Here is a 72,089-nt window from a genome sequence, read left to right as displayed (position 1 = left end):
CTGACTTTATAGATTATGAAATTGTTTGATGGTCGTACCATTGAGAAAATCAGTTTGGATCCCAAGCTCTCTCAACCTAAGACTTTTCTTGTCGATGTTGGGTCATCAAGGTAATGTCCAAATTGGAATGGCTTGAAAATCTTAAAGTTTTAGACTACAAACAAACAGAACATCAGAGCAATAATCCATGTCCAAACCTTGAGATATTACTTACAAAAACGGGCAATCATAAAGCTTAAGAGATTGCCCCAATACAAGCTCTAACTTCGACACAGAGACCAATAGCGATTGTAACACAAAAAATCCCTAATCTATCCCATTTATGCACTCTAAAATCAAACTTTCAATCCAATTGTGAAGGAAACAATTGAAGAATGACACATCTGGCACCACATCAGAATCTCCCTATCAGAAAAGCCTAGAGATTTACCTCTATGCTCCACAAAATTTAAGAAAGGAGATTGAGTGATCGTATTACACTTGGAGCTAAGTGAGAAGGAACATCCAATGAACCCGTTGAGGGACCAACAAAAGTCAAAGAGGTGAATATCGTAGAGCTTGGAAAATCCCCTTAATGCACTTATATTGTTGAAGACCTCAATGAAGAGGATGAAGTACGACTTTTATACTTGCTAAAATAATATAGAGATGTTTTCATGTGGACCTACTTTGACCTTAAGGGAGTCCCACCACAAGTCCTTACTCTCACACCATTCCACATAAGCATGATACCAAGCCTATCAAGCAAAGATTGTATCCCATGAATCCTTGCTACAGCTATCATGTCAAGTAAGAGATTGAGAAATTGCAAATAGGAGAATTTGTCTATGAAATTGAGCATACTGGTTAGGTATCACCAATTGTTGTGGTACTCAAGAAAAATAGCAAAATTCAAGTATGCATTAAATAAAAAATTGAATATTGCAATGCCATTGAACCATTATCCCCTCCTCTACATAGATCACATGATTGAGCTCCCAAAATCATAATGATCACCTAATTTTGAAAATCTTTTCATAAAAATTGAGTTTTGATTGCCTAAAATGGCTAATTTTGTAGAGGAAAAGTAAGAATATCCACATACATCCATACAAATGTATATACCAACATGTGATAAGGTATCTCTCAATTTGAGGACCCTATCACCAAATGATGATCAATTTTCAAGGAGAGGTCTTTGAAAAAAAATCACTGATGCCAATCCTTCAAGAAATGGGGTATAGACTTCACATGATCCGTTAGCCCAATTGGGGTAGCACAGTACATCATCATCAAATTATATGATAAAATGGGTAGAGGCAAGGCAACCCCATAAAATTATGGGAGAATCACTGCTTGATTCTCTTGGAGTAGGTTATCGCATGTTTTGAATCATGCCCCATGGAGATCGTTAGTTATCAAGGGATGCACTTTCTCAATGAGGTGATTCAACATCTCTTATCTACATTCTTGATTATCCATCAAAAATCTAGCCCCCCTATTAGAAGATAGGCATAGAAACCCACTATAAGCAAGGGAGTATAAGGGTAGATGAGTGTGAATAGCCCTAGGGATAGGGGAAACCCTAACCCTAGCTTGGCAGAGGCTATATAAACAACCTATGGGTCACTATCATGTGTAGGAGAGTGTACCCAAGTTGTACTCTAAGCAACTTAGTAAGCAAGATTTTGTTCTTGTACTTTGAGCTCTCTTCTCCCTCTTGTGCACACATTCCAATGCTGCAACTCTGATTTCCAACATGGTATCAGAGCCATCTCTTATCTCCTCAGCCTCAGTTATCACTAAGTGCACATGAGCTTTTATCTCTTTCATCTTATCCCTCTTTCCTCCATAGCTGCCTGCAACCTACCTTCATTGGAGGACTTGGGGAGGACAAAGGAGGCCATATCTCCTTCTGGTTTCTTCTAGGGACTTCTTGCCTATCCTAGGGCAACTTAGCCTGGCACAACAGAGGCGGACATTAGTCAACGTAGGAGCTAACACTGCGTGTTTTCCAGATTTGGCATAGATTTTGTAGGCGACTAGTTCGAGCTGAAGCACGTCCGATATAGGGCACAATAATGTTAGCTATCTCAAGGCTTTGATAGCCCCCCTAGTGGGCCATCCTCCCACAAGAGGGCTTCCAAAAATTCCTCCCATAGAGAGAGATCTCTGCCAAACCCTAACTGTGTATCTTGTGGCAGCCATAGCCAGCAAGCTCTAAGCTTGACATTTTGTCGTTTTTTTCACTTTGAGCTTCATTAACAGTGATTCTAATCACTAAAGCATATTCTGTGAAGCTTATTCTAGATTCAAAAGCTCTTGGGCATGCTCAATGGACATCACTAAGTGCATCGGGAAGCCGACTTCCAACCGGGTTTCATTCAAGCATTTCACTAAGCTTGACATTAGTGTTTCTAAACACTAATCATTAATCATCCAATCATTTTCTTGCTAGGTATTCACTAAAATCTAGTGAGTTTTTATTCCTCTTCGTATATTGTTGTAAGGTTATGTGTACAATTATAAACACATAGACCATCATACACTAGATGTGTATTGCATACCGTGAGTGACTTTATTTCAAGTACACTAGTCAATGAAATCAAAAGGATGAGTGTCATTGTACTCTCCTCGGAATCATCAGCAAACAATCATTGAGATCATAGACCAACCTTGTCCAACACAAGCTTCATCCACTAAGCCATACCACAAGGAGGAGCCTGAAGTCCAATCTAGGTTTACTTCATTGAAACCTAAAAAGACTATTAAACCTCGGAAGAAGTTTGCACATAAGAAAGGACCACCACAGTCATACTTTGAAATATTACATTTATATGATTTTCAGCATTTCTCTTCATTGCAACTTTGATTTCAAATTGTCTGATTTGCTTCCACATTCAGTGGAAAATTTGTAAGGGACTAGACACTGCCCTTATCCTAACAAGTGGTAAGACCTTCCCAATGACCATAACATATGCTGATGTCCGTCCTCAAATTTGAAAGTTTGATGGCAAAGATTTCCACCCATGGCAGGTACTTATGAAATACAAAATGATGGAGAGAGGGTATTGGCCTCTCATTCAAGGCAATAGAGTTGTAAACTCTGCAAATCTGGTTGATATAGAGGATGACCAACGTGCTCAAGCAATCATAATGTTACACTTAGTTCATCATGTTGATCAACTAAACACTACTAAAGAAAAATGGGATGAGCTTGAAAAGCTCTATGGAGCCACTGGTAAAAATACTAAAATCTTCCTTAAATTTGAATTCTTTAGCTTGGAATATCGATCAGGAGAAGATTTGGAAAAATGCATCTCTCATATGAAGGGACTTATGGCACAGCTTGCCTCTGTACAAGCTCCAATACATGAAGAAGCTGCTATTGCTATTCTCCTAAAAGCTGTAAAACAGGTGTTTCCTACTTTTGTAACCACTCTCACCAACATTCTAGATCCTACATTGGCAAGTACCATTAAATCCTGTTTGGATGAAGAAAAGAGGAACCACAAAGAAAGCAGCAACAGTCAGGCATCTTCAACTTCCCGTGATCAAGTATTGGTACATACAGCTCTCACTAGATGTTCTTTCTGTAAGAAAAAATTACATCTTGTAAACAACTGCTGGAAGAAGTATCCCGAGAAGATGAAATGTAACAAATCCAAGAAGACATGGCATATCACTAGTAAATGCCCCAACACTCCTGATATACCCAAAGAATTAGTGGCCAACTATGCCGTAATCCATCTGAAGATCGACTGTTTTGACTCTTTAAAATCATCTACCTAAAAACAACCTTGTAAGCCTGATTTATATAAAGGCATCCCAAGAAGGGGGGGAACATCTTACATGCCTTGTAATCCAATGCCACCCTGGCATTGAGGGGAGGTGTTAGAAGACAGGCATAGGAACCCACTATAAGCAAGGAAGTATAAGGGCAGATGAGTGTGAATAGCCCTAGGAGCAGGGGAAACCCTAACCCTAGCTTGGTAGAGGCTATATAAACAGCCTATGGGTCACTATCATGTATGGGAGAGTGTACTCAAGTTGTACTCTAAGCAACTTAGTAAGCAAGATTTTGTTCTTGTACTTTGAGCTCTCTTCTCCCTCTTGTGCACACATTCCAATGCTGCAACTCTGATTTCAACACCCCCTGCTACCCTTAAGCAAAGAGCCAGGTAGAAGCTACGAACAACATCCTTGTTAACATCTTGAAAAAATAAATTTCAAATTCACGATCTAATCGGGATCATAGAACTTTGGGCCTATCACATGGCCTACAAGACTGCCACAAGTCAAACTCATTTTCACCTTGCATACAATACTAACGCCATTATGCAAATCAAGTTCTTGATTCCCAACTTTCACATTATAGTCCAAGTGAGATGGGAAGGCACCAAGGCCTAATAGCAACACCTAGAAGAACTTGAGCATTTGATACAAACTCGACTCCTTGCATCTTTTTGACTACCCAGCTGCACCTAGATGTTGAAATCTAATCCATGTAGGAAATGTTGCAACTGTGCAGTCGATGGAATGGGAATATAAGTATCAAGTTTGCAAAGAACTTGCTTTAGTTTCTTGGCATAGGCCTGGACATTCTCATTCGGCTCCTAGCGTGTTACATTCAAGACACGCAACCAATACTGTCCACCCCTCTCAGGGGAAAACTCTCTATAGAAGGCCGTGAAGAATTGGTCAATGCTAGTTATGGTTCCAGCCTCTACACCGTGATACCTGGTGCACAGATCGGATGCCGTAAGCGCACGTAGTGAGCATCGGAAGGTCCCCAAGAACAAAAGAACTCTACTTTTTGCACAAAACTCAAGGTAGAAAGCATGCACGACGTGAACAAGAGACTAATTGGGTGCAATCTCCCCCCATGCCTTGTGTGAGCGCTCCACAAAGCATGTATTTTATATATTAATTATCTTCAAGCTTAAATAATAGCCCAAATTACAAAATAGCATGCTTTTGGTTTTTGAGTTTGCTTTAGTGCCAAATAGAAATAAAGCTAATGGGCAGGCGCCCAAAGAGTCAAGCATACCCAATACAATGTCCAAATACAAATATCATAATCGTGCGCCCATGCACATACAAAATAATAAATAAATATCCAACGCCTTAAATAATAGGCGCGACAAAATATAGGCACCATGCCTAAGGTATGCGCCCATCAAAATATAGGTGATAACTCGAATACATGCTATCCTCCAATGCTTTCCTCCGCCACTGCTGCTATCTCTACACATCAACTGAAGCATTCACAATCGTTAGTAAAATAATACAATTAAATCGACAAAAGTGAATACCTAGCAGTCTTCAGCTACATAAATAAATCAATTGGTTAGAAATCAATCCTAACCTTAATTTATCATGAGTGCGCACTCTAAACTCATAAACATTTATTAATTTAATATGTATTTTGCGGAATCACCTGCTATGGAATCACCCATGTACATACTAAATTAACGAAATGCCCGAAAAGGATAGGCGTCCCCATCGACTTCTCGCACAAAGAATCCACTTTGTGTATGAGCCCCGGTAAACAAAAGTTCACGGAATCCACCGTAAAACCTCACGGAATCCACCGTGAAATATACCTCCTGGCATCAATACCATACTGTTGCCCTTCCTTTTATTGTCATATTGAAGAACATCATTAAGTGTTCTTCGTCTTGGATTCGATAGTTAAACATAAGTTTTTGAAACTCATTAATATGGAGTTCTCAATCTTCTTCTGGTAACCCATGGAAGATGGGCAAAGGTGCTCCTAATGCTAGTAAATCCGGTATCCCTGCTAGATTTGAGATGGCTTGTGCCATGGCTACAACCAAATTGACAATAGGAGTTTGTGTAGGTAAAACTACACCCCCACTTGAAGTGGGTTGATTGATTGGAAGAGGGGAAGTATTAGGACTTCCTCTTACACTCAAAGGGCTTCTTGTGACACGGGTTATTAAAACCACTGGTGCTTATGCATATTGGGCTACTCCTTTGAGGAGAATAATGCCTTAGAATCTTAGCCCGTTGTCTAGCCCTCTCAACACGTTCCTCTTTTTGTATTTCATCTTGATGGTTCTTGCCGGAGGATATAAACCAACTATTTGGTCCCTAAAAACCCTAGATTTGGAACCACCACTTATTGGCATCTCCTGGCAAATGCACCACCTGTCAAAATCTAAAATGGACCCAACACTAGCTCTCTAGCACTAGCCAGAACTCAAAGACACACAAGACACCCCACACGGCCTCGCAGCTGCACGAGCATCTAAGGCTCACACTACACTCTAAACTCTAATATCGATCTTGCGTTTGTAACAGGACACAGTCCAATGTTTGCCTTCCCTTCCTCCCCAGAGGGAGTTCCCATAACATATAGGCATAATACCTTGTAGCACAAACATAGGAAAGCACCTCTCGGCAGACTACCGCGGCTCCACTGCAGCTCTCCCACATCAAGGGGATTGGCCCCAAGATGCGCTACTCAACATATAAGACATAACGCATAAACTCCTCTCTTTTCTTGTTTTTTACGATCCAGGAGTATATACATCCTCACCAAACACTCCCAAGGAAACTGTACAACTAGCCTACAACTTAAGCTCCTTTTCACTCCATGTATAAGTCATGTCCTAGGAAGACAATTGCTATGTATTCCAGGACTGATACCATGTCATGTATCATGCATAGTGCATATGATCCTAGTGCACAAACAATATTTATCAAATCAACATTTTGTGATGTGAAAAAACAGCCCTTTCATGATCTTCACTAAATGTATGCTTCGATGTATGGAGACTAGCACCGATTTCTCGTGCTACTAACCTCTTAAACTAAAATATCGCAATTCTAAATGAAATATATAGTCAATTATTTCAAAGATTCAAACCCTCTTAGCCCTCTTAATCTCTTAACATCACCCTTTCCCTCTAACTTTTAAGTTGTGCTGCGTTTTGCATAGGTATAATGCCTTATTTCGTATGTATTTTTCTCATAAAATAGAAAAACCCATGAACTATGACACATAAACAAAGCTAAAATAAAGCCAAATATCATGCCTCAGCTTTTTTATACAACCACAGCCATGAATGATAATTTCCTAGATTTTTATAACGCGAAACTCCTATTTTTTTCCCATTTTTAGCTATTTTTCTCTATTTATTTGTGCATAAAAATAGGTTATTTTCTGATCTATGATTAGTGACCAATTATGACAGCTGAGAAATGGTTTTTATCATAATTTTATCCCATGCGCATCTCTTTTCCCCACCCGAAACCAACAAAATCTTCATTTTTACTCTAAAAATGCACTTTTCGGATTTGTAATTTAATTATTGCGACTATTTATCATTTCCAATGTTAAGTTTGAAATAAATTGTGGAATGTTTTTGTGAGAAAATTTGATGATGATAGCAAATGTACTTGTAAAGGTTTTCGATATATGTCTAGGCAAGGCATCAGATTGTTGTGGTTTTAGATGAAATCTTATCACATAGAGATTGTGGTAATGATGATTCTATAGCAATACACATGGCATGGCAAGCCACAAAAATTTTGAGTACCAGAGTTCATTATCCATACCATAAAAGGACAATTTGGTAGCAAGTATATCATCTGTGTCACTTATCTTGAAACTTGTTAGGAAAGCAAGTCTTTAAAATTTTCGGCAAAAATGATATCACAAAAAGTCAATCCCGAATGCAGTGAGGACAACATGTAGATTATGCTTTCTCTTTGCCAACATGTATCTACTTGACAGTGTCTTAACTAATTTCCACTTGTGCAAAAAGCCCTAGGATTTTGTGGAAGCATATTCTCCATGCTAAATACAAGTTATGGAAATCTTTCTTAATTTGATGTTAATTCTAAAATGGTGCATATATTATAGTTTATTATAGAATAATGTAATATTGGATGTCTCAATACTATCCTAAAAAATTCAATCATTCAAGTTATCATCTCACAAGTCCAACCATGTAAGCTTAAATGGCCCAAGTAAGTTTGGAGTTTCATGCATATGCAAAATGCTAGAGCTTCTTCATTGAATGAGTTGGTGTTCTGTTTTGGTTTACGATTCACTAAAAATAACTTGAAGGTCCATGAGATGCCACCATGATTTATGAAACATGGATGCTATTCTATCTGAGAATTTCGCTCGATTTTGTTAGTTGTTGAACAAAATAAAACACATACTTAGAAACTTCTTTCTCCTTAGCAACAAGAGAAGGTGTGGACAAAAAGATATGCACTTTGCCAAATATTTTGTGAGAGAGTAAGTCCTAAAATATAAAGATTGCAAAAATAGAAAGCATGGCAATCCATAATTGATTGCTATTGTTGCCTCGAGAAACCATGGGAAATGTAGGGTAAAGGTGCTAGCATTATGGCACCTATTTGTACCTCTAAAAATCTTGAAATTTTGCTAATGATTATATAAACTCTTTATTGAAATTTATCACTTGATTGTCCCATGCTTGGAAATTTTGAAAAATAAAGATCACTTTAATGTTTTTTCTCCATATCGACATCATATTTTCAATTTTTTTTGTGCTACAAAAAATGCATCCTCGATTGAGGCACATAGGGGGCTACTAAAAAGAAAGGGCAACTAAGGCCCAGTGAGCAAGCATTATTTGAACTCTTGTTGACCAGTTGTGTTGCTCAGAGCTCCCCTAGAGACCATTAAAATACTCACGCGTACTTTATAACTACCCTTGCATATAGCAACAAATTTACTTTTACTAGATTCTATAGCTTTATTGTCACCCTTATTACCTTACATTTCTCATAGGAATGTGGTGTGTTGACTAAGTGTAATGTAAAACCCTCCAAAGTTTAATGAGATAATAATCTTAAACCAACCCTTTTATGGTTGATTTTCCATGCTAGTTTGAACATAGTACAAAAAAGGTGAAAGCAAAAGAATTAAGGTGCACAATGCTTTATTCTTGTATATTCAAGTAACAAAGCATTTATTGATTGAACATTGTCCTTGCAAATATACATCAAATACATGCACATAGAACTACCTTGTTATAGGATGAAACATACAAATTTATTTGTTAAATTGGTGAGATGAGGATTGCTAAGAAGGATTTAATATAATTGATTACACTATCATGCTACATGCAAATGTCATGTAAAAAACTTCAAACTTGAAAAGGCCCAAGTCTCCTTTGATCTTTAGTGAATCTAATTTGAGGCATTTTGAAGTCATCATTTGAAAAAAGTGATTCAATGAGATGAAATGGTGCACAATCTTAGTTAGCATAATAAACTATGTGCTAGCACACATGCAAGAATAGCTCTTCTAGTTATTTACAAAATGCTATCCAAGAGGCACGACCTAGAGGGATGATGGCCTTAAATGGTTCTCTATGTGTGTGGGGGCACTTCTCAAGGGGATTATGGCTTTAGATGGTTCTTCCTTGGGTAGAACATGACAAAGATATCTATCCTTTTCAAGCATGGCACTTTCTCTTTGTGCACGAGTGATTCCAGTAGTGGTTATAATGTAATGTATTAGACTTATTGCTTAGACATTATATCATACTAAATAATTATCTTGATAAAGTTTATCAAGGATGATGCATGCTTTGTTACACATGAGCAATGTTCTAGAGTAACAATATTCACAGATTTTGAATACCACATTTTTATTGACATTTTTAAGATATTGATAACAATTCACAAAACATGGAGATTGAATTTTAAATTTTTCAAAATTTTGAACTAATCTCACAAATTTTTTTACAAATACTTTGTCATGGTAGTACTGAGCATAATAGAATAGTACAAAGTAGTACATATCCTTGTCAAACACATATGAGGGCATGACACTTTTTCCATAATTATCGAAAGAAAAAGGGATGCGCTTGGCCATGCAATTTAAGTAGAATTTTGGTGTGCTTATTTTTTCTACTTTACTCTTTTGAAGTTGTAATATTATTATTGTGTGAAAATGTTTTAAAATATCAAAGTTATTGCCTTGGAACTTTGAGTAACTTTCTGCTTTGTTTGTTCTCTTTTGTGGGAGACATTTCACCGAGTGGATAATACATAAGCTACAAAGAGGAAAATTTTGCTTAGAATTGTTGTGTCTTTTTCATTATCAATCATGAGTATCTCAAGGGAGAAATTAATTTTTTAGGCTGATATCCCATTCATTCATATTCTAATACCTCTAAATACTCCAACCATTCTAGCTCTACTTTAAGTCTGGCTATGCTTGCATCAATAAGCAAAGCGTAAGTCTGCTAGGGGTTGGAGCCAATTGAGATTTACTCTAAAATTCAAAAATTAGTATCGTGGATGATTGAGTTGGTTCCAATGTCATTTCCATCATCATCATGACGAGGTTCTCCTCATTGAGTTCACTTTCATGCTTGATGTCTAGCCCTTGCTCTCACATTTGGGAGACAAATAAGGCATTGTGATAATCAAACACGACTTGGTGAAGGTTAGTCCATCACCAAGTAGGGATGTTGAGTATCGCCTGAATATTAGGGGGTTGGCTTCAGTTTTTCCATAAAAACACAATTGCCATTGATTCAATAACTTGCATAGCTCAAGCTATTCATACAGATAAGATAGCCCCTAATGAAAGCTTGCGACATTGAGTCAAGGGCCATTATGAAGAGAGGCACTAAGACACACTCAAATTGAGGATTGGTCATGTAACTGGTGGATTCTCATGCTCCCTAATTGACTCAATCATTTGTGGCCTTCTCAATATTTAGGTTCCTCCATGAGTAGAAAAACTAGTGGTAAGCATTTGCATCCAGTTTTTCTTATCGTCGAGGGATGGATTGTAAATTGTGAGAGGTTGTTGGACAACAGGGTAGTTAGCATCTCCTTGTAGCATGTTGGAAATTCCAGCTAACTCAACTAGAGATATTCTCTAAGTCTCCATTTCTATGTGTATTGCATCCTTCATGTTCCTAGGAAGACTAGACCATTTCCCTAGTCCTTAATGAGTCATGTGTTCCACATCCAAGGATGTCCAAGCGCAATAGATCATAGTCAACCCCACCCTTTTCATGATAATAAAGTTAACCAAAAATTATACCTCTGTGATTTTGACTAGCAACACACCTTGTGGATAGACCTTAAATCCATCGACAATTGTCAAATTAGAATGAATGGGTTCAAATGGTGGGTTTCTCTAGGACAAAGCACATTTTTGCTAACTATACTAACTCTAGCTCCCATACCAATGATTCGTCACTTAGTAGAGTCACCAAGGGCTTCCACTAAGAGGATAGCATGGCTCTCTACTCCTTCCCAAAAGGTTTTGACCCCCAAGGCTCCCAAAATGGGTATGGTTTGAAAGCTAGGTTGTAAATTGTGCATCAATGGTACATGATCTATTTCATCCATCCAACTTTTGAATGCCTACCATATGGCCAAGCTTCCTTTCATTAGAACTCCAAGTGGAATTGAGACATTGATGGATGTGAGGGTTGAGATAATGCTAGGTTCTATCTCTTAATTCTAGATTTTGTGTTTCCCTACATCATTTGAAGTGGTGGTCTCTCATTGGCCAAAGTAGAGTGATTTGGGGAGTGGGCAGGCAAAGACACATGCGAAGCATTAGAGAGGCTGGGGAGATTGAAAGTCTCCAAAGATATCTCAACTAGTAGTTTCTTTTGTGTTTCTTCCACCCATTCTTTAACCTTACGAAGCATTAGAGAGGCTGGGGAGATTGAAAGTCTCCAAAGATATCTCAACTAGTAGTTTCTTTTGTGTTTCTTCCACCCATTCTTTAACCTTATTGATTGTGGCCAACTACTACTTAGGATGATTGGGGTATTCCCCCACATTTATTGTAGCAACCTTTCCTATTTGGGGTGATCTTGTGTTTTTGACACTTTATATGAAAGTTGTGCCCTATCAAGTAGTTATAATTTTCCTTTCAATTTGATGTCAACATACTTTCATCTTTTCTCAACATTCTTCTTGTGTAGCGTAGCAAACAAAGGGGTTAATATACTCCTCTTGGTTCCTCATCATAGTGAGCAAGAGCATCACTTGAAGGGTGAGTAACGATTGTGCTTATTAGTCTAAGAATCTTGAAGGGATTAATTTCGTTCCTCTCCACTATTTCTCTTTCTAGGAAGCTAGTAAGGCCAAGGATAGCACTACTTGTGGTTGTCGTGGGTAATAGAGACCTATGTTATATTTTAGGTAGTCAAAATTAGGGTTGGGTGTCCTAGATATATTCATGGAACTCTACAATAAGCAACTTCATGCCCATAGCATCCATAGTTTTTGTAAGTGCATGCTAGCTTTGAGCACCCCAAAGGGAGATGGTCTTCACCACAATGAACACACTATGTATTTTGTTGATATGGTTAAACGCCTTAAGGGTTTCTACCATTTTTAAGAGCTCTTACAACTACTTCTTGACATCATAACCATTAGATCCTAGGCGTTACTTGTCTTAACATTGACTAGCTTAGCTGAGGGTCTGGTCTTGTGCCTATAGCTTCCTTATCTCGATATCTCTCTTGGTGTCATCAACACAAATTGCTTTATCAAGGACATCATTGATGCTAGAGCAACTAAGACTCAAATTTCCTAAATGGTTTTATAAATTCTCTCATGTGAAATATCCTTGATGAAATCCTTGGATATACTCTTGGTGGTGGGTTTCTTAACAATGTGTGATATGCTTAAAGAGGCTCCTTACTTTTGAGACATAGTCTTGCATTTTCTCTTTCTCTTGCCACTCAATGTTCATCAATCAAGTGATGAGGTTACCACTATAGTCAACCTCTACGAATCACATTTTATGAAAATATTCTTGAGTCATATGAACAAGGCTTTCTCAATGGCATTAAATCTAGTGAACCAAGTTCACCCCTTCTCTCCGAGGCATAGTCTGAACTCCAAAGTTTACTTAGCATCACCTATAAGATTGTTTGCCTCACAAACTTCTTCAAAATATTCTACAAAGTTGTAACTGTCATTCATAGCACAATACTTGTCCAATTTTTTGGAAATTACTGGGATTTTTGCTTGATCCTTGTTTCATAGGGTACTCCCCATTCCTGTTAGGAGGTTTGAGTTATCTGCATGCCTACTTGCAGTAAATTTGTGCCATCAAATAGGCATCACTATAAAATATTCAATAGTGAATCTTGCAAGGATCATGTGGCTTCGACATTCAACATCTTTCACATGCTATTTATTTTCACTTGCACAATCGCAAGCTATTGTTGTGTATTTTTATTGATATCCAACAACTGGTTGAGAGTATCTATCCCCTGCCCCTACAACTCTAAAAATTTTTGCCCCATGGCTTTGAGGGTCATGGTTGAGATATCAAAGTCAACAACCTATTGAAAGTTATTGATGGTGGCATAGAAGTCATTCAAGGCTCCACTCATAGTTTCAACTCTCTCTATTATACTTGATACAGTCCCCATGGTCTCTCAAATTGACTAATTGGATCACTTGATTGATCAGGTCATGGATAGGGGTGTTCTCTATATCGAGGGATTGGCTAGGACTAAATAGGATTTCTACTAATAGTCGGAATCGGAAGTTCACATCCAACTTCGCAAGTGCATGCATCTACATCATGGGTTCTAGTCCTATGTTTCTTGATTGGGATTTTAATTTGTAAATTTTGAATATGCTTTTTGCATGTATACAAACAAGGTTTTGCAACCATTAATATGATTCATTTAACAATTCAATCATTCATTGATTTGAGTTTCAACTATTTGAGTGGTTTTCTAGTTGAGTTCTCTTGATTGCATTGTTTTCCCCCCTTTAGATCTTCTCTTTTGCGTGCAGTTTTACCTTTCTATTTGTGTGGTTTAATTTGTTTGATTTCCTTAGTTGAATGTGTGTGCACATGGTACAGTGATGTGGCTTTTTCATGGATTGCATTCCTATTTTGTGGATGAGGAGGTGCATGGGTGTGTGGATAGGTCTCTGGCATTATGCTAATTGCAATGGGCAATGTGCGAGGGGGTACCATAATGTGTAAGGATGTGCTCTAATTTCAGTGTGTGGATGTGTCATAGTGCACTCAATTCATGCACTAGATTACTAATGGTCTAGTCCATGCACACCAGGATGCAACATGTGGTGGTTAGGTATAACCGTTCACAACAAGTGTGCTCGAGATCCTAGGAGTGTGTAACGAGTGGTTATGGAAGATTGATGCATGTGTGCAAGTGTATACTATGTGCATGTTTATTGTGCAGCACTAGGATGATTTAGCATGACTATATCTAATTAATTTCGTGTAATTATGGTTTGATAAATACCCTAAGATGGTCTAAAGTGGAGTATACTTGAGCACATGTGACTAGGTGTGGTACACTATGCATGTGCACCATGCACTGTGCACTATGCACTATGTGCCAATCCATACACTAGTGCATTGCGTAGTGAGCTAACCAATCAATGCACTTTCTAATGAGCTAGGTTACAGGAGTGTGGATGGGTGAAAGAATAGGCTTACACACTAGGTGGTTCAAGTGTGAGGTGTATGTGTACTGGTGTGCATGTGTGTATTGTGCATCATGCGTAATGTGATGTGCATTGTGCACTACAATCCATGTACTAGTACAATGTATAGTGCATTGGGATGGTGCAAGTACAAGATTTCCCAATGTTGGTGTGCATTAGACTAGATGTGGGGTGGATGACTTAATGAGGCTATTGTATGGACTGGTGCTAGTGTGACATGCGCATGTGCATCATACACTATGTATGGACTAGTGCTAGTGTGATGTGTGCATGTGCATCACACACTGTGCACATGTACACTACGTGGTCTGTGAAGTTAGGTTTAAGGTGCTAGATGGTTTATAGTGTGGTATGTAGTGCATGATGCATGCACTAGCTATGGTGGACGAATGCAAGCATGAGTGCCTTGTGGATATGTGTATTGTGCATGCATGTACATATGCACATGTACCCTGTGCACTATGTACTATGCACTAGGTGCTAGGTTGAGGCTAAATTTAGGGCAATGAATGGGGGTGCAAGAGGTGGAGCAAAGGTGGGTGTTCAAGTTCCTATGTGAACTAGAGTGTATGCAATGTATGCATGTGCATTATGCACGTATGCATTCTACACTATATACTAATGGGTGCACTAATGCATGGTGTTGTGCACTAGGTGAATGACAAGGGATGGTGTGACAATGGGGTGTAGGAAAGTTGTGTTTTGTGTCCTAAGCTAAATGCATATACTAAACCCAATGAATTTAATATGGTATTTAATGAGGTGAACTAGGTGTAGTGCACTAAGTCAAATGTAATGTATATATACTGAGATATAGTGGTGCATGTGGCTAGTCCTAGAATGAGTCATGGAGCTCTCTGCTAGTGCACTAGAAGGTGTCCACTTCTTTCTTTCTTCCTCGCCTTGACCCTTACTTGCAAACAAACAAGACATTGGACAAAAGAGAGCTAATAAAGGGGCAACTAATAGGGCATAAGCAAGCATCCCTTTGTTGTGCACAAGCGTAGTGTATATGTGCATGTGCACTAAGGTAGCTAGTACATGATGGTTGTACTATGCACGTGTACTAGTGAATTATGCACTATCTGGGGTTGTTCTATCAGTGGGGTATTTAGTCTAGGTGCAAGTTTCATGCACTATGTTGTGCAAGGTGGGTTACTCATTTGGACTAATGCAAGGATGCGTGCTACTAAATCGTACATTATGCGGTGTGCATTATGCATTGTGTAGGAGCTAGTGCTTACACAAGCTTGGTATGCAAGTAACTTGATATTCTAGTAAGCTATTATACGAGTGTATTGTACCATTGTCAAGTGCTTTCATGTAAATTGAACACCCCTAGAAAAACATTAGATAGGTAGGATTTTTTAGTTTGGTCATTTCTGTAACTGTTTGTTTTGTTGTTTTATAATTGGATTTTTTATGTTTGGCTAGGAGCAGAAATTTTTTGTGTTGTTACTTTGGACTTTTTGAGCTTAAAAGCTTAATAGCCTTGGTGGAGATTGGTGTTTTTTTGGACAGATTGGAGTAGGACTTTGATGGTAGCTATTGGACATCCTAAAACATGTATATTTTCTTGTCGATATCTTTGCACATCATAGGGACTATGGATTCACAAGCACTTCACGTTGCACTTATTGGATACACTACACTCAGGTTGTATCACTTATTGTATTTAGTTTGTTACACCTACCTATAGTTGGCATAGCTATAGCATCACCAGTCGATTAGTATAGTCAATTATGAATTGTTTGACTTAGTAAGCCACCTTCCTTTATGTTGTATCTTATCTATACTTTGTGTACACTGTATTGTGTATCAAAGAAGAAGAAGAAATCGACAATAAAATGTTTTGGCCTCCATCTCTCTTCTTGTGTGTATGGTGTGTATTTGGTGCAATAGCTCAAGCAAGTTTTCCCACCACGCAATTCTTGACATGGTATCAAAGCAATTCCATTAGGAAAAGCTAGTTCTGAAGGCTGAAGTGAAGGAGAAGAAATAAGGATTTAAGAGCAACCAAGCAATGAGTAAGAAGCCCCCCTCCCCCCTTCTTCCACTCTCTCTCTTGGATAGTGTGTATGGAGGCACCAAAAGTAGGGCAGAGTGAAAATATCAAATTCTTGTAAGATTCAGTGTGTGAGTAGAGCACTATATATTCTATAAATGAGCCCTTTAAAGCTAACCTAAATTGGATTTTTGGCCATCTAAGGCTATTTCAGGACCCGTTTTAGACACAGAAGATTGCGGACAATAGTTTGAGCATACTAAAATTTGACTATGTTGACCAAAAGTGGATACACAAGTTGCAAATTTCAAATCTATAAGTTTTGAAGTATTTGCTACAAAGAAAACATAAGTTTTATTTACAAACAAGTTACAAATTATATATACCATTGAGTCAGTAAAAAAGATTACTTGGCATATTGATGTGCACTTGTTGTAAAATGTTACAGAAATCTTGCTTGCTATTTTGTATCATTTTTGTGATAATGGTAAAGAAAAGTGAAAATCCGATTATTAAGAAGCTGGACAATAACAATTACCCATCATGGAAGTTCTATGTATTCTTATTGGAAAAAAACATTTATGAGTTCATTTCAAGTGAAGAGAAAAGAAGCCAGAGCTGAGTAACCCCACGTGACGAATGCTGCAACAGATTAATTAAAGGCATAGAAAGAATGGAATGCAGCTTGGATAATTTTTTAGAACAATTTTTTTAGTAAATGCAAATGCACGGAAGATTCAACTCAAGCAAGAGTTGAATACTTTGAAGAAAGGGAAAATGTCTGTCAATGAGTATGGTTTGAAGGTGAGGAGCATTGCAAATGCTTTGGCAGCGATTGATGCAATGCCTAATGATAATGGTTTGGTTTCTTCTACTTTGGGTGGCCTTAATAATGAGAAGGCTTGGAAATCGTTTGTTACTTTTGTATATGTATGGAAGCCATTTCCATATTTTGATGAGTTGGTCTCTCTCATGATTACCAAAGAGATCAGTATGCATGTTGACTCATCTGAAAGAAATGGTGAAGAGGTCAAAGCATTTTATTCAAGTTTAGGAAGGAGACGTGGTGACAGATCCTCTTCGAGAGGTCGAGTTATAGGGCGTGCTCACAATGACCAGCAAAATAGATTAAATCAACAATTTGGTGAAATCCAAGGTTTAGGAGGGTATGGAAACTTTAGAGGCAAAGGGAGCTCTAAAGGAAGAGGTGGATGGTAGAACAGAGGTTCTGGAAATTCAGATATTTTTTGCCATTATTGCAGTAAAACAAGTCATATTGCAATCCATTGTTATGCTAAGAAGGATGACATGCACAATAGTAAATTGCGGCAAGGAAACCATGCATCATCTTCAGAATAGAATGAAGACAAAATGAGTGTATGTTTGTTATGCAGCATATGATAAATGATGTTACAAGAAAGAAGACACATGATTATGTATTGTATGTTGATTCATGTGTATCTAATCATATGACCAGTCATGCTGAATGGTTTGGAGATATACAAGATTTACAAAATTCAAGTTATGTGTAGACAAGTGATGATTCATGCCACCCAATTTCACACATTGGAAAGATTCCCTTATTCTTGCATGATGGCCAGATAAAGAGTCTATCAATGTATTACATGTGCCATCAATCACAAAGAATTTAGTGTCTATTGGCCAAATGGTAGAGCAAGGGTTGTAATTTGATTTAATGCAAAAGATTGTTTTGTAAAAGACTTTAATGGCAAGTGCAGGCTGGTCGTAAAAGGACGTAGAGTTGGTTGCATGCTCACTCTAGATGCTAGAGTTCTTGCTATGAAAGCTACTATGTATGCTAAAGGGAAAGGAGTGATCGCAAACATTGAAATATGGCATAAACATATTGGATATGCAAATATATAAAGATTGAAATTAATGCAATCCATAGGATTAGTTATAGGGTTGTCTGCTTTTAGAGTTGCAAAATTTCATAAAGTGTGTGAAGTATGTCAATTTGGTAAGCACACAAGATAACGTTTTTCGCATAATAGAGATGTGAGCAAAAATTTGGGAGCCTACATAAAATGTATCTTTTGGTGGTAGCAAATACTTTGTTACATCTATTGATGATTGTTCAAGAACATTGAGTATATTTCATGAAGGAAAGGAATGATGTATTTGAGCACTTCACAACTTTCAAGGCTGTTGTTGAAACAGAAATAGGCTTAAAAGTTAAAGTGCTTGAGATCATATGGAGGGGGAGAGTAACTCTCTAATTATTATAGTGCCTTCTTGAGGTCTCATGGGATAAAGAAATAGTTTACTTGCAAGTATACCCCACTGCAAAATGGGATTACAGAAAGAAAAAATACGCATATTGCAGAAGTTGCATGGGCATTGATGGCTGAAAAGAATATGCCAAAACATTTTTTGTCTTAAGCTATCCATACTATTGTCTATATTATGAATAGGACTCCCATAGCTGTAGTTTATGGGAGAACCTCGGAAGAATGCTTTATAGACAATAAGCCTGATGTGTCACACTTGAAAGTGTTTTGATATATTTCATATGTTCATGTGCCAAATGAGCTAGGAAAGAAGCTTGATCCAAAGGCTAAAAAATGTATTTTTATTGGCTACTCTTAATAGCAGAAAGGGTATCATTGTTATAACCGTATCACAAGTGATTTCAGGGTGAGCAAGAATATTATTTTTTATGAGATGAGCAATTGGTATGCATCTAGTGGTAATACATTGGATTATGATGATGGTGATGTTGGTTATTTGCACAAAGAAAAGCAATAATCATAGAGCCTTGGTGGACCAAAAACATCATGTGGTACTACATCTACAATTAGCCCTTAGTCTGGGAGACTAAGAAGGAGCCCCACATCTTCAAGTAATGGAGATTCTAGTGGTTCAAAGAGTTTGGATGATGAGCTTAGTATTCCTTTAATAAAGACACCAACTATACAGAGAGCGCATGGTAATGTAAAGGCTCCATTACCTGATCGAGGGGTACGCAGGTCTAGCAGGATCAAATACCATGTTAAAAGATTTGGTTTTGAAGGTTATACGGCTCACCATTATGCTTATATGGTAAAGCTAGTTGAGGATGTTGAGCCCACTTATTTTGAGGATGGTGTTGGTCACGCTTATTTTGAGGGTATTGCCAAAGGCATGGATGGAGAGGAGGATGGTGGCGTGTTTTCATCACTAATTTTGTAGGAAACAATGCATGGCTATCAATGTCTGTTTCTTTGCGGAGGATCGCATCGTCTTTCAAAACGAAAGTAAATGTGTATATAAAGGGGAATTATGTAGGGCTAAGGTGTCCCCCCTTCTCTTATTTTGCTGAAGTAATGATTGTGAGGAGAGAGGAGGATCACACCCAAAATTTTGGTTTATGATTCGTCAAAACCTTTACGAGCTCGATGTATCACAATCATAGATATTTAAGCTATGGAGACTATGTGTGTGTGTGCTTTGCCATCAATACATAGGAGTGTTTTGGAATTATGAATGTGTCTTGATTGTTTCCTAGTTTGAAACATGTTTTATTAAGAACGTGAAATCAAATTATTTATTGCTCAAACTCGAGGTTCTTGCTTTATTGTATTGTGGTCATAGAAGCTCTTCATTGTGTGTGCTCATAATGTGTTTAATGCTATAAAAAGCATAGTAGAAGGATATTTGAGGATAGCGTAGCTAGTGTCCTCGGCCTTGTATTGTCAAATTTTTGAGTCAAGTTTAGCACCTAAACAAAGTCATTCACTTTACCAGCACTCCTTCTCATCTCGTTTTTGGGTTGTGGGGAAGGATTATCTTCAAACACTACTCGTGAAACACCATGAGTGCACTAGAATGAGGTAGGGAAATGAATTGGTAGTTACTTGTGAATGGATATACATGTGCACTAGTCTATGCGCACTATTCATAATGCATTGTGTGCTAACATGTGCACTAGTGCACGATGTTGTGTACTAAGGTGAATGACTATGTGTAATACAATAGTGGCCTTGTATATTGGATTATACGCGAGGAAATGCAATGTTCTACTTGCAATGAACTATGTGTAGTGCATTAGGTGTAGTGCACTAGGGTGGAGTATTGGGTCTGTGTGCTAGAACACTAATGCACTAGTTCAATGCACAGTGCTTCACGGCGTGCAATGGTGTAGTGCACTAGGTCTAGTGGAGTTAGTGCACAATGTATGTGTACTAGGATGGGATCCTTTTGCAATGAGAACTAAGTGCACGGTTCTAGGTATGGGTCAACTATTGATGGTAGGATAGTACACATGGCACTACGGGGTGCCTCATTTGTTCTTCCCCTTACTCGTCAATCTCCACTTGCAAATAAAGTAAGTGTCAATTGAGAGAGAGAGAGAGAGAGAGAGAGAGAGAGAGAGAGAGAGAGCAAGAGACACAATGAGTGCACATGTGTGTGTTCCTCTACGTACACAGGGATACGTGTGCAAAGATGTGTATGTATGTGTATGTGTATCAAGGTGGACTAATGCAAGGTTGGTGCACAAAGTACTAAAATGCAAGATGTGGTGCAAGGGGTGTCAAGATTGTGGGAGAGAAGGAAGGAGTCTCACTTGTAGCTTTCTTGCTTGCACAATGGGGGAATACACACAAAGATGGAGGCTGAAAACTGTTTTCCTCTTCTTAGTTTTTGTGTAAGCCAAAAGAACACTAGTACATAGAAATAGAAGAACCCTATATATGGGTCTCAAACCAAACTCAACTAACTAAGGTGGTATACTAACTGAGCCACAAACTAGAGTAGATAAGGATAGCTGTCATCTAGCTATTATTCATGGGCGGTGTACCAACCGCATCTACAACTGACAAGTTGGTGACATAAATGCACAACAGTCACCCTGGCATATCACGAGTGAAGCTCGATATCTCAACACTCCCCCTCGAGCTCAATCCCAATTCCTACACACCAAGCAGGTCTCTGAACTTGCGCAGCTTCTCTGCGCCCAATGCCTTCGTAAATATGTCAGCTACCTGATCCTCTGTGCTGACATAAACTAGATCAATAAGACCTAGCAAAACTATCTCTCGCACATAGTGATAATGCACCTCAATGTGCTTTGTTCTAGCATGATAGACTAGGCTATTTGCCAAGTGTGTACTACTCATGTTGTCACAATAAATTACAATTGGCGCATCTGTAGGCTGATGCATATCATAAAGTAGCTTATGCAACGAAGCTACCTCACATGCAGCCATTGCTGCGCCCCTATACTCAGCCTCTGTGCTCAACAAGGCAACTGTAGGCTGTTTCTTGCTGCTCCAAGTGACTGCAGCACTCCCAAAAGAGAACACATATCCGCTGGTAGATCGTCTATCAGAAATACTACTAGCCCAATCAGCATCAGTGTATCCATGCAACTGTATCTGAACCCCAGTCTCATAAAGTAGTCCATACTGCAATGTGGACTTCACATACCTGAGTATGCGTCTAGCCGCATCCAAATGTGGTTTCCTTGGAGCCTGCATAAACTGACTTACCAATCCAACAGCATAGCTCAAATCTGGACTGGTAATAGTCATATAAATCAAACTTCCTACTATGCGTCTGTACATAGTAGGGTCTTCCAGAAGCTCACATGCATCTACACTCAGCTTCACATTCTGCTCCAAAGGAACTGAAATAGGCTTACAGCCTGTCATCCCATATTTGGACAGCATGTCCAATCCATACTGCCTCTGCAAGAGCCGTATCCCACTTGGTGATCTAATCACCTCAATGCCCAAGAAATAACGCAGCTCTCCCAAATCCTTCATCTCAAACTTCTGCTTCAATAGCATTTTCACATGAAGGATATCTTCATCACTATCACCTGTCATAATCAAATCATCAACATAAATGACAAGCAGCATAATACCTTTCTCTGTTTTTCTCACATATAGTGAGAAATCTGCCTTGGAAATCTGAAAGCCAATAGTAATAAGATACTGTCCTATCTTGTCAGACCATGCTCTAGGTGCTTGCTTCAAGCCATACAAGGCTTTCTTCAACCTGCAAACAAACTCAGGATGAACAGCATGCACATAACCTGGTGGCTGCTCCATATAGACCTCTTCTTGCAAATCACCATGCAAGAAGGCATTCTTTACATCCATCTGATGTAAAGACCATCCCTTTGATGCAGCCATAGCAATGACTGCTCTTACAGTTGCCATCCTTGCAACCGGACTGAATGTTTCTTCATAATCAATGCCATATGTTTGTGCATACCCCTTGACTACTAATCTTGCCTTGTATCTGTTCACAGAACCATCTGCATTGTGCTTCACCTTATAAACCCACTTACAACCAATCGCATTCTTATCTTTAGGCAAAGGTACCAATTCCCAGGTAGCATTTGCTTCCAAAGCATCCATTTCTTCATCCATGGCTTTCTCCCATTTTTCTTTTTTTATGGCTTGTTCAAAAGAAGTGGATTCTGGTTCCTATATCACTTTGACCATATATGCATAGTGAATGGCTGTAGATCCATCATATTTCAACCTATCCACAGGATACCTAGCTCTGGTAGACCTGCGCAAAGTAGGTTCACTCCCAAGTGCTCTCAAAACATCCCTGGTCTTCCTTACTCCATGTGTAACAATAGAAGGAATACCCAACTCATCATCAATGCTCTGTTCTGAGCCACTGGATTCACTATCCACATAAGAGTGACCTGCATTCACATCAAACATGGGCTGATCTACCTTCTCTTTTCCTTTTCGGGATACCTGCATACCACTATCTGCATTGCTTTGAGAAGATTCTCCTGATCTCAATTTGGCTGTCCATGGCGAAGAATGTGAACCACTGCTAGAGGATGCTCCAGGTCCACTAATATCTTGTGACTGCTGCTGTGAATTCTGTGCAGCATTACCATTTTGTGCATCTACATTATCAATCACATTTACTGGTTTATACCAGCTACTCATCTCATCAAAAATAACATCTCTGCTTACTGTAAACTTACGAGTAGAAGGGTTATAGCATCTATACCCTTTCTGTTGCAAAGAGTAATCAATAAAGATACACTTCTCAGCTTTTGGATCCAACTTGGATCTCAACTCATCTGGCACATGAACATAGGCAATGCAACCAAAAATTTTCAAATGAGAAATATCTAGTTTTCTACCAGTATACCTCTCCTCTAGAGTCATCCCATGTATTGCTGCAGTGGGAGTCCTGTTCATTATGTAGACTGTTGTAGCAACTGCCTCAGCCCAGTAAAAATCTGGCAAGTCTTTTTCATTGAGCATGGCACGAGATACCTCTCCAATATGTATGTTTTTCCTTTCTGCAATTCCATTTTGTTGTGGGGTTTGATTGCATGAATATTGCTGCTTTATGCCATACTCCTACAGGAACCTTACAAACTCATTTGAGAGGTACTCTCCCTCTCCATCTGACCTTAGGCATTTTATTTGCAGGCCTGTTTCTTTTTCAACCATAGCTTTAAGAGTTTTGAAATGCCCAAACACTTCACTTTTCTTTTTCATAAAATATACCCAAACTTTTCTGCTATAGTCATCAATAAAAGTGACAAAATAATGACAGCCTCCAAGAGATGCAGCTTTAGTAGTCCACACATCAGAGTGGATTAATTCCAATGGCTTCTTACTCTCTTGAACATGTCTAGAAAATGGTTTTCTTGCCTGTTTTCCAAAGTGACAGGCTTCACATACCTTATGCATTTCTGCAACCTTGAATTTAGGCAATCCTGCAACAATATTTTGGGCCTACATTGATTTAAGTCACTGTACATTAACATGACCAATGCGTTTATGCCAGATATCAATATCTGCAACTACACCGGTCCCATGTGCAAACATTGCTGCACTCAATTCAGACATGTCTGCATCAAATGCAAACATTCTGCCCTTTTTCTTTCCTTTTGCTATCAAGCGACCCTTATTTTTCATATCCTCAACAAAGCATCCATGAGGATTAAATCTGACCTGCAAGCCCTGCTCAACCATTTGACCAACAGAAACCAGATTCTTGGTGATATTCGGGACATGAAATACATCGGACGGGTATTTCTTTTTCCCATCCTGCATAGACAAATGAATTTTTCCAATCTGCACAATAGGATGTGTAGTATCATCACCAGTCTCCACAAATCCTGGTTTTTCCATTTTCCTTGCATCCTCCATCCATTCTGCATGACATGTCATGTGGTTTGATGCACCTGAGTCAACATACCATACATCGTTGCTTTCTTCTGCACTTGTCACAAAATTGTTCATGTGCTGCACCATAAACAAATGCTCATTTCTGTCATCACCCTGTCTACTAGAAGATGCATAATTCCCTTGTTGCAATTTTCCGTTCATGATATCATTCTGCTTTTTATAGCAGTCTTTAGCCATATTACCCATTTTACCACAGTAGTAGCATTTAACATTACTATTTGCATTTTGGCCTCTTTGCCATCCACCATGACCTCTTTGGCTCCCCCTGCCTCTAGAGTTACCACGTCCTCCTCCATAGGACTGGTTTTCTTGAGTTTGTTGCATATTCTGATTTCTACCACGGCCTCCAGATCGGCCTCTTCTACCTCTACCTCTAACTCTTCCAGCATTTGAGTACAAGACAGCTTCTTTTGAAGTTCCTCCTAAAGAAGATGCACCACCATTTCTCTGCTCCTCAGAAATTAGAAGAGCAATCAACTCCTCAAAATCAGGAAATCTTTCACGGACGGAAATGGATGTTCGGAACTATGCATAATCCTTTCCTAGACCATTCAAGGTCACAGAAACTAAATCATCATCTTCCACTGGCGACCCAATGGAAGCAAGTGCATCTGCAATCTTCTTCACCTTCATGTGGTAGTCATTGATGCTCATATTTTCTCTTTGCACATTGTGCAACTCTTGCTTGAGCTGCATTTTCTTAGCTTGCGTATTTGTGCTATACATTTTTGACAAAGTATCCCATGCCTCCTTTGGCGTACTTGCATCTTGAATATGCACAATCATAGAGTCTGAAATGCTGATAGACAGCCAGTACATAACTTTCCTAGCTCTCTCATGCCATGCTTTAAATGCCTGCATTTGCTGTTGATTGGGAACATCAAGAAGAACTGGTTCTTCTTTATTTCCTACAACGAATTCCCAATATCCTTTTCCCATAAGGAAATTCGTCATCCTAAACTTCCATGCTTGGAAGTTGTTCTTGTCAAGCTTTTCAGTGACAATCTGTAAAAGAGAATCAGACGCCATTACAGAACACTGCAAAAAATTCTGTCAATGTAAAGAACACAGCTTCAGCCTCACAAGGGCAAATCTGCAAAACTGATGAAAGTGGTATTTGACCACACAGTCACTTCCTAGTGACGATTTTGCATCAACAGGCAACAAGGATGATTCTATAACTCCCAATGTCTCTACGCACAGGCATACGATGCAATTTCTATAGTAGCTTTTCACCGACTTTGGTGCGCAGATCGGTCGCTGTATGCTCACGTAGTGAATCCCGGAAGGTCCCCATGAACAATGAACTCTACTTTTTGCACAAGTTACAAGGTAAAAAGCATGAACGATAAGAGCAAGAGACCAATTGGGTTCAATCTCCCCCCATGCCTTGTGTGAGCGCTTCAGAAAGCATGTATTTTATGTATATTTCTTCTTCATGCTCAATAATAGCCCAATTTACAAAAATATATCAAGCTTTTAGCTTTTGAGTTTTCTTTTACAAAAATAGGAATAAAGCTAATGGACGGTGCCCAAAGAGTCTGGCACGCCCAATACAATGTCCAAATAGAAATAACATAACCGTGTACATGGGCGCATACAAAATAATAATAAATAATCGATACCTCAATAGACATGACAAAATATAAGCGTGGCGCCTATCAAAATATAATCCATAGATCGAATACTCGCTAGACTCCAATGCTTTCCTCCGCCACTGCTGCTATCTCTACATATCAACTGAAGCATTCACAATCGTTAGTAAAATAATACAATTAAACCGACAAAAGTGAATACCTAGCAGTCTTCAGCTACATAAATAAATCAACTGGTTAGAAATAAATCCTAACCTTAATTTATTACGAGTGCGCACTCTAAACTCATAAACGTTTATTAATTTAATATGTATTTTGTGTAATCACCCGCTATGGAATCACCCACGTACACACTAAATTAATGAAACGCCCGAAAAGGACAGGCGTCCCCATCAACTTCTCGCACAAAGAATCCACTTTGTGTATGAGCCCCGGTCATCAAAGTTTATGGAATCCACCGTAAAACCTCACGGAATCCACCATGGCACGGAATCCACCGTGGAATATACCTCCTAGCATCATACCCCCGGGGTGGGATAGCAATTGACCTCAATTGCTATTAGCTCAATGTGGAGCTAACAGAGTGGGGAAAGCATTTAAATCTCTAACGTGCATCCATTGTGCTTCTTCTACAGGATGGTTCTTAAATTTAACTAGATATCGAGAATACCTTCGGCCAGTTCTAGTGGTCATAAAGTCAGTGTCTATGATAGCTTCTGGTTCAAGTATTTCAGTCTCTTCCTCTAATAAAGATGGGTTTTCATAAACAGGGTGTACAGGTAATTGGCCTCTAAATGGTCTCAATAAACTAATGTGAAATGTGTTGTGAATTTTCCAATGAGGTGGTAATTCTAACTTGAATGCATTGTCCTTAATTTTATGAATGATTCTAAATGGTCCATAAAATCTTGGAGCTAATTTGACAACTGGATGTCTATCTACACTTTGCAATCTACGTTTTTCTATTCTCAGCCAAACATAATCATCAACTTTGAAATTCATTGCTTGTCTTTTCTTGTTGGCTTGTTTGGTATATGATTGCTGGGCTTTAGCAATCATATCTTTAACCTCATCAAAAATAGTATTATGCATACTAGCAATATCATCAATACTTTAATTCTATTAGACAAAGATGCAACAGGTGTAGATAATCTATATCCATAAATCACTTCAAACGGTGCTTTCTTTGTAGATGTGTGCGGTGTATTGTTATATGCAAACTGTAATAAGTGCAAATGAGTGTCCCATATCTGTGGTTTAGAGATAGTATATGCACGTAAAAGATCTAGAATTGTGTTGTTAGTGGCTTCTGTTTGTCCATTAGTTTCTGGATGAAATGCAGATGAGAAATCAATCTTTGTGCCTAGGTTAGCAAATAGAGTAATCCAAAAGTTGTTACAAAATCTAGAATCACGATCTGAAATAATAACTTTTGGCAATCCATGGTTAGTAAAAACAGTTTTCAAAAATAATTGTGCTGCTTGTGATGTTGTTAAAGTTTTCTTACATGGAATGAAATATGCTTGTTTACTAAATCTATCTACAACTGTCCAAATCATATCATGGTTAGATTTAGTATTTCGTAAACCAGTAATGAAATCCATATAAATTTTTTCCCAAGGTTTAGATGGAATAGACAAAGGCATAAGTAATCCATACTGTTTACCATGATGTCTCTTAACTCTTTAACAAATCAAACATTCAGAAACAAAGTCAGATACATCAGCATCCATATGCGGCCAATAAAAATCTTCAGTTAACATACGTAATGTAGATATGATACCTCTATGACCTTGGTATGGGGGACAATGAATTTCATTTAAAACAAAAAATCGGAATGGTATTGTAACACACAATCTCTTTTCATAAAACATAAATATATCATTATATGACAATGAATCAATATGAATGAAATTATTTTCAACTAATGTATTCCAATCAGAATGAAAAGTAATATCCTGATGATATGTATCTTTCATAGCAATCAAAGAATCAAAAGATATGATAGAAATATTATGAATGGTAGGTCTTCTACTCAATGCATCAGCTACTACATTTTCTTTTCCAGGTTGGTATTGAATGATAGGATGAAAACTTGAATAAAGGTAGCCCATTTGATATGTCGGTCAGAGATTTGGGGTTGGCTAAGTAAATGTCTAATACTTTACTGATCGGTCTTTATCATAAATTCTGAACCCATTAAGTAGTGTTTCCACTGTCTTAATGCTTGTACAACTGCTAATAGTTCTTTGTCATATGTGGAATATTTCAGCTCAGAGGGTTTCAGCTTACAACTAGAATATGCTATAGGATGATTGTCTTGCATAAGTACGGCTCATATTCCTGATCCACTAGCATCGGTCACTACTAGAAAGAATGGTCTATTAAGGTCAGGCAACTGTAGAACAGGGGCATGGGTTAATGTATGTTTCAGTAAGTCAAAGGATTTCTGTTGATTTTCGGTTCATTGATAAACAATTCCTTTCTTCAGAAGTTTGGTTAATGGTAAAGCAAGTAATGAAAAATTACATATAAACTTCCTATAGAAACTAGCAAGACCAAGGAATGAGCGTAACTCATGCATGTTTTTGGGTACAGGCCAATTCAATATTGCATCAATTTTCTTAGGATCAACTTTAATTCCATCAGATAATACAATATGACATAAATACTCAATTTCCGTTTTAAAAAATTCACTCTTTTCAGGATTTACATACAGTTGATTTTCTTTCAATAATTGAAAAACCAATGACAAATGCTCATAATGTTCTTTCTCATTTTGACTAAACACCAAAATATCATCAAAGAAAACAATTACACAATACTGATATTTCAAAAAGATACGGTTCATCATTCTACTAAAGGTAGCAGGTGCATTAGTCAATCCAAATGGCATGACTAAAAATTCGTAATGACCAAACTGTATTCTAAATGTAGTCTTGAATATGTCAAACTTATCTAGCCTCACCTGATGATAACCAGACTTAAGGTCAATTTTACTAAATATAGCAGATCCTTGTAGTTTGTCCATAAGGTCATCAACTCCAGGAATAGGATATCTATTCTTTACAGTGATCTTATTTAAAGCTCGATAGTCAATGCACATTCGATAAGTATTATTCTTTTTCTTGACTAACAGTACAGATGCATCGAATGGAGAACTGCTAGATCTAATCAATCCTCTATTCAGTAATTCCTCAACTTAACTCTGGATTTCTTTTTTCTCTATCTGGTTATGCCTATAGGGTGCTTTGCAAGGTGGTTGTGTACCAGGGATCAAATCTATCTTATGATCTTCTGGACGTGAAGAAGGTAAACCTGGTGGTAGGTATTCTGCAAAACAGTCCTTAAAATATGCAAGAAATTCTTTATGCCTAGAGTGCATATGATTTTCTTTTACTTGCAATTCATTTACCCAAATGAGATAAGATTTACTACTCTTGCGTAATACACGTTTAGCTTGAGTATGCGAAAGCAGTGGAAAAACATTAGATGCATGCATACCATATAATATAATAGATTTTCCTTGAAAATTAATATTCATTGTGTGTGTAGAATAATCTATATCTGGGTTATGCTGGTGACGCCAAGGCATACCTAAAATAATGTCACTCGACTGTAATGGAACAACTAAGAAATTTCTTCTTTCAGTGTATGAACCAATTTGAATCTCTAAGTCTTGCACTTCCTGTGTACCATTATACCTAGTTCCTAAAAATGCAGCTTTTATGCGATAATGCGTAGGTACAGTCTGTAATTTCAATTCTTTTACCAATTTTGCTGAAATAAAATCATGAGTACTACCGTCATCATACAAAATAGTATTTTCCTTTCCATGCACCAAACATTTCATAGTCAATAATGAATGTGGAGTAGGCATACCTGGTAAAGTATCGGAAGTAGTAGTAGTGTCGTCCTCATCTTCAGTGAAATCAGGCATATCCTCATGTTCGTCTTCGTCCATGACTCCAAGGTAGTTGATATGAGCTGGTGGCTTCTTTGAATGACAATTTGCTGCTAGATGTCTAGGCTGGTGGCATTTATAGCATACTATTGGCTTGGCTTTGGTTACATTATTTGCAATGGCAGGAAGTTTAGGTACATTTGGATTTGGCTGTGGAATAGGCTTAGGGTTTTGATTGACATTGGATGGTAATGCAGGTGGTTTTGCCCAATTTTTGCAAAAAGATGATGAAGAGAAACTTACCTGGATTAAATCTTCTAAAGTTGGAATTAAATTGTTTAGATCCATAATTACCATTGGCTTGGAATTGCTGTGGTCGTCTGTCTCTACCGCATAGCTTATCTTCAGTGTCGTGAGCTAGTGAAATGGCGTCTTCAAGGGTAGCAGACTTGAACATGTTAACTTCAGCGTAGTAATGCCCAAGGAGTCCTGACATATACTTCCGCTTATGTATCGCCTCTGGTACGTCTTCAAGCATGCGTAGCTGGAGGAGTGCATTCTAAAAATGCTCTGTATACTGAGGAATAGGCTCACGATCCCGTTGCTGGAGTAGATCCCATTGCTTAATAGCCTTCTCATGAAATTGCGGTGAAAGGAAATTCTGCATAAACTTCTTCTTGAAATCTTCCCAAGTAGCAAGACATTCTATACTCTTGCATACTACAGTCCACCAAAGTGATGCTCTGTCTATCAAATAATTAGTAATACACTTGATTTTATCTTTTTCTACATAGGTTTTTCATGGAAATAGTCATCAAATTAACTAATGAATGCTAGAACAGTCTTTTCTTCTCGTATGCCATTGAAAGTATGAAATTTGAAACTTTGTTTACTTATCTTTGATTCCTTGCGAATGGTTTGAGCTTCAAGAGTGGTGTCGATGGTACGTCGAATCAGATCTTCAGCTTGAGGTTCTTCTTTGTCGGTAGATGCTCTTTGTAATTTTGCCAGTTGTGCTTGCAATGATTGCCTAGCCCTTCGTTCTTCTTCCAATTGCATCATGATTAAGTCTAGCTTTTGCTCCATCGTAGGCTCAGGTAGGTCACCTTCAGCCATAAGATCATCCATATGTGGTTCCGTCATCCTGTAAAACTCAAAAGACCTTTCTCACTCAAAATCAAGTTAACGGGATGAGCGTAGCTCAAGTTTGGGGATACAAGGCTTATGTGTTTTTGGGTATATCTTTCTCAATCTTCAAAAAATCTGCGATTTTTCCTTCTTCGTATGCTAAAAATGCTTCAACAAACCTGCGTATGTGTAGATTACCTTCCAACGAACAACTTTGCAATTCGGAGTTTCTGCACAGGAACAGCCCTTCTAGGAGTTTTGAGCACAAGTCAGTTCTGACTCCAGTTGACTAGTCTGACTTGCAGAGTTGCAGACTTATGTGACTTGCAGACTTGCAGAACTTAGCCGACTTAATGAACTTGTAGAACTTGATCACAGATTACTTGCAGAACTTGATTTCTTTAATGTGGGACCTGGAGTTGTTGACCAGAGATGACTTGACTTACTTGATTGATGAAGATTAAGCTTAAGCTTAATAAAAGAGAAAATGACGCAATTTCGTTGGGAGGGGGGCGTTTTTAAAACCGCCACGGAAAAATCGGGCATCCTTCGATACCTCGCGGTCCAATTGTTGAAGCTATTAAGCTTCTTTTAAAGCTTATGAAGCTTACTATTAAGCTTTTTTAAAGAAGGAGTTATGAAAATAATAAGGCTTATCTCTCTGTTTGACAACTTGATGAAGGAGATGAAGGAGTGGTCATCCGCCTGTACAGCCCGGTCCTTCGCGATCTGATGACAGAAACAGGGGTTCTTGATCGCCAGAAGTCTGCATGTATCGACGATTCGCAACGAGATTAACCGTAGAGCCCGATCGTTCCAGGAGCTCCGCCTTCACACAAGATGGGTAGCGATTGGAAGCTCTTGATCTCAGCTCCGCTCTGATACCACTGGTGCGCAGATCGGTCGCTGTATGCTCACGTAGTAAATCCTGGAAGGTCCCCAAGAACAATGAACTCTACTTTTTGCACAAGTTACAAGGTAAAAAGCATTAACGACAAGAGCAAGAGACCAATTGGGTTCAATCTCCCCCCATGCCTTGTGTGAGCGCTTTACAAAGCATGTATTTTATATATATTTCTTCTTCATGCTCAACAATAGCCCAATTTACAAAAACATATCAAGCTTTTAGCTTTTGAGTTTGCTTTTACAAAAATAGGAATAAAGCTAATGAACGGTGCCCAAAGAGTCTAGCACGCCCAATACAATGTCCAAATAGAAATAACATAACCGTGCGCATGGGCGCATACAAAATAATAATAAATCATCGATACCTCAATAGACATGACAAAATATAAGCGTGGCGCCTATCAAAATATAATCCATAGATCGAATACTCGCTAGACTCCAATGCTTTCCTTCGCCACTGCTGCTATCTCTACACATCAACTGAAGCATTCACAATTGTTAGTAAAATAATACAATTAAACCGACAAAAGTGAATACCTAGCAGTCTTCAGCTACATAAATAAATCAACTAGTTAGAGATAAATCCTAACCTTAATTTATTACGAGTGCGCACTCTAAACTCATAAACGTTTATTAATTTAATATGTATTTTACGGAATCACCTGCTATGGAATCACCCACGTACACACTAAATTAATGAAACGCCCGAAAAGGACAGGCGTCCCCATCAACTTCTCGCACAAAGAATCCACTTTGTGTATGAGCACCGGTCATCAAAGTTTACGAAATCCACCGTAAACCCTCACGGAATCCACCGTGGCACGGAATCCACCATGGAATATGCCTCCTGGCATCAGACTTATAGAACAGTGGTCGCACAGCATAAAACTAGGTCTTTTCCTAAGTGTGTGCAGAAAACTTCCGCCTCCAAAACAGGCCCCGAAATGGCCTCAAATCAAAAAAACAGAGCAACCAAGGGCTAAAGCCCTTATCCGCAGCATATACTGCCCTCTTGCTACACCACGAAGGGCGTCTCAATCTGAGACAATGCATTCTTGCACTTCCCGGCTGTGCTACCTATAGAGACTTGCTCCCAAAACAGAAAAATGAAAGCAACACTGGTCATCTTACCAAAACACCGCGAACTTGGCTTGCTTTCTTGAGCTCCTTACCACGAACAAGGCTATGATACCATGTCAAGATTGTGGGAGAGAAGGAAGGAGTCTCACTTGTAGCTTTCTTGCTTGCACAATGGGGGAATACACACAAAGGTGGAGGCTGAAAACAATTTTCCTCTTCTTAGTTTTTGTGTAAGCCAAAAGAATACTAGTACATAGAAATAGAAGAACCCTATATACGGGTCTCAAACCAAACTCAACTAACTGAGGTGGCATACTAACTAAGCCACGAACTAGAGTAGATGAGGTTAGTTGTCATCTAGCTATTATTCATGGGCGGTGTACCAACCGCATCTACAACTGACAAGTTGGTGACATAAATGCACAATGGTTACCCTGGCATATCACGAGTGGAGCTCGATATCTCAACAAGGGGTAGTGTGCTAAGTGGGGTTATGATGTGTACTAGTGTGGGGGTGTTGTACACGTGTATGTGCAATGTGCATTGTGCACTAATGTGTAGTACACTAGTGTGGATACTAAGTCTAGATACCAACTTTTTTTCTCATTCTCCCCCTTGCAAATAGGGTAGGGTAGGCATGATGCAAAAGAAAAAAAAAAGTAAAGGGGAACTTAACAAGTGTTCAAGAAAGAGGAACCCAACAAGTGTTCAAGTGCATACGGACGATGATGTGCAATGGGTGGTGTGTGCTAGTGCACATATGTACATTGTCCACAAAGAGGTGATCAAAGCTAACCTAAAATTAAATACACCTTAAGAACCAAGGAATATGAAACATTAATGATGGTTAACAAATTTGCAAGATGCAAGTTGGGAGCCAACCTTCCACGCATTAAATCTTCTCTATCCTTCCCCCCTTGTGAAGAGGGTGGAAGTAAGAGAAGCTAGTTTGTTAGGTGCCTCTCTCTTCCTTCTTCAATGCAGAAATGACCCACTAGACTGAATGTTGCCAACCAACAGATTTTAATGAGTTACACACAATTCAAAATATAATTCTATCTTCTCCGAACAATGGGTCCAGTTGCAACTCTTCTCGCTTCTCTTGTGGTGACTCCGCTGTCACCACTAGGTGGCTCTTTAGTTATGGTGGATGGATGGTAGTGGTACAGTGGAAGATCGAGTGTAGAGAGGCTGAGAGGTAAAGGGTATGGAAGAGAGTGGTGTTGCAGAAATGCGAGCCCCTCCCGATGGCAACCAATCAACATTGATGATCTTGAAAATAAGAAGACGATGAAGTGATGTTGTTGCAGGTGACAGTCGTTACAGATCAGGGCCTGAAGATGAAATTAGCCGCCCGCGACTTGATGCGTCACACAGAGATGTGATGATGCCCTAGGTGTAACTGCCAATCCCTGTTGGGCACGATGATGCTCCCCATTGACAAGTTGAAGTTGTTGATGACAATCTGCAAACGATGGAGATGTTGGGGACCATCATGATGATGATCATGAACACCCAACAAGCGCCCCCAGCGTGTACAGTAGCACGATTGATGGAGAGGATGCTAAAGATGCTAATGATGATGAAGATCCTACAAACGCTCCCAAATCGACGTGGATAGCAATAAACCGAGACCAAAGATGTTGATGCAGAAGGTGATGATAAGGGTGTGGCTGCTGATGCTAATGACGAAGATGATGATAGAGGCGTGGTTGTTGCAACAGGCAAAGTCGCACCAGACCTATGTGTTGACGATAGCAGCAAGGCGGCTAGCAGACAATGATGATGCTGATGAAGAAGATGATGGTGATGAAGAAGTCGTGGGTGCTGCAAATAATGACAAAGATGATGATATAGGCAGGGGAGAAGAGTTGCAACTCTAGCGGGGAGGAGAGTTCCAACTCGTTGCTGCAAAGGCAAGGAGGTGCAAATGAGAATGAAGCTGATGATGGAAACGAGGAGGAACTTCAAACTTCAGGAAGAATAAGAAAAGAAAAGCAACGACTAGCATGTTGCCTTTTTTCCTTTTTTAATAAATATAATTTAAAGGAGGATTAAGGCTAACCCCTATTCAGGTCAGTTACACACAGCAATGTGGCCGCCGTGTCCGCCAATGACATGTCACGTTTTAACAAGTCGTGCAATTCACGGATGCTAGACACTTTTGGGGGGATATCAAAGTGTCCGCCGATGACGTGTCACAATTTAACAAGTCGCGCAATTCACATATCGCGCCTGATAGCAATTGAAGCTCCACCTATGGGTGTGTTGTCACAGCCTTTATACCACTAGCCTATCCCTCCTTTTGTGTAAAATTTCTTGCAGTTTAGTGTGTAAACATAATAAAAGACGGATTACATGCTGCCCCAACCGTCCGGGGTAGTGTTTACCCGCCCTCACATGTAGAACTCTCTCTCTCTCTCTCTCTCTCTCTCTCTCTCTCTCTCTCTCTCTCTCTAATCCTCCGACTCCATGTGGGAGATGTACTTCTTCTTCCTTGCTTAATCTCAACTTTGTGTCCCTTGGCCCTTGCTACTCATGGTCACTCTAATGTCTTCCTTGTATAGTTTAACTCTTTCACTTCCCTTCTAAGAGGTGGATCACACAATGCAAAAGCCCCACTCCTACTTGTAAATCCCCACATATTTAATGCGAGTATTCTCTTGTTATTTACTACTATATCTCAAGGTCATATATTTTACCCTTCTTCATAATGTACCTAATAAGAGTGATGAAAGCATTACCTAAATTTGGATCTTACCACTTGTTATAACTCACATAATGGTGTAGTTTCAATATGCAACATAAGTAACATCCTAACTATTGCATATCTTTTGGATTTAGTACACTTGTACTATCTCCTATTCCGCAATGCAAAGTTGTATGTGAGTGACTTCGAGACTCTATATCGGTGGTCCTGCCAATGAAACCAAAATATGCTCTATGAGCTTGATGTGGGGACCATTGGAGACATTGCAATCAATTCAAGAGTTTCAACCTGCAAACTCATGTTTATTTCTCAAACTAGCTTACTCACATACTAGATCTAAAACTAAAGACGACGAGAGAATGCACTTACCTACACTTACCATATTGTAGTCATATCAACAAGCCACGTCTTTGATTCACACGCGTGCTCCTTCACCCTTGATATTGCTTCCATTGTTGCCATGAAGGAGAGGATATACAAGCAATGAGCTCAAGGAGATGAAGAGAAGAAGGCAGGTTCATGATCCATGTCCCTCACCCTCTCACAATCTCAACTCACACGCTCTTGTTCTCGTTTGCACTCACAAAGAGATGGGATGGATAAGAAGAAGAAAGGATGCAAGGATTTTCTCATAACGATGTCCCTCACTCCACGCACACTCTCTCACTCCCTCTTCTTTAGTCTCACTCACAAGGGAATAGAGCAACAAGAAAGCAAGAAGGCAAAGTTTGCACACACATGAATAGCTTCTTTCATTAGTTTTCATCTCTTTTATACATAAATTCTAGGGTTAAGGTTTCTCCATCCCTTTGGGCATACAACCCCTTTTTTTGACCTTATGACCGGACATACCTTCTAATTCATATACCTAGATCATAGTTTCGATCTAACAGTTGGCTAAGTACAAGTTATAACCTTACAGTGCCACTTGATTAATATAATTTGCATGAGAGAAGCCCAGCTCTTAATGAAATGTCTAATGAATTTTAGGACTACATTTTCTTTCCAAAAATTATGGGTCTTTTTCTCCTTACAATTAACAATTCCATTACCTCCATATTTGAAACTTAGCCAAGAGGACAACCCCAAGTTAGATTAGCAAAAGGATGAAATGGCCAAGGTTTCTTAAGCATCTACAGTTGGCAACTTGATATATGCTATGGTTGCTATATGTCCTAATATTCCCTAAGTAATTGAAGTTATTAGCAAATATATGGAAAACCCTAGCAAGAAGCATTGGGATGCAATAAAGACTAACTGGAGATACTTGAATGGCACTAGATCTATGTGTATATGCTTCGGGAGAAATGATGCATCTATTCTTGGATATGTAGATTTTGATTTTGCAAGAAGCGTAGACTCTAGGAGGTCTACTGTAGGTTTTGTCTTCACTTACACAGGTGGTGCAATCTCTTGGTTCTCTTGATTGTAGCCATGTATGGCTTTATCTACCATAGGCAAAGTATGTTGTGACCATTGAGACCTACAAGAAAGCTATATAGCCTACTCATCTAGTGAGAGACTTGGGCATTGCAAGAGAGATATACCTACATTGCAATATGATAGGGTGTCATTCAATGCCATGCTTTGCACACTAGAGAGTGCTAATGGGTATAGGATAATATCATCACTTTCTTCTTATACTTCTATAAAATGGAACTATCTTCACTTTCTTTTTATACTTCCATAAAGGCACATTGGTCTTTTAAGTGAAGATTGTTGGGATAAAGACCGATGGCCTATAGCCAAGTAAGCACCCCTTATATACATACATACCATATAGCCATATATAAGTGAAGGTACCATTTATTTTGTACCCACAACTCTTGTATTCTTCTCTCTCAACTCTCATGTCTCATAGCTTCTACCTCGCATTCCATAATTGTGTTCCTCTCAAAAAGACATTGCTTCTATAAGCCCCCTACTTTGCTAGAAAAAGAAAGAGAGAACATCAACTTCAATTTTTAACCTTTTGGCATTGAGAATCAACATAGTAAATTGTAGTGTAAATGTGGGAAAATTATAGTGTAAATGTAAATTGTAGTGCTCACAAAAAGGAGATTACAAGTAAATTGTAGAGTAAATGTAAGAAAATTCTAGAGTAAATCATATGAGCTATGAGTGGGATCATCTAGACATTGTCATCTTCTAGGTTTTTCAAACTCATTGAAAGTTTTGGTGCCAAGGGATGGTTCAAAAGCTAATGGGAAACAAATAAGCATAGCAACCTTTCAATTTGGCCACACCACTCGTATAGAGAGGTGGTTTTATATCATAGCAAGAGCCATGTTTTAAGGGTTGTTCACATGGTTCTCTCTTTTCTTGCATTTTTGCCTCTTACCAAGTGATGGATGTATCATTAGGTAGTGTTTTTCATCCTTGACATAAGAACACCTCTATATCCGAGGGGAAAAATGTACACATTTGTGAGCAAATGCATGGAATCTCTCGCACCCAAGCTATGCATGACAATATATGTAAAGTTAATCATGTAGATTGATCTCTAGATATTCAAGGTTACGCATTGAAACTATAGACCAATGATGTGTGTGTCTATGTCAATAATGAAACCATATTTCTATGACAAGATGTATCCACCCATCAATCTCTAAAATATATGGAAGATATATCAACAATGAAAATGTCAACCAAATTAACTATGACAACCATGTTATATTTATTCGGACAAACAACTATGAAGCTACTTCAAAGAATCAAAGGCAAACCAATATAATAATGTGAGCTATGGTAATGTTTCTTGTACTCCTCACACGTGCCTACATAGAAATATACATCCCCTCTTCAAAAGAGTTGGAACTCACTTATATCAAATGTGCTTCTCAATATGTATATTGAAACAAACTCATGCTTGTACTCGGCTTATCTAACTCATGTGAACAATGTAAACATCAATGTCCAAGACCAAAAACAAGATAAAATAGATATATCAAGGTCATTAAAAGTTCCTTGTGATGTGGAAAACTTCAACTCATGATCCACATTTAAACCAATCCATACATTTGACTATGATGGTGGGAGCTATAGTGCACCTTCAATGAGATTATGGTTTGATCCAAATATGGATTAAGAAGTTTTGTTAAGTGGATTTGACATCAAATTGAATGCTACCAATGTGTTTGTATATCATCTATACACATCCATACATCCATTTGTATGTGTGCATGCATGTGTCTATATAATGTACGCATGCACACACATTGGCATGCATGCTTGCAAATATGCAAATGTGCTAACACATACCAGCATGTGTGTCCATGCGTGCATGCATGCAAATGTGCAAACATCCCATGCGCGCACGCGCATGACAAAATAGTGTGTGAAGTTAACTAACGGACCAAGTGTAGAGATGGATCTACAACAAGGCCATCATTTGTAAAAAGTCATTAAATTACTGTCATAATCAAATATGCATTGATTTCAAATAATGAATGAAGAAAGGATTGCAGATGACCTAATAAATACTATCATGAGATAATCACTTGGATGCAGATCAACAGAGCATGAAGAGCAAAGATTCTCTCCCTGGTTCAACCAATTGTAGAAGCTCTTCATCTTAGGTGTGCAGTCTACTCCCAACATAATTGTGATACAGCCCAGAACAAATGGACAATGATGGCTGATCCTTGTTGCAATACAGCCCAGATCAACTCAACCAAGTACTTGCAACAAATTTATGGATCTTAGGAGCATCTTAGCCCTGCCTCATTTAGCAAGATTATTATCATAATAGGGTGCCCATGTCAAGTTCTTGATAAGAAAACTCTGCCAGCCTTTCTTAAGATCTTGTATTTCTTTCCACTTGTGATTCTTCACCTCTCAGTGAGCACATTACTGTACTTACACAATGGATGATTTAAACCCTCCAACTATTGTCCACATATCGGCTTAGAGCAACACATTTTACACCGACTTTCTTTTAAATCTGGTCCTTAAATAGTCAGTTAAATATTAGAAGACATTCCCCCCCACCTATGCCAAAACTTTCACTCATGCTCCTGTTTAGGAGAAATCTCTAAAATTAAAGCCGCATTTACAAGCCATTTGATATTGCAATCATTTCCAGACATCATCATTTTCCAGCTGAACTTCAGATGGCTCAACCACTTCAGCAGCCCCAATGGTATCAGAAGATTCATCCCGTAATTCTGAGAAGTCGGCCTCCACCTCAGAATTCGAATTTCCTAGAGCCATGCCCAGGACTTCAAAGACTTTTCCACCATATTCAGCAGGATTTTCCGGCTGCAGACAGATGATCAGATGAAATCAGACACTATTCAAATCTTAGCAACAACAACAGCAGCAATGTATTTTCCAGCTGCAGACAAATGATCAGATGAAATCAGGCACTATTCAAATCTTGGCAACAACAAAGCAGCAAAGGACTTACAAAAAAGCCACTAGATAATAAGGCAGTCTCATGTAGTATCTCTACAACTTGCTGAGCTTTAGAGTTTCTAGGGGTATCCTTGCATATAGCCTGCAACATCCAATCAATATCAAACAAGCAGCTCAAATAGCCACTGAAATTAAGGAACAATATAAGCAGCAGATGTATTCTTCCCACTCACATTAAGATCTCTTATGATGGGATGATTTGGATTGATTTCCAAAACCCTTCTCCCTCTCATGAATTCCATCGTTGAATCATCACCTAGAGTTTGTGCTTTCATTATCCTGTATCAGAAAGACAGATGAGCCATAACAAAAATATCACTATCAAAACTAAATCCCTTCAATTAAAGTAAAACCTATGCAGATGGGGTAAACTTGTTTCTACCTTTCCATATTCGCTGACCACCCAAACTTCCCAGACACAAGCACACAAGGTATTGAGCTTATACGCTTTGAAACTTGCACTTTAGCCACTTTGTCCCCAAGTATTTGCTTCATCCAGTCACAGAGAAGTTGGTATTCCTTCTCCCTCTCTCTCTCTTCTACTTCATCTCCACCTATTAATTCCCAATCATTCACACTAGTTACAACCCATGACCTTTTGGTCAATCAAGGTCAACCAAATGTAAAATTGCAGAGTTCTGCTCCAGAAACTATGAAAAGATAGTAATAATATAAGCACCCAAAGCCTGCATCTTATGTACCTAAGTCCAAATCTTCTTTGCTGATGTCAACAAATTTCTTGCCTTCATACTCTTGAAGATTTGTAATTGCAACTTCATCAATTGGCTCAATTAGGAAAAGAACCTGCAGAGTCTCCAGAAAAGCGTTAAGTGCAAATACTGCACAGTGGAAACAGGTTTCAACTTTATGTTAAGAGCCCACATACCTCATAATCTCTCTTAACTAGCTCTTCCAGAAAAGGTGCACTTTTAGCACTCTTTATACTATCAGCTGCAAAATAATATATGGCATTTTGATCCCCTTTCATGTTATCAGCATAGGTCTTCAAACTGACTAAATCACTCTCATGCTTGGAGGTATAAAATCGTAGGAGAGGAGTCAGTCGCTTGTGATTTGCCGAGTCCTCTATGCACCCAAGCTTGATACTCCGTCCAAAGTTGGTCCAAAACGTTTTGTATGCCTTCATACAAAAAAATTGCTAATTAGGAGCATGACTGGCAGAAGCAACAATATAAGCACTTTTAAATGAGGATATTACCTCTTTGTCCTCCCTGTCAGCAATTTCTTGGCACATATCAAATATTTTCCTGACTAGTCGCTTCTTCATAATTCTGACCTGTAGTGAGAATATAGGAGTTCTAAGCACAACTCTCAAAACAGCAAAAATTGAAACCTTAGCAGATTAAAAAACTTACAATGCGGCTCTCTTGCAGGATTTCTCTTGAGACATTCAAGGGGAGGTCGTTTGAATCAACAACACCTTTAACAAAACCTAGGTAGCGAGGGAGCTGCAGTTAACCCACCAATAAGTTAAACCAAGCAGGTACAACAAAACTCCAGCCTGATTAGTCATAACTAGGCAAAAGCTTACCAACTCTCCATCAAAGTCAGCAGAAATAAAAACGCGCTTAACATATAAGCGTATATTCTTTGCATTGTTGGTATACAGCTCTTCAGCATTAAACGGTGCCATCCCCGGAATATACAATAGGCTCTTGAACTCCACTTCACCCTGAAACAAGCAAGGCAGAAACAGGGTTAACTTTTCTGGCACTATGAATAACTCTCTTTAAAATGCAATCTTTCTTCACAACATCGTCACAGGCCCATGCAGCATTCAAACAAGCGGATGTGAGCTGGGCAGCCCTGGGCATAAGGTTAACTGCTTAAATCACACAAATACGTTGGAAGCTTGCAAAATATCAATTGTTTGGCAAATTACTCTCATAATAAAAATCCAAGAAGAATGGCGGCATAATCCCAAAGCCTCTCATAGTACCTCTGTGGTGAAGTGCGTATAAGCCAAGGGCTCTAGATACTCATTAAAAGTGCTCTTGTAGAAAGTGTCATATTCTGCCTTGGTAACATCTTTAGGACTGCGCATCTGAAATATCTCAAGCACATAGTTAGATCAAGATAGATAGACTTAATCAGCACTCAAACATATATTATTTTGACTCTTTTAAAGGAACACTAGCTAGATGTACCCAAATTGGCTTTGTCTCATTTATCAACTCCCATTCATAATACTTCTCTGTTTTGGTCTTCTTTGTCTCCTGAACAGAGAACACAACACGAAAACACAGATTCATTCACAACTATGGGTATGACTTACAGAACAATTAAGACCAGTAATACACAAAAGTTGACCTTGGATTCACCCCCTTCCTCTGTCTTTTCCTCTTCAGTAACAGCATCGGTGTCCTGATGATTTGCCAAAATCACGTCATCAGTGGAAATGGCAACCAGAATGGAAAATTAGGGACTAACAGCATATGAAGCTTTGATAGATCATTAACCTTAGCTAGAGTTTATTGTCAAATGTTCTTTCATATTTGTGCTTTACCAATTTCTATTCGACGGGATTGAAAGAACTGTAGTGTAGCATTGATCTTAACAGTGCTTTCACTGTAGTTCATGGAATAACAATGTGCTCTTGAACAAAGAGTGCATCAAAACTATGTTTAACAATGGCAACATCTAATGCTGAAACAGTGAAACACATATCCCACCAAAGAATAAACATTGTTGTAGCACACTCAACAATGATATGGGCTGATCCAGACTGGTTTCAACCAGTCTAATCCTAGCACAATCAACAGAGAGTGACTTAGGTGTTACCTCCACTGTACGAGTCTTTTGAACCCACATATAAATGGGGAAAGAGATAAACTGAGAGTAGCTCTTCACAAGATTCTGAATGCGAATTGGATCAGAGTACTCGAATGCTTCATCAGGCTGCCCAGGTTAGAATGTGAATCATGTAAGTGTTTTTATTTCATTCCACTGGCACTTTAACAAATAAATATATAAGTTTATGATATACCTTGAGGTATAAAACTATCGAAGTTCCTCGTTGCAAAAGCTTTTCAGGATTCGTTTCTTCTCTTATCACATAGGCACTACTATCAGCTTCTCCCTCCCAAATAAACTGTCTATCAGACTTCGGGCTCTTAGTTGAAACCACCACCTACAATCGAATACATGGAATACATAGAATAAGAAGAAGCCTCAGTCCAATACATAGAATACGTAGAATAAAAGCAGAAGCATCATTTTGCAGCTTACAATGGGCAAATAGTGTTAGATTCCATAGCCCACCCTGATAGAATTTTGCAGCAGATACAAGAAGTACACAGCATTCAGCAAAAAGCCAGTGGCAAAACAAAAGCAAAGAGCAGGACAGCTTTCTGAATACCAAAATCCAAAAACAGAGTTCCACACCCCACTTGGATCGCATTCTACCAAAATACAGCAGGTGAATAGGGGACTCCAGCAAAGAAACAGTAGCGTAAAAGTACCATGCAGAAATGACTGGTCTTACATATTTCTTAAACTCAGATGGCTCACTAGCTCCAACACAAAAAGGATCTGAAAAGCTCATGAGAAATGAAACAAAGCCAAGCTCTAAAAGAGGCAATCACACGATCTGCAATAACTGGAAGGTTCAGTCAATTGCACATACAGCTGGCATTCACTTGCTTTTCCAACCAAGCAATGTTAGTAGCGGTTGCCTCTGATTGTTCAGTTGCTTTTTATTTCTAGCTTAAGTAATAATCACGTATGGTACCAAAAATACAAATTTCAAGGTAAACATTATTAAGGAGAGTCAGGAAAAGAGAGAATGTTCAGGCCCTACAAATAGTTCTAGTAAAGATGAAATGAAGGCCAAAGCCTTTGCAGCACAAGTAGAAACTCCAAAGTCTGCTTACTAGAGATCTAACTCCTCAAAAGTAAATTAAAAAGATAGTATCAAGGAATCAAACTCACCCTCTCAGCCACAAGGAATGCTGAATAAAACCCAACCCCAAACTGACCGATCAAATTATTGTCACCGGGTGTGTCCTTGTTATCCTATCATAAGGGTAAATCACATTGTAAGATGTCAGATGTTTGCCCACCATATTGAACAGAGGTTACTTATTGTTACACATGCTCACTTTGAGTGCCTGCACAAACTTGGCAGTACCACTTTGCGCAATAGTCCCAAGACTATCCATCAACTCTTGTCTAGTCATGCCAATACCAGTGTCCCTGCAATAACAGCCATGAAAGAACACGTCATTCAAGAGCAGAGACTGCTTTTTGACCTTCCAAGATAAAACAAGGCACAATGCAAAGGGAATCTCTGCACATTCACATGTTAAACTGGGGCATTGATGGTTATATCAGGTGTACTGAAGAAGAAAAGTTATCAAAACTCCTTGACATCATAAATTAGTGCATACACATATAAGCTCCTCTTACTTTCTCCCCCAAATAAATCCTCTCCTTTAAAAATAGCAAATTGAAGGAAACTTCCATGTATTTAAAAGAAAACTTACGTTATAGTTATTGTACCAGACTCTGGATCTGCTTTGATCCTTATCTCTAAATTTGGAAAGTCACCCAGCAACTTCGGATCAGTTACACTCAGAAATCTCAGTTTGTCCAATGCATCACTTGCATTACTGCATGATGTAAATGGTTGAATATGTCAATGTGACATTTGGCAAACATTTAGATAGCTACAAGCACACAACTAAAGCCAGACACAATAACAAAGAACCACTACTACCTGACTAACTCTCGAAGAAAGACCTCTTTGTGACTGTATAAGCTGTGAACAATTAAATCCAAAAGGCGGCTCACCTGTTCATATCACAATATACTAATGAGACTGATTTACTTTTTGAAAATATTCCTGTAATGTAGTAGATTAGCCTACCTCTGCTTGATATTCAATCTTCTCTGCAGGAGTCTCCACTTCTTCCTTCTCAGCAACTACAGCTTCACAAATGACCGGCTTGTAGGCATGTGAACGGCACTTTGAGGAGCACCATGTTTCTCCAGACCAAGCGCGTGGAAAAGAACCAAACAAGGATGCCTTGGAAATTGATTGCCGCTGTTTGAGAGGAGTGCAGGCTGATACAGAGGCCTTTACAGCAGTGGTCTGAAATATCCAACAATAGAACATGAGTGCAATCCCATCAAGTGAAGACACCAAGCAACTACTGCCCTGCAATAGGAAAAGAATATTGGCATCCTAGCAATGTGGCATGTTATCTGCTAGTCAAGCCAGCTATACTGCATGACCAAAAGCATGCTGGACATGACTATAACACATACTAGCAAAGCAACATGAGGTTCTAAATGAACAAAGAAGAGGGAAGATGTACAAAATCTTCTGGGACACCTTAGCGTTAGAGCAGGGAAGCCAAGGGTCAAATAGCCATTAAACAAAAAAAACATGGCCTTGCCCATACAGCTAACTGATGTCGCAGCATCCATAGTGTGTGGTCAAGTGAAAGGACACCAGAAGATGATTTGCCATCTGAACAGTAGAGATGACAGGGTACAGCAGAACCTGACTAAGCCAAACAAAAGTGGATGTGTCAAACATAGTCATATGAAGTTAGGTGGACAGTGACAGTGTAGGAGGACAGCAATGGCCAGCAAGCTGCAGGTGGTGGCAGGCCAAACAGCTGCAGCCTCCACATGGCAGACTAGTTGAGGACACAAGTCAGTAACACAGTTGGACCAGTCTGCAAACCATTGTCTTCCACTATTTAGGGGTGTTCCTTTAGAGCTTGGGCATTCGCACTTTTTCTGTGCTCTTGTCCAGCTTCAGTCTGTCTCGTCCCTTCCATCCCTCATCTCAACCCTTCCATCTCTCTTCTCACCCTGCAGGCTCCTACAACATATACACCCCCCCCCCCTTCATGAGCAGGTTTCTTTTAGGCCTATTCTCTCTCTTGCTCCATGTTTGTGCACTCCTTAGAATTTTTGCACTTTCGAGTGTTCTTGAAGGGAGTGAGTAAGGGTGTTGCATTTGATATCAGAGCAAAGTACAGACTACTGTTTAAAATGCTTCTACTACCACAGTATCTAAAGAAAAAACAAATCTGCATTTTGATAGCATGCCTCTCCTGGCAAGTGGTGGTTCTAACATTCAACCTTATTTTCATAACTTTGGATGGATTGTGCATTGTCAGTAAATTTAAGCACCCTCATAGCCCATGAGATTTGAAGGACAGCAGACATGCAAACGGTCGGGCTTCAAACATTCACATGATGGATAAAGTGCAGACACGGCTAAGAAACTGGTCAATCCAAGTTCAATGGCAAGTGTGACAGCAATATGATTTACACTTGGATCCAAAAGGTGAACGACAAACTTTCAATCAGCTCATTGGTAGGAACCCTATCCCAGGGTACTCAGATGACTTAGCCATCCAGTAACATTAGATCTCTCAGCTACAAGCTCCAGCAAAGGATGAAGTAGGAATCCTTCAGTTAGTAGAAGAGTGGGGTGGATGTTTTGCTTCACCCAATTAACTCCTACTATCTATTTTGACTCTAACGAGAATGTAGTGAACAAGAGTCTGAATAATATGTCGGGTTCAATGTGGATGGTGCAAAAGCCGAGCAGCTTGAAGTGTTATATGGTGCTGGCATCCACCTTTATGAAACAAGTATGCCAACAATTGGGCACATGCCAGTGGGGGAGCGAGGTGCATGTTGTGGTACAAAAGTGAGATTACTTTCATATGGGTAAGAGGAGGTTCAATCTCAATGGGCCTATTCTTGTATGTCTTTCAGCTCTAGGGAATGAATATAGGCTAGACAATGCCAGCGTAACATTTTAACACAGGGTCAAGGAATTGTAGAAAATCATAGAAATAAAATAACCAATGATATGCCCAGATAAACCACTGGATATAGAGAGCGGATAGGAAACAAAAGAAGATACGATAGCTTCGAGAGAATCGATTCTTTTGTATCGAACAGTATAATCTCAGACTATGCTGTAAAAGTTTTTTGGCTTGCAAAGGGAAGAGGCAGACCCTCCTGACACCTCTCTGTGTTTAATTCATACACGGTCTCATATGTTGAGGTAGCTATGAATCGAAGACGAGCAGTTTCTAAAGAAATATTCACAGTATAACGTCGTGATATATGAGATGATTACAGCCATTGGCGGTAATAATTGTAATGAAAGAAACGCCTCAAATGACAACAATAGATGTACCTGGGCATAGCGTTTGCAGGATTGTGGTGTGCTCTGTTCCTGTGAGAGTTGATTCTGAGAGGCTGAGGCAGCAGAGAGCTGGACATGTCCAGCAAGAGCAGCGGCATTCGCCATCCTTCCTTCACGCCGGTCGAGCTCGGAGAATACAGATTAGGGAGAAGACTTCTCTCTCTTTCTTTTGAGCCACAGGCTCATTGGCTTACCCTCTTTCTATATACCCTTCTTTACTAGAATTTGCCAGCCCTTTGAAGAATTTTTATCCTTTAGGCTTGTAATCGTTAGATAGTAAAGAGAGTTCGTATTTTCCATTGTTGCATAAAGCTAGGAAAATATGAGTGTTTAACCTGATTAGAGAAAATATGAGTGATTAACCTGATTAGATTCCTTTTAAAATGTTAGCTTGTATTGTAAGGAAGTGTATTGCTGCATAAATTGACCATACTAAGAACTCTCTAGAAAGGCTTCTTTAGGTAAGAGGTTAATGAGGACTTGAGCTTAAGCTATTAGTTGCTAATTCTAAGAGATTGGATGGACTTCTATTCTTTCAAAAGCTCCTGGTTGATAATTCTAAAAGATTGGATAGGGATTGTTGCTTGGGCTTCTATTCTTTCAAAAGCTACAACACTCACTTTGACAACAATTTCTCACCTTGTCTTCTCAAGACTGCACTTTAACTAACCATGTCTCCTCCTCTCCGAGCATAGAAAGCGAGAACACAAGACTAGCTTCGAGGTGAAGTGAATTCATGTATCTTACCTTCTCACATTGTAGTCCGAAAGCTTGAAGACTCAAAGATAGTTCCACAACCCGGAATGATGGCACAAGCAGCATGATGCGTTGTCATTGTTCCTCTACATCCACCACTAAGTACTCCCATGATGAGAAAAGAAGATGGAGAAAAAGAAGAAAAGTAAGAAGAAGACACAGAGCTTCTTTGACCTAATCCTTTGCCCAAGTGCACCTCTCTCTCTCTCTCTCTCTCTCTCTCTCTCTCTCTCTCTCTCTCTCTCTCTCTCTCTCTCTCTCTCTCTCTCTCTCTCTCTCTCTCTCTCTCTCTCTCTCTCTCTCTCAACCTCAACCTCAACAATGGAGATAAGATGATAAAATAGAAGAAGTGAATGAATACTTAATACTTGCACTAACAAAGCTTCCATAGCATAGATGCATTAAATGCATTATTATAATTGAGGCCATCCTTTCATATATAGATCAAAATTAGGATTAGGGCTAGGCCCCTTCTCTAGGATAGCATCTCGTTTGCAATTTAGGATTTTCACAATTGTGAATTAGAGTTTGCACCCTCTTTTGGGTGTCATACCCATTTTGTGGGCTTTTGGCCACTAGTCATTCCTTGAAGCATGCTTAGATCTTAAGCTAATTAGACCTAGTTTATGGTATTGTAATTACAAATTCATGTGTACAACCCACACAATAATTGCGAGTGCATCTAATACAATTGCATATAATAATACAATGTGCACATGATGTGAGCCCAAGCTCTCACAAAATAATACAACTATAATAATGATATGTCCATGAAGTACAACAAATGCCCAAAAATAATACACTAAAGCTCCAAAAATAATCATCCTTTTAAAACCATAATAATGATATGTCAATTGTGATATCTCAACTTTAATTTCAAATCTTCCTGACTTCTCCAAAATGGACTTGAAGAACTCTAAATCATTAAACGGAGAAGATCTCAAGCAAAATGGTCCAAGGTTTGTAACCCGATATTTTCCCAGATTGACAAGGACTGTAGCCATCTGTCACAAAAGTTACCGCATAAATCAGAGTTGTGAGCCATAAGTCGAATTTGACCGAACACATTTTAAACTTGGTAAGTCAAATAAATCACAAAGCTTTAAGCTTTAAAAGCTTATTAATAAAGAAGAAGGAGAAGAAGACGTCATGAACAGGTCCCCCCCTTTTTTTATGGAAAAAACGGCGCCATGAACCCCCCAATTTTGACATCTCTGATTCCGAATCAAAAAGCTTGAATTAACCTTTAATAATTCAACAATTAACTCCATCAATCTCCCCCTCTTCTTAGTTCAATGAGAGGCTTAGATTGAAGCAAGATCATCCAAGAGCCAAGTGACTCAGTCATGGCATCTCTCGCAGTCTCTCTGGGTGTCAAAGTTCAAATCGCCAGTATCAAATTGCATCTTGAAAGCTTCTAGATTGCTAATTTGCCAAGATACCCTCCATAAAGAGCTCCCCTTCTTGGCCACAACCCTTCTCCTTCAATTTAGCTATAACTACAAGGCATGAGAAGTCGTTGAGGTAGTCCGAACAGAGAGGAGAGGCTCTTCTCAGGAGTATAGAGCGAGAGGAAGTGAGCAAGAGAAGCGCGAGGACGGGAACCCTCGTCATGAAGACAAGGAGGATATTCCGTGAGCTCTTGAATTCGAATCCCCCATCCATTCTATCTTATTTCTCTATGGAGTCAAGACTCTTCTTGATTTTTCTAAATTCTTGGTGATCGCCTTTCCCCATCAATCAAATTTCTGTCGATCTAATTACCCCCAAGCTCCTTCGCCAAAATCCCCTTTTCAATACTTGAAATTAAAGACCATGGCTCAAAGATGAAAGTTACAAAGGTCGCAGAGGTAGGAACTGCCAATAACGTTGCGAACACAATTGCTACAAATGGAATGACAAGTATGGGGATTACAAACGAAGCCGCAAATACCATCAACTAAGCACCTGTCATGGATCCTCAAGTACTTTTTTTAAAATATAAAAACAGCTAACAGGCCTTCATTCCATGAACAGGCAACAAAAGCTACATTCATGAAATAAGATTTTATTCAATTCTTTTCAAAAGAATTCTTAACCACAAATTCCAAGGGGTAACTTGGGTCTGTACAAGATGAACTTAAGCAAGTACAAGGAAGATACTATGTCCCTAAGAGATTTAATATTTTTTATTTTGTGTTGATCAAACGAAACCTCTGATGGGTAATCACGGACGCTAATCCTCAGTATATAAGAGACCTTGAGATAAAATTGTCAAGGAATACTGTTCGTAATTAAACCAGCCAATATGTTTTTTTTAATTGCAGGCAAGGACCCATGAAACTCCAAAGGGGTTATCCTCAATAAAAAGAAAAATCCATGAAGACTATTGGAAGGTATTGCCACTTATGTTAATTTTGCCACTTATGCTAATTTGCCTCGATGTTATTATTTTTGGAAAGAAAAGATTTGTCTTAGAAATAAACTTGTTAAAATGTTTATGTATAATGCATTCAAAAAAATATGTTTGTGATTGTAAGTTAGGTACTGATCTTTCCTAAAATCATCAGGCTAAAAGATGGATGATTGAGTACAGATCACCATTGAGGCACTATTCCAATGATGAGCACAGAACGCCAACTGAAGCAGTATTATGGTGAGCGCAAAACACCGACCGAGGCAGTGTTCTTGATGGTGCTAGACCTCCCCAAGACCAGTGTGAATAAAACCTACTCTAAGGGGTTTTTCCTTTCTTTTTTTGTTTCACGTTAGTGAGTTTAGACCAATCATGACACAAAAGGTCTTGTTGTAGGAAATTCTAGTCGGCACAAGGAGGTGAGGATACCAAGAGGCTCTAGTCATAAACTCTCTAGGCTCTTATGAACTACCAACTACCCTTCGATTTCCAGACTGTGTCATAGAAGTTCCTTATTAGTTAGGGAATGGAACTTGGAGAGAATAATACCTTCAAACAGAAAACATTATAAAAAGTCATTTTTCTGAAACGAACTATAAAGAAGGAATTGCTTTACTCTATTTTTGTATCGTGAATTAAAGGTGTGTAACAAATTTGTATCAGGAGATAATTCAAAGAAGCTGTTTTTATATGTTGAACCTAAAGTGGTAGGTAATTAGGTAACTAAAACTACTCTCTCGAGGGAAGCCGAAGAATGGACCCCTAACAAATCTAGACCTATGGTTGGGTGGTCTCGATAAGCCAAGAGCTTTCCTAAGAAGGAATAAAACCATTAGAAATCAGAAAGCCTGACTTGCATCACTTTAGAACTCCAGACAGAAGGGATTAAAGTATCATACTTCTCCCATTCACTTTGAACCCAACACAATGTTGCCAAGTGTTTTTTTGAAAATTGAAAAGCACTAGTCAAACTGTAGTTAGGTTTGATTTTTGCTAGTTTAGTTGTTTGTGTGACAATTTATTTTGTTATTTTGAAATTGGATTTCTTGTGTTTGTCTAGCTTAGGATTTGCTTCTGTCATTTTGTTTGATTTATTAAGTGTGAAACTTGATAGCCTTGGTCGAGCTTGGTATTTTTTGGACAGCAGGTTGAAGTTGGAGTTTGCTATTAGCTACCGGACATTGAGGAGCTAGGTATGTATTCTTGTCAAGACTTTTGCACATCACGGGGATAATGGGTTCACGAGCACTTCACATTGCACTTTTTGATGCACTGCACTCGGGGTCGTCTCCTATTCTTATCAAATACTTCCATGCCATGGGTTGGGATTAAGCACATTTTGCACCATCATTGAGCACTAGCACGACATGAGGTCCGCTGCAGCTATATGCAGTAAATTTTAGATGCACGTGCACAAGAGAGAGCACCTGTCATTGAGCACGCACGTTCCTTGCACGCACCATTTGGGATGTTCATCACAAAGTAAGGAACCTCTAGTTGAGAGGGTAAGGTGGTTGGGAGAGTTTGAGGGTCGTGAAGGACGCCATCAATTGTGAGAAGGGTTGTTCATAATTGGTCAACATCTTGAGAACCACCATTTCCTAGAGAGATTGTGAGATTTTGGATGGGTGGAGCGGAGTATATCATATCTTCTTATGAGAGTTGAGAGATGAGGATAAGGAATTTTAAATTAATAAGGAATTTTGTTTGCATTTTGCATGATGCACGATCACATCTAGATAGGCTAGACACAACTTCTTCAGTGCATTCATAATTTTTGTGTGTAGCATCGATTGATTGGTTGCATATCATGGATCCAACATTGCATATTTTTTCAAATCATGAATGATTGGGCACGGAGTTCATTTCAAAAAAGCATATTCCTACAAGGGCACACTGCATAAAAAACATGTTCATATCCAAAGAATATTAATTTTGAAGACTCAAGGATCAAAGGAAAAAGGTTGTACGTTTTACATCGTCAGCGAGTATTTCTTGAAGAAAAAGAGAACATGTGCTGAAAGTGTATGCAATTACAAGAACAACAAGCCAAGGAAGGGAATAAGTCGTCCAAGTTAAAAGATGGAGAAAAATGATGCAATTTACTAAAAAAAAATGTTTGCTCGATTTTGATGGATTTTTCTAATTCTGCCCATTCAAGCTTGTCAACTAGATGTGTTCCGATCGTTTTAAGTAGTCAAATGTCTATATTCGGATCTCAAATGACGAAGTTATGGTCCAAACAAGTTACAAACAGGCATAAAGCAGAAAAAACGAAAATAGTGAAAAGCAGTAGAAAAGCAAAAGCCAAAAGCTGAAAGCAAAAAGCCTAATGTGTGTGAATGTGGATAGAAAACTATATAAGGAGATGAGAATGGAGAGTTAAGGGCCTTCCCTCTTTATTACAATTGTATTTTGTGAGAGAGGAGAGTGGAGGTCGCATGCTAGAGTGAGCTCTTGTCATGCTAATTTGAAAGTCGGAGCTTTTGGATGTCAAAGTGCCGAGCATCGGTTCAAGGTTGTTAAGGTATGAAAATATATCTCACTTGTGGTTTGTTTTCGAATTTTTGGTATTTTCGTTGTGTGGTTGTGTGATACTCTACCCGCATACGGGTTTTTGATTTTTGAGTTATAAAAGGCATTGTGTGTTATCTTGTTTCAGTGTGTGGTTCGTGGTGTATTATCAAATATTTGAAATTTTCAAGTTGTGTTGTGTATCCAACAAAGTCAATTATCCCTACCAGCACTCCTTAACGTCTCATTATCCGGTTGTGAGTGAGGCTTGCTCTCGATCACCGCTCGCGTAACATCTCTTTTTGGCACCCCCGCTGAGGAGTGCTGAAATTGACATTGTTGTTGTTTTGAATGTGAGTTTGTTTTGATTTCTTGTGATTGTTGAAAATGACTGATGAATTTCCTGAGTTCCATGATAATCATACTGAAAAACCCGAAAGATTTTTAGAAAAAATAGAGCTGTGTTGTTTGATAGAGAGAGTGACCGACCCTAAGGATAAACTCCAAATCCTTAGGTATCAATTGTAGGGAGAAGCACGAAATTGGTTGCTTGACTTTGAGAGAAGCCTGCAATTTAGGAGACAAAATTTGGACTATGACACCATTAAAAATGCATTTCTATCTAGGTTTAAAAGAAGAGAAAGTCAAAGTGAGATATGGGCAAAAATAGAAACTTGTGTTCAAAAAGATGATCAATGTGTTGAGGATTTTGCTAGGGAGTTTGAAAGATTATGGAGTCGATGGAGTTTAACATTGTTAGAAGGTGAGATAGCCCCAATTATGTTGAAGATAATGTATTTTGTAAATGGATTGAAATCGGAAGCTTGGAGAGTGAAATTAGATGTAAAAAACCCTAAGACTTTTGAGGAAGCAGTGAAGATAGCTCAATATCAAGAGAGGAAGACCAAAAGACAAAAAGAGTTAGGGTTTGATGAACCAAGGGAAAAGTTTAGTTCAAGGCGAGTTGAGAGAAAAGTTTTTGAGGAGAAGAGAGTTAGTTATGTCTATCCTGAGAGAGGTATACTATATTCTCTATTTAGGAGAGATGAGTTGACTTGTGAGACATCAATTGAAGTATGTGAGGAGAAACTCCCTAGGGTGGTTGAGGAGAAAAATACTTGTTTGAATGATTGGAGTGAAGAGTCTAGGAGTGTGAATTCATACCCATTGACCACAGGTACTTTTAGTTCAGTGATTAGTGATTTAACTAAAGAAGAGGGATCAACTGATGATACTTCGGAGCTTGAGGACTATAAAGATGAGCTAGAGTTGGATCTGAGTTGTAAAGAAGAAAATGAGAGACCATATTGTTTTAAGGACCAAGAGTTCTCATGTTCCTTGGGAAAGGATGAGAGTCAAGAAAGTTTTGATATTTCTAATGAGGGAAGGTGTGATGAAAGTTTTTATAGTCATGGCAGTGTTGAAGAGAGTAAAGACAATTTAGAGAGTGAGCTAGTTTGCCTTGGTGATAGTATAGATGGATCTGATTGCTTGAAAGAAGAAGAGAGAACAGAGGATGAATTTTTGAGTTTGTTAGAAGACCATGAGGGGGAGGGCTTAGAAACTATAAGTTTTCAAGATGAAGTTAAGGGTTCGAATTTGTTGCCTGATGAGTTTGTTGAGATTTGTTGTAAGTTTGATGATCAAGAGAGTATTGAGGTTTTGGGTTCTGACTCATGTTGTGATTTTGGTGTTGGTGTTGATGACTTTGACGAGTCTTGTGAGTTGGTTGTTGATGGTTTGAGTAGCCCTGGAGAGGCTTTTGTTTTTTGTGTTGATGATGTGGTTTTGAGTAGACCTAATCTCTTGCTTCTTGATAGTTGTGTAGATAATTGTTTGGTTGATTTTGGCAACAATGACGAAGAGAAAACTTCATCTGATAGTCTTTTAGTTTCTTTGAGTTCTCTTGAAGGTTTTGATATTGTTTGTAATGATTTTGATTGGGGTTTTGAGGATCTTGAGAGTGACATTGATGAGGATGTGAGAGAGAATTTGAGTAAGTCTTTAAAAAGGATTGAGAATTTGAGGGAAGAGCGGTTTAAAATCAAGAAAACACAGTTGGATGGTATTTGTGAGGAGGAAGTTAAGGATTTGGTAGTTGAGGAGTCTTTGGTTGAGGTTATTGACCCGAAGTTGTTGCATTGTGAAGATGTTATTTGTAATGATGATGTTTCTTGTGAGGTTTCTTGTAAGGATACTATGGAAGGTGTTTATCACTCTTTGTGTGTGAAATACTCGATGGAGTCTTGTATTGTTGATGATGAAGTGACCCCATTTGTGGATGTTATTGGTTTTTGTGGTGTTATGACTCCGGAGTTGACTCTTTTTGATGTTGTGTTTCGTTTGGATATTGAGTTGGAAGATCCTTACATAGTATCTTTAGGAGAAGTTGTAGACGAATCAGTGAATGAATTTGAGATTGGCAACAAAGAAAGGGTCAAATTTTTATTTAGAGACTCTAAAAGTAACATGGTTTTTCCTAGGGAGGATGGGTGGGATATGAAGATTTTGGATTATTGTTGGGATTTGAAGAATTTGGAGGATGATGTATTTTCCTTAGATGGAGAGGATTCTCTCAAGAATTTTGATGAGAATTTCATGGATGAGTTTTGTCTACCTATAAAGGAGTTGTTTGAGAGAAATGTGCCATTTGTGTTCGTTGAGAAGATTGTGGATAGATCATTGGATTTCATTTTTGATTGGCTTATAAATGTTGCGTCGTTTTATGAAAGCAACTGCTGCACACATAAATGTTTGCAGACTAGGGGGAGGGCTAAATATGTCCAGTGTTTTTCTGAAAACTGAAAAGCCCTAGTCAAACTGTAGTTAGGTTTGATTTTCGCTAGTTTAGTTTTTTGTGTGACAGTTTATTTTGTTATTTTGAAATTGGATTTCTTGTGTTTGTCTAGCTTAGGATTTGCTTTTGTCATTTTGTTTGATTTGTTGAGTGTGAAACTTGATAGCCTTGGTCGAGCTTGGTATTATTTGGACAGGTTGAAGTTGGAGTTTGCTATTAGCTACCGGACATTGAGGAGCTAGGTATGTATTCTTGTCAAGACTTTTGCACATCACGGGGATAATGGGTTCACGAGCACTTCATGTTGCACTTTTTGATGCACTGCACTCGGGGGTCGTCTCCTGTTCTTATCAAATACTTCCATGCCATGGGTTGGGATTAAGTACATTTTGGACCATCATTGAGCACTAGCACGACATGAGGTCCGCTGCAGCTATATGTAGTAAATTTTAGATGCACGTGCACAAGAGAGAGCACCTGTCACCATTGAGCATGCACGTTTCTTGCACGCACCATTTGGGATGTTCATCACAAAGTTAGGAACCTCTGGTTGAGAGGGTAAGGTGGTTGGGAGAGTTGGAGGGTTGTGAAGGATGCCATCAATTGTGAGAAGGGTTGTTCATAATTGGTCAACATCTTGAGGACCACCATTTCCTAGAGAGATTGTGAGATTTTAGATGGGTGGAGCGGAGTATATCATATCTTCTTATGAGAGTTAAGAGGTGAGGATAAGGAATTTTAAATTAATAAGGAATTTTGTTTGCATTTTGCATGACGCACGATCACATCTAGATAGGCTAGACACAACTTCTTCAGTGCATTCATAATTTTTGTGTGCAGCATCGATTGATTTGTTGCATATCATGGATCCAACATTGCATATTTTTTCAAATCATGAATGATTGGGCACGGAGTTCATTTCAAAAAAGCATATTCCTACAAGGGCACACAGCATAAAAAACATGTTCATATCCAAAGAATATAAATTTTGAAGACTCAAGGATCAAAGGAAAAAGGTCATACGTTTTACATCGTCAGCGAGTATTTCTTGAAGAAAAAGAGAACATGTGTGCTGAAAGTGTATGCAATTACAAGAACAACATGCCAAGGAAGGGAATAAGTCGTCCAAGTTAAAAGATGGAGAAAAATGATGTAATTTACGAATATCAAAATGTTTGCTCGATTTTGATGGATTTTTGTAATTCTGCCTGCACTTACTTGTCAGCCAAATGTGTTCTGATCGTTTTAAGTAGCCGAATGTCTATATTCGGATCTCAAATGACGAAGTTATGATCCAAACAAGTTACAAACAGGCATAAAGCAGAAAAAACGAAAATAGTGAAAAGCAGTAGAAAAGCAAAAGCCAAAAGCTGAAAGCAAAAAGCCTAATGTGTGTGAATGTGGATAGAAAACTATATAAGGAGATGAGAATGGAGAGTTAAGGGCCTTCCCCCTTGATTACAATTGTATTTTGTGAGAGAGGAGAGTGGAGGGTCGCATGCTAGAGTGAGCTCTTGTCATGCTAATTTGAAAGTCGAAGCTTTTGGATGTCAAAGCGCCGAGCATCGGTTCAAGGTTGTTAAGGTATGAAAATATATCTCACTTGTGGTTTGTTTTCGAATTTTTGGTATTTTCGTTATGTGGTTGTGTGATGCTCTACCCGCATACGGGTTTTTGATTTTTGAGTTATAAAAGGCATTGTGTGTTATCTTGTTTCAGTGTGTGGTTCATGGTGTATTATCAAATATTTGAATTTTTCAAGTTGTATTGTGTATCCAACAAAGTCAATTATCCCTACCGGCACTCCTTAACGTCTCGTTATCGGGTTGTGAGTGAGGCTTGCTCTCGATCATCGATCGCGTAACAACGTAAGTCTATTTCAATCAGCAATTCCTATAGGGAATGGAATCTCGAGCCGCTAATACTAATCAACCCTTAGTAATTGATTTAACCAGAAAGACTCAGGTTAGTCCTTGTGGGAACGGTTGGAACTTCCACTGTGGGGTAGACTCAAGTGAGCCTAGTTAGCAAACTCCGAGGGTTCTCACAAAATTCCCAGATGACTCTTCATAGGATATCTCTTGATGGGCTACCAAGAATGTATCACCAAGGAAAGCTTGAGTGGGCATGTTACATCCATGAAGTACAACAGATGCCCAAAAATAATACACTGAAGCTCCAAAAATAATCATCCATTCAAAACTAAATCTGGCACTTGTGCTTTGACTTTGTTTTGATTATCATTGACCCTTAGCCTTTTGAATTTACTATTAACATTATCCCCCTCCAAGATGAGTGCTAATCTCACGGCACTCATGTCAAAGGTTGGAAAGAATGCATGCTCTTGTAATATCCCTCCCCCCCGGTGCCTTCCCCATGAAAAGCCCCTTTTTTTTCAAAATTTTTTAACTCTCTCCCCCTGCCAACTACATGGCAGGGAGAGAGAGAGAGAGAGGGAGTAAAGAGAGAGAAGGGGGGGCATGCAACCCCCCAGGTGGAAGGGGTGGCGACCGTTAACGGCCATCTCCCCCCCCCCCCCCCCATATACCACCCCTCTCCCTCACTTTAAAAGGGTAGCCCCCTCCTCGTCGATGGACAAGGCCCCCCTCTGCTTGAAAACACCACCCCTTCCCCCTCCGCCTAAAATCGCCGCGCCCCCACCTGATCATCATCATCATTCTCGTCCTCCTCCCCATCTTCAGCACGACACCCCCTATTAGAAGGCAGGAAACAAAAAAAAAAGCTTCTAGAAGCTTCCTCAAGAGTGCCTCCTTAAGGGTGCTTCACCTGCGGATTGAGAAAGGGGACACAGGTGGTTTGTGAAGGGAGTTCCTTGCGGAAAGGGAAAACTGCCAGCTTGTAGTGAAATTCCGCACACCCTCCACCTGTCCCAATTGCGATGGCCCCAAAGCACCACACGAGAGGAACGCATGTGGGAGTAAGAGGGGCACATGTTGGAGTCCCCACCTGAAGCACGAAAGCCGATAATACCCCTCCTGCAAAAGTTCAAGTTCCATCAAATTCACCCTTTTCATTTCCACATGATATAGATTCGCATAGGGTAGTCTTAATCGCATTAAGAATTTACTAAAATTGAACCCTTTGCTTTAAAAAGATCATAGGAATGTTTGGGGAAGTTTAAATCGCATCACACGGTACTTATAATTCGTGCACCCTCTATGTGAAAGGTTGGGTATTTAGAAATAGTTTGATGGCACGAGTATTGATGGTTGTAGGAGAGGGTTTGAAAATGATAAACCCCTCCCTATTTGGCTAAATCACATAGAGTACATCTACATTGGTTGCTCTCACTTTTAAAGAAAATATTTTTATAATTGAAAGGGACTTTATACCTCCCCCCTTCTATGTGGATAGATATGAAATCAATCCCCCCATATAAACTTGATTACTAGGCTTGAGATAAGGCTTTAATTTTATAAATGTAAAGGGTGTTTGTTTGTCTTGGGAAGAGGAGTGCAATCTCGAGTTAAATATGAGAGAGAAGTTTGGAACAAAGACTTGAATTGGTAGATAAAAGAAGGAATTGTTGATGATGATGATTCTTATGCATGTATGGAACCCATGGATTGATAATGATGACTCCACCAATTAAACCTCTACTCTAATATCAACATTGTTGAATAGAAACTTAAACCACAAATTGATGACCCAATTTCACAAATTAAAATTGCACACAAGAGGAGAATAGAGAGGAGAGAGAGGAGAGAAGTGTGAAGTAGTAGGCTAGTTGTTGTTCACACTGAAGAAGGAAAACGAAGACCTAGGAGGAGTCAATAACTAATTGAAGGGAGCTCATCTCTTCTGGATACACAACCAACATGTATGCTCTCATATGATCTCTATTCTTCCTTACCCATATTTGTTTGGTACTATCTTGAAGGCACACTTTTCTTTTTTGTGGTTCTTCTCACCATGTAGGCCTCTAGACTTGAAAGAGACTCCTCAATCTAGTAGGACACTATGGATTGTTTGCTCTTAGCTTAGACTACTTGAGATCTTGAGCTACCTACAAACCCTAATCCAAAGAAAAAGGGAAACAAGCAACCTAGCTTGCCAAGCCCTTGGAATCTCGCCAAGTTGCAAACGATCCAGGATTGAATGCTGGGAGCATTCAGGAAGAAGGAATCACACCTTAGTAGTTGGTCATAGAAACGACCTCTGAAATGATCGTGATTGTACACTTAGGTACATTGTTTGAACTTCTTTGCTCAAGAAACTAATTCAAGGCAAAACATTTCATGCTTTAGGTTAAAAGCCTGGAGGGAGAGGCAGGTTTAGTTACCTCCGACTGTTTGTCTGGCCCTATCCAAGGGGGTTGTTAGCCGCGTTGGGTATATGGACCGAACCCACCGCAAGAGGTCTGGGTAATGCTTGGAGCGGGAGGACACTTGGGTGCCAAGGGAGGCTCTGGCTATAAATTCCTTGCCTCCGGATCCCGCACAAGAGATCGACGTGACTCGAGATGGGATCTCGAGGCCCGTGTACTAGTCTATGGGCGAAACTTGGAGCAACAATCCTGTTGATTGCTGGGTTAGCCTTCGGGCATGATACTTAATGTATTCCAGGACTATGATAAATAAAGATCATATATTTGAGAAAGGAACTTGCTTGACATTGTTTTTGTGTCGGTGCCTAAGTTACATGAAGGAACCTGTGTTTAAATTGGTTAATTAAGAAAGCTACTTTTGCATGTCAAACATAATGTGGTAGGTAATTAGATAACTAAGCAAACCGAGGAAAGTGCGGTGGACGAGACTTGGGTCCATCCTATGGAAGGGTGGTCCTGGTTAGCTGGGAACTTTTCTCAAAAGATGTGATAACGAGACTGTGAAGATCTAGCATCAGTAGAGTTAGAATCCCGATTGATGCTCTTTTAGGGAAGCGGAATGGGACTATGCCTTATGGGCAGAGAGGTTGAGCTTCGCATCCCTCTCATTTCCCATTCTCCATGAACCAAGTGCAGTATAAATCCACTTTAACTCTGTTGTTCCTACGCAAGGTGGTTCATCTGGAGCTCGACGCTAGCTATTTCCTAGAGACTTTGCTGATAGGAAAGAAACCCTGACTTCAAGTCGGTCCTAAGTGGGAATGGCTGGATACTTCCACTCGGGGCAGACTCTGGAAGACCTAGATCACAAACCTTGTGACATTCCTTGCGAGTGCTAGGTGGCACTTTCTAGACTCTCTTCCCAATGGGCTGCTAAGACGTGTTCCACAAGTGGACGAGCGGACACATTACAGCTCTACTAAATTAAACTAACACTTAATTTTCTAAAAAACATGGAATGAAATAAGAAATTGATGATCTTTTGTTAGACATGAGCTCCATGAATCCATGGCTACTTTAAGGTACAAGAAAGGTACAAAGAAGTAATAACTAATGTTAAACTAAGAGTTCTTACTGGATAATTGAAAAATGAGTAAAAAGTTATTTACATTAGCACTAAGGCCCACTTTCATATTCCTAAAAGAATACTCCCTATTTACATTTTCTTCTCCAATTATTGTCTTCTTTCCAAATCAATGATGGACTCCTCCATTCTCTGTTGTCTTTCTTTATAGACCATCCCCTTGTGAAATAGCTTTGTCCTCAATGCTTGAATGATGGAAATGATAGAATCAAATAAATAAAGAGCCAAAGCACAAAGAAGTCTAAAAATGGAAGCTTAAGATGGTACACTATATCCCATGAGAAAGAAGGTTCACAAATACGGCAAAAATTATAAAAATCCAAGTGATTTCTAAAACAAAGTTGCAATAGTAAAATGCCATAAATCCAAATAAGGCAAATGAGATGTCTAAATGTAGAAGACACTCCATTGTACTCATCCAAAACATAAACATTCAATTTTGATGAAGTTAAGCTGATTATTTTTAATGCAAAAAAGTATTACAGCAAGTTGTATTCTATTCTGTGACATCATGAATCATCCAAAAGATCAACTTGGATGATCGAAATGAATCCCATCATAAAAGTTAGCACACATCCAACAATGACCATTCTTGCTCGAATGGACTGCAATGTGGGCTTTCTTCACATCTCATATACTCACGGAGCCACCCACATCAAATGGATATAAGGAATGATCCCAACATAATGGTTGTCTAGGATAGTACAATTGTCACCAATCATATACTCACATAGCTGCCCATATCAAATAGATATAAAGAATGATTCCCATAATTGTCACGATTGTGGGAGAGAAGGAAGGAGTCTCACTTGTAGCTTTCTTGCTTGCACAATGGGGGAATACACACAGAGGTGGAGGCTGAAAACAAATTTCCTCTTCTTAGTTGTGTAAGCCAAAAAGAACTCTCATACAAAGAAATAGAAGAACCCTATATATGGGTCTCAAACCAAACTCAACTAACTAAGGTGGCATACTAACTGAGCCACAAACTAGAGTAGATAAGGATAGTTGTCATCTAGCTATTATTCATGGGCGGTGTACCAACCGCATCTGCAACTATCAAGTCGGTGACATAAATGCACAACGATTACCCTGGCATATCACGAGTGGAGCTCGATATCTCAACAATAATCACCCGAATCAAAAGGAAACATAATGTTATCATCAAAATTATATGCATCCACATCATTATTATCCTCATGGTCATAATACCCATGATTAAATGCATGCAAACCATATGCATCCAAATGAGAATGTCCATTCATAGACTCATCTCTTTAGAACCTACATGATCAACATAATCATCTATAATCTCAAGATACTCATGTAGTTATTTACCTTGATGTCCGTCTTGTCCTTTATGATCCATTATATTACTCTCTTGTTCAACTTCCTCTTCAACGTTATGTTCCTCAGCTTCTTGTTCTTCTTCTTCTTCCTTCTCCTCCTCCTCCTCCTCATCTTCTTCTTCTTTTGCATTGCCCACATCACCAAGCAAAGCATCCACTATTGCATAGTTGTGTCCCCTATAAGCATGTTGCCCAAACTCATTGGGATGTGGCTCAAAGGAAGTAGCATAGTCTGCATTCAATGAAGCTTGCCCATAGAAAGAATCATGGTTGTCAAAAACTGGATGCTCAATTGGATGTTGATCAAGACTCAAGGAATCTCCATGCACATAACCAATAGTATACTATCCATAGGAACCATACTACTTACTAAATATGTTTGCATAACCATAATCAGGAACATGATACCCATAATAACCATGTTGATGTGTCCAAGTACATTTGAGCATTGACTACAATCATAACAAGATGCGTAGCATACCTTTTTTTCAAAACCATGATCATCATAAGTACACTCATCATACTATTATCCATATGGTGAGGATACATAAGAAATTTGTCCAAAAGAGTATGCATGAGATGTAATTCCATGTGGTTGCTGCCCAAAATAGTGACCTGGAAAACCATGAATGGAAGACTCATTGAGAGTGGGGTCTAAAGCATAAGTGCCTAATATGCGAGTAGATTGATCATTGAATGAACTAACAATGTCAATTAATTTATCAATCCTAGATAATTCAACTCCGATGTTGAAACCTATGGAACAATGAGAGTATTATAACCATCATTGGTGACAAAAGGAAGTTGCAATGGATAGTAGCAACCAATAGGTAGCATCTCTAAGCTTCAAGTCAAGGATTAATGGAGTTGTGTTGTTGAAGAGATTAAAACTACAAGTCAACATATTTTGCATTGGCTATCCAACAGCTCACGTGGCCATTCTTTCCTCCAAAATGGTATTCATCTTCAAGCTCCTGATGCATAACATCCCATGGTGGAAGCCTAGATCCAAGATCATCAAAGGCAAGAGAGGTATGAAAGGATTTCTAAGGAGCACTCCATGAAAGCCTGAAAGAAGGCTTGAAGTGGAACTTTAGTCTAAAGATTGAAGATTTGCTACTTTAGGTAGCAATGATGACTTGTTATTCTCCTTGAGCTTTTGTACTTTTTGCAAAGTAAAACTTCATGTGCATTCACTTCCCAAGGGAGAGTGCGAGTTTGCTAGCTTGTAAACAAGACATATATTGTTGTTGGTTTGGTTGATGGGTCAAACTCTAAACCTAGAGGGCTATCCCACACTTGAGGACCCAAATTTGTGTAAAGGGTATGGTGCAAATATATATGATTGCACATGCTTACATATACTAATACTTAGTTAGAAGATTGTTCAATGGGTTCTTTTGTTGATCATGGTTGATGAAGCAAGGAATCTTGAACCGATGATGATTGAAAGAATTGTTGTTGATGAGGAAAATGGTAGTTATGACAAGGATCATGGAGAATACCTAGAGGTGGGATGGACAAAAGTTGGAGTCCATCTAAGTAACTGTTGAAGCGCATGGTCCATAGCTAGATCAACCACCTGTAGCAATTGATAAAATTGGTCCCTTTCTACTTGAAGTACCATTCATCCTTGTTGTGGGATTGATCGATTGTCACTAGGATAAAGTGAAATAGAAAAAAGTGCAAGTCATTTGGGGAGACATGTCTAACCAAGGTGATATCAGACATCTTACGTATGTCTTGACCTTGATGTACCTTAAGTAAATGTGCAAGGAAATGGAAAAAGGGCTAAGTGGTTAGAGATAGAGTTGGTTGATTATTAGGGTCATCACATAGGTCTAGCTAGAGGACCCTTACGTTCAACATAGTGCTTGTAAGTGTATATTTTCTTTCTTTTCCTTTTTTTAAATCTCTTTTTTAAATAATATCAATGCCTTACAACCACGCTTGCAACCTTAAAAGTAGGAGATGGAACATGATAGATTAGAAAGATTGCAATAAATAGTAAATGTGGCTCAAAGAATGGAGATGTGCACTAGAATACACACAATGAAGATTGCATACTTAGCCTAGAACTTTGAAGCACAATCCCTTCTTGTTTTTGAAGTAGTTTTTGATAAGGAATCTATACTTGCTAATAAGAACTTGTGCGTTCATTGATGAAGCAATTGTGATGTTGGCTAAGGGAGTAGATGACCATTGGATGTTGCAGTTAAGATCTTCAAAGGAAGTAGGGCCTCATTTGAGATGGGTACTTGATGTCCTTGTCTCTTGTTTGGGGCTCCATAATGAGCCTATTATCTTGATGTTTCCACAAATTGAATCTTTAGTGAAAGCTTATATGTTGCATTATGTTGTCTTTAAGTCTTGAATGTTTAGGGCTTTGTGGTGTCACCTATCGTTATCATGCATTCACTTGTTGAAACTGTAAGAGTTCCATGTAGTGGATTCAAGTGAAAAGATAGATCTTATCTTGCCCTCTCATACAATGTATCATTGCTTTAAAGTTTGAGGGATTTCAACTCTACTAGTTCAAACTTTAAGCTAAATAATAAATAAAATAACTATGTACAAAATTGACAGGTATATACAAGAATGATGATACACTATCATTGTGCTTCGGGGATGAACCATTCATAGAAATCCATATTGTATTGCAATGAAGCATAGGTGTCAAGAATTTATGGGTATTGGTTGAGGTGAAAGACGTATGCACTAACATTAAGCATCATAATGCCTTGTCCCAACTGACTTGCAACATGTAGCTCTTCCTCCAAAAGGAGTTTGTCACACAAAGGATCCTTTGGGCAAGTTCAAAATGGTTGACATTGCAAACAATCACAAACACAATTGCCATATCTTGTAGCTAGATTCTAGACTCCAACTAGAATACTCATTCTGCTTTTTGGGCCAATGCCACATCTTTCTCCTTGTTTGCATCAGAAATGCCCAATGCGAAACATGAAAATCAAGCGATGCTTCTCCTACTCAACCTTGCCCATTTGTGTCATGACTACTAGGTAACTCCAACATATTTATGCTTGATCTACCCATGTCAAAGGCCTTTCTAAGAGCTTCTCATGCTCTCTAGCATCAATTTTCAATTTCAGTATATGAACATTTATAGTAGGCAATGATAACATTGTGTCCTCCAATTCCTTCTAACACCTAGCTTCCAATTGATATTCTTGCTACACTAGCTTACCCACCATCTCCATAAGAGATCACTTAGGCTTCAAGTATATAGTGGATTCTGGTCAAGAAGAACATGTCTTGTGAATCATTATACTCTTTGTTGTAGAGCTTGTAGCCATTTCTTTTGCAAGTAATAGAGGCATGTTCATTAGCAATAATGAGAGGTTTTGGTCATAGCCAAAGGCTATGACTATGTCAGTTACTCTAGATTTGAAAGTAGTAATTACGGATTCAATGGATTGGTCAATCTTGATAGTCAAAGATGACTGTGCACTTGATCTTTGGATTAATTGAAAGTAGTCTCGAACTTGGACTTTTTAGTTATGCTTTTGACAATACTCTTAGAGGGAGGTCACTGATCTTTTAATGTTTTCTTGATTGTCTCTTGTGGATTCTTTCTCGTGGATTGAGTAATTGCACTAGGCTAGTGTTACTGTTTTTTTATCTTGCCTTGGATGATAAAGATTCTTTGTTTTTGGGGACTTTAGCAATGTGGATGGACTGGCAACTACTTTAGATTGTTGATTGTCAACATTTGAGGTCTCTATTACATTTGTCCATGGATAGTCTCTTTCCGCTTGAGCAACATCACTAGGAAATGGTTTCTTAGTCCCCGCATGGGTTGATGACTCTCATGTATTAGTAATTGCCTTGGGTTGTTGCACTTTAGTGATTGTATACCCAAGTGTCTTCTCTTGATAGTTAAGAATCACTTTTTAGTATCAACCAGGATCTCCTTGATCTCTAATCAATCTGGTTCTATCTCTGCATTGCACTTGGTTCTTGACCTAGGTGGTTTTTTGGATCTCTTTCTCTTCCTCTTTCTCTTGATACTTTATGGGACTTGAATTATGGTCAGCGGAGGTGGCTATGTGGGTGGTTGAGTTAACCAGATCCGTCCATTTTGCATAAGTTAACCACAAGAAGTAATGCTAGAGTGTAATATCTTGGCACAAATGGAGCATTATTTTTGGATTGTCCCATAAAAATTCAAGATCATTGTTGGCAATGTGCATAAATCAATTGTATAATTAAACCACAAAGCAACTACACTAGTTGTATGAAATTTCCAAGCCGGGCTCACAATTTTTAATAGTAGTGTAGGCTCCTAAGGCAAGACCAAAAAGGTTCTATTTGATTCTTACCATAGGAAAAGCATCCGATAAGAGGCGACTAGTCCTTGAGCCAAAAAAAGGGATGGATGCCCAAGAGGAACGGGAAAACCCTAACCCTAATCTTTTTGTATTAAAGGATGACAAATAATAAAATATGCTATTCATGAGTGTACAAATTTTGAGTTATTTCTTTCTTGCCCTTTCAGTTGAGAGAGAGAGAGAGAGAGAGAGAGAGAGAGAGAGAGAGAGAGAGAGAGGACCGAACATGTGAAGTTTTCTTCTTCCGTCTCTTGAGCACTCTCTCAAGCTCATGCTTCCTTCTTGCATACAAAGGCCACAAAGGGTTGAGAATGGAAGAAGCAAACTAATGGGTTGTGGAGCTTTGCAAAGGCATCCTTCAAGCTTGAAGGGAAGCCACGCAAGCTCACTACAAGCAAATCTTGACATTCGTGAACTGCGTGAGAGGCTAGGTGAGAGATAGTTGTCATACTTCATGGATTGAGTCTCTTGAATGAATAAGAGTGTCTCAAAAGTCCCGTCGTTGAGTTCATGGAGTGCAACATTTTGGTTCCATTTCTAGGACCCTGGACACATCAACCATGTAATCGTTTTCATGTACCTTGCATTGTGGAATAAGAGGGGTGCTCATGTACCAACTCTAAAACACACACAAAATAGTTAGGTTCTATTTTTTTTGTTGTTGGAAGAAATACTTAGATCTTACATGGAATAAGAGTTGTTATGAGATTCATTTTTGTAATTAATAAACAATATAGAAGAAGAAATTTGTTACATTTGGTTGCACTCATGACATTTCTTTTTGAGTTATCAACACTATCATTGCACAAGAGGAATTTATTAAAATACTATTGCATTAGATGTGAAAGCAGATAGACTAAAATGAGTGAATGCGATTGCATATAGAAAGTGTGGATAAAATGCATTTCATGAACTTCTAGTACAATGTGCAATCGCGTGGTCGGTTGTGTTGGATGTCATCTACAATTTGGAGAGAGAGAGAGAGAGAGAGAGAGAGAGAGAGAGAGAGAGAGAGAGAGAGAGAGAGAGAGAGAGAGAGAGAGAGAGAGAGAAAGAAAGTTATATTAACGTCTTCTAAAGACCAAAACTGGCCTATGAGACAAACTGTGATACAACTGATGAGGTCCAGCTATCCAAAATAAAAGTGCTGAATGAAAAGCTAAAAACTGAAAACTGAAAATACGGTGTTGTGAGTGTGATAAGTGTCGTGTATGTGTATGTGCGTATGTAGCTCTAGTACTCCAGATAATGGCTACAAAAGGGGAACAAATGTCGGATGTGATAGGGGAACAACTGTCGGCTGTGATAAAGTGGTGCGATGTGTATATGTAACAGATGTAGGGAGATATACTATCCTGAGTAGCAGTCGTTGAAGTCGCTAATAGCAGGTGATCCCTCCTGGATGCAGCATGTGGTACATCGGCGGTGGAGAAAGAGCAAACTGGAGATCTGAGATCCAATGTGTCGTGTCGTCCGATCTCAATCTGCTGTCGATGTAGATCAAGAATCCTTCAGATCTCTTGTCGGTGTGGCTGTGGGGTCCGAAACCCACGGATCCTCGTGCGGCGTTGGGTACGCTGGTCCTCAGCCTGCTGTATTGTGAGCCTGGAGGTCTGGTACAGTAGCTCTCACTCTGTCTGTCTGAAAGAACTGTGTAATAGTCGTCTGGGTGGGCCCCTCTTTGACTAGGACCCGCTGTGTGCTCTGCTCTCTGATGTGCCATGCCTCTCCGAGAAAACGGCCAAATGATCTCTGATCCATATCAGTCATACATCCCTGAAGTGAGTTGCTCAATGTGTATCTAGATCTCAACTCTGAGTATGCCGAGCATCTGAGAACAAAATGCTCCTCACTCTCCACCTCTGATCTGCAAAGGGGGCATATCCTCTCCTCCCGCGGGATGCCACTGGCTCTGCCACTCTCAATCATAAGCTGATGTGATGATACCCTGAGCTGTCCAATAAGAACTCTCAATCGATGTGGCATATATATCTGCATATATCTCAGAATCTCTATGAATCCCTGCTCTGATATCCTCAAGAACTGTGTATAATAATGTGCCATCTTCGATGGTAGTGGCTGTGCAAGGCTGACCCATGTCCTCTGTATATAAATATGCCATATCTCCTGTCTGATGACTCTGTTCCTCAGAGAGAGAGAGAGAGGGTGTAAGTGGGAGCCTGCGTATCATATAGAAGAGGTGGGAGTCTATCAATGTCCAGCCCATGTATGTCAAACCAAGCTCTAGTCTGTGCATACCATGATGTGGTATCCCCCGCTCGAGCCATCTCCTGAGATGCCATATATGCTCTATATGCAATGCGATCTCTGTCCATATCCTGAAATCTGTGTAGGAAGCAGACAGTTTGAAATAATGCCTCGACTAGCATGGGCGGTGTGGCAAGCTCTGCTCGCACAATGTCATGTGGGACTGAGGCCTTCCTGCGAATCAATCTAGATATCATGATCACCTGAGGTCTCTCCATCAATGTCCATACATAATTGGCAAGGCCTGGCCCCCATATAGCTGCTCCATACATCAGTGCTGGAGTGACTAGAGTATCAAAGAGCCACCCCTTGGTGCGGGGCTCCTGGAAATGTGCATGATGATACTGTCGCTCCATAAGAGCCAATGCTGAGTATCCTCTAGTGAGGCGGTCACGAGCTGCCCATGTCATCGAGAAAGTCCCTGAAGCTACTGTAAAGGTGACTCCCAAATATACATATGATCCAGTGACCTCAATACTCCCTCCTGCTGCCATGAAAATACTCTGTCTGCATATCTGAGCTGATGTATGGAATATAAGAACCTTGGTTTTACCAAGGTTCACTGTCATGCCTCTCTGTATGCAAAAATCATCCAATGCTAATAAATGCTGCTGTAATCCCTGAGCTGAGTCTGAGACCAACACAATGTCATCTGCATATAGTAAGATATGAACTGTGGCTCCACTGAGATCTATACCTCCACCGGCTCGCTGTTGAATAAACTCTGCTATCTCATCAATGTATAGCCCGAATAGAGTCGGTAAGAGTGGGCATCCTTGCTTCACACTAATGGTGCTCACAAGGGGATCTGATATACCTCCCGGACATCTGACTCTGCCAGTAACCCGCTCATATAGTGCATAAATACCCCACATCATGTCATCATCCACCCCCAGATCAAGTAGACATCTGAAAAGCCTCTCTCTCGAAACCGTGTCAAAGGCTTTGTGGAAATCCACAAAGCAACAATACAATCTCTGTTTCTTCACTCGTGTCTGGTCGATCAGACAACGGAGAGTGAAGATGTGGTCTATGGTAGAAAATGCCCATCTGAACCCTGCCTGTCCGGGTGTCCACATGCACTCTCTCTCTGCCAGCGTGCTGAGCTCCTCCTCCATCACCGTGCCATAAATTTTGGACAAAACTGGCGCAATCATGATGGTCCTATATGTGTTAGGATCCATAGGATCCCCTGACTTGTGGATAGGTACAATGGTGTGCACTGTCCACGAGTCAGGGAACCCCTCAGACAATGCACGGTTGAAGAGGTGAGCAATGAGTGGAGCCAATGTGTCTCTGCCATATATAATATGCTCTGCCTGAAGATCAAACTGGTCTCGAGTGCGGCCATGCTGTAACCGTGAGATAGCATGTTTCACCATACTAGTGGTGAAAAAGGATGAAATACCTGGTCTTGGTGTACATGGTGTGGGTATCAGCGGCTGTGCGGGTACATGATATAAACTCTGTGCATATCCATGCCATACTGCAGGGTCATGTATCGGTGTGGGTGAGTGTGGTTCTCTGATCAGCCTCCATGCCTCTGCACAATCTCTACTCATAAGAAGGTTGTATATATCCCAATATCTCTCCTCCTCCCATTCCCGCTTTTTACGGCGGGTCAAGCGGTGCATGCATCTCTACGCCTGTCTGTGTGTGATCTCTCCTCTGGCCTCCAAATCGCGTAGCTGTCGACGTAGACTCTGCAGTCATCATCATACCACCTGTTTTGTGGCATGGTACCTGTCTGAGGGGGGTGCGTGTATGTGTGATGTGGAAAACTGATTGTAGCAGAATCATGCAGAATGCGTGTGATATCAGTGGTCAGTGTATCAAGGGGTGCGTATGGATCAAGTGACATGATGTGCTCCTCCACATGCTGTGAGTAAACATGTGAGAGCTTATGAGTGAAGTGTATGGTAGTATGCATGTGGGGTATGATATCTGCAGGTGGTGATGGTAATGAGGTGAGGAGTGAGAAACTGAGAAAGGTGTAATCGGCACCGAGTGGAAGTCTCCCAAGGCTGAAGGACTCGATAGTATGCATCCCATCGATCGGTCCGAGCAGATAATCTACAGTACTCTCGCCCCCCCCATGTGGGAAGCATGTAAGACCTCCTGAATATGGCCATCGTGCTATCCCGTTATAAATAACAAGATGATGTCTACTACCAAGCTCAAGTAAATGCCCTCCATACCTTGTGGAGTCTGGCCCAGTATCTGCTGACTCCCTATTGATCCCCAACTCCTCAGGGTCTAATGCTCTCATGATCTCTGGCTGCTCCATATCAAAACTCTCACACTGTCGGCTCTGTGTGCGCCCATTGAAGTCCCCCATAAGGAAGACCTCACCCAAACTAGAATACAGAATAATGTCCTCTGAGAGCTGTGAATAAGGGGAGGGGGAATCTCTGGCCTGAATATCACCCTGCATAGTAGCATATCTGGACCCTCGTGGTGAAAAGTAGCATACTGCCATATAGATCCATCTCTCATCTGATATCTGCACTCTGATCCATATGTAACTGGCCTCCTCATCTCGTCTCACTAACTGGATATGTCTCTGTATCCCCTGACGGAATAGAACTGCCACCCCTCCTGAGCCCCTAGATGTGTTCTGCCTAGT

General features: G+C 39.3%; 1 protein-coding gene across 1 annotated transcript; it reads right to left on the bottom strand.

Annotated features, from left to right (window-relative positions):
• Positions 1–39,749: 39,749 nt before the first annotated feature.
• CR88 (Chaperone protein htpG family protein) lies at positions 39,750–47,822 on the bottom strand. Its single transcript, XM_087695467.1, has 20 exons — positions 47,592–47,822; positions 45,288–45,512; positions 45,138–45,211; positions 44,905–45,030; positions 44,521–44,614; positions 44,351–44,434; positions 43,407–43,550; positions 43,202–43,318; positions 42,731–42,784; positions 42,568–42,636; positions 42,360–42,464; positions 41,952–42,092; positions 41,776–41,868; positions 41,619–41,696; positions 41,286–41,540; positions 41,101–41,203; positions 40,782–40,953; positions 40,573–40,678; positions 40,392–40,481; positions 39,750–40,243 (listed from the first exon to the last, which is right to left on the bottom strand). The coding sequence occupies exons 1-20, from the start codon at positions 47,703–47,705 to the stop codon at positions 40,058–40,060; spliced, it is 2,430 nt and encodes an 809-aa protein (XP_087551593.1). The 5' UTR covers positions 47,706–47,822; the 3' UTR covers positions 39,750–40,057.
• Positions 47,823–72,089: the final 24,267 nt, after the last annotated feature.

The sequence above is a fragment of the Lygodium microphyllum genome, chromosome 16 (assembly GCF_053477565.2).
Source record: "Lygodium microphyllum isolate KBCC chromosome 16, Lygodium_microphyllum_v1.1.10, whole genome shotgun sequence".
In the NCBI taxonomy this organism is placed as follows: domain Eukaryota; kingdom Viridiplantae; phylum Streptophyta; class Polypodiopsida; order Schizaeales; family Lygodiaceae; genus Lygodium; species Lygodium microphyllum.
Note: the sequence above shows the minus strand (reverse complement) of the source record. Positions and strands in the feature narration are given on the sequence as shown.

Excerpts from the sequence above, each read along its gene's own strand:
- CR88 (XM_087695467.1), bottom strand. The coding sequence starts at position 47,705 with ATGGCGAATGCCGCTGCTCTTGCTGGACATGTCCAGCTCTCTGCTGCC. Across the intron at positions 43,319-43,406 it reads CGATAGTTTTATACCTCAAG|CCTGATGAAGCATTCGAGTA; the intron begins GTATATCATAAA and ends TAACCTGGGCAG. Across the intron at positions 42,465-42,567 it reads ATGAGACAAAGCCAATTTGG|ATGCGCAGTCCTAAAGATGT; the intron begins GTACATCTAGCT and ends GAGATATTTCAG.